This window comes from Pelodiscus sinensis, chromosome 1, assembly GCF_049634645.1.
Source record: "Pelodiscus sinensis isolate JC-2024 chromosome 1, ASM4963464v1, whole genome shotgun sequence".
NCBI lineage: Eukaryota > Metazoa > Chordata > Testudines > Trionychidae > Pelodiscus > Pelodiscus sinensis.
In genome coordinates, this window is record NC_134711.1 from 255,704,143 (window position 1) to 255,776,231 (window position 72,089).

The following is a 72,089-nucleotide window of genomic DNA, read 5'->3' on the forward strand; positions in this document are numbered from 1 at the left end:
CCAGCTAGTCTAATATGTAAAAGAGAATGTTTGTAAGTTTGTGCGCTAATAACTTGGACACTATAAGAGCTACTGCAACCAAACTTTGCATGGGATAACCTTTCCTCCAGGAGAAGGTTTTAAGGTACTTTGGGACCTGATCTGGCCCAAGCTCAAGCTGTAAAAATCAAAAAGTATCCCTCCACATTACGCTGCAGGGGCTGCCCTACCCACCCTAGATCCCATGCCTGCTGCCTGTGGTCCCCACCATTGTTCAGGACTTGCCCCCTCCTGCCTGCGAGGTCACATAAGCGACCCTCTTTCCTCCCTCCTGCACTGGCACGCAGTGCCCCGACCCCCACGTGCACAACAGCTCAAGCACCTGCCCTGCCCCCCGCAGCACCTGAAGCCCCGGGCTCGAGCTGGGGCGCCCCTCCCACATGTAACCTCCCCTCCACCCGGGGTCACACCCCCTCCCCCGAGGATGACATGGACCTATATTTTAATCCCTATAGAAATCAGTGCAACTTTTCTACCATTCAAAAAAAGATAATGGACTACTGTTTTTCTATATTTGGTTCCTCCGGTTTCCCGAGCATTGCCGGGTAACTCCAGCTAGTTTCAAAATAAATTTGAAATAAAAGGCTTCTTACTCCAACTTCTGTAAAACTCATTCATGAGGAGTAAGGAAGTCGGGGGAAGAGTGCTGTATTTTGAAATAAGTGCTGAGAAGTCAGTGCCAAAAGTAAAAAATAAGCTATTTATCATAGCTCAAGTTACGTAGCATATTTCAAGTTTAGCTCTGCTGGGTAGATGTGCCCTTGGAATCCCTGTGACCTGTTGGACATTTCAGTAAAACACTTCTTCCCCTGCCCCTCCATGTGTCCCTGCACTCATCCCTTCTGTCCCAATGTACCCTACATAAATTCTGCTTTGTGTGCAGTGATGTAGAATCCCTCAGGAGTAACATATGTCAGTGTCCATGTGACCCATTGTTCAGAGTGCTGGTTTTGTGCTTTGCTGACAAAGAACATGGCTGATCATCCTCACCACTGAATTGAGGCTATGGTCTTCCTTTATGAATAACACTGAGATCTGCTGAACCACCATACAGCACTTTCTGTTAGAGTAGCTAACACCAGACTTCCAAGAATAGCAACACTAGCAGCATTAACAACTTTACTGCATCTGAAAAATTCTGTAGCACAAACAATACACCTGAGGGGAAAAGGAAGCATTTGGTGGATTCTGGAGAAGGGGTTCTGACCCACAAAGTTTCATCAGAAAGACTGCTGAAAGCAAATGGTGAGAAACTTTGCTTGTCTAATGGTGAGCAAATTAGGCATTAGTAAGTGTCTTATCTTAATTTTCCTGTAACTAGTTCTCACTTTTATGTCTCATTATTTGTAATCGCCTAAAATCTACCTCTCTGTAGTTAACAAACTTGCTTTACTATTTTATCTAATCCATTGTATTCAAACTGAAGTAAAGGTATCTGAGTAACTCCATTCTGTATGGGTGTATTATTCATTTCTATGAAGAGACGATTACCATAGCTTTACTGTCCAGTAGAAGGTGGAGCTATAAAGGACATATATTAATGAGGGATAATCTGGGAGTGGGGGTTTGTTGGAGTAACCATGCAGGACAATGGAGACTCATGAGAGACAGCGTGTAACCAAAACATGGCTGGCAGGCTGCAGTTACACAGAGGCACTCAGAGTGTGGCATGCATACTTGAAGGTTTTTAATGAGAGGCTCAGATGGCATTTACATCAGAAATACATTGTGAGGCACCTAATGTTGCCTGGCAGGGATGACACAGATACTCATTAGTCTGAATATTACAGTGGTATGTCACACCGGGCCAGTCACTTTTAGTACTATGCATCTACTTGTGAAATTTGACTAATAAACCTAATGGAGAAAAAAACACTCTAAACACATAACAAAAGAAAAATAAACTAAATAAATATTTATAATAAATAGTAAATCTAATAATAAGTAATAATAAATAAATACATATATCAAGCATAAAAAATCATCTCTGTGTTAACCAAGAATTCTCTCTTGGAAGTTGCTGAACCTTCATTTTCTGATCCTATTATTATCCCTAGCACAATTGCTACTGGGTTGGGGTATTTATGGATATCATTGATGAGAATACACTCCAACAGCAATATGTTTTATAAATCCATTAACATGACAAGACACTTTTCCTTTGCAGTTAGTAGAACATGCATAATTCCTATTCCTTGGGCATTTAAAACATTAGAATCCTTATCCAAGCCCTAAGCCAACGGTAAGTCCTTCAAAAATTTGCAGCATCTTTCACTTGAGCCCTGATCATCTAGGTTTCATCTCTGACATGGGAGCATAAAGGAGAGTATGGAGGTGTAACAGTTAGTTTAGGGAACTGGCAACTGTGCCTTGTAGTTTAAGATATGTGGAACTTCTCATTATAAGACCTTTTCTTTGGGTGCTTATAACTTTGCCAAATTTTAAATATTTGATATGAAATTTTCCATGGTATTTGTCTGAGGTTGCCTGGGCAATATTAATTCACCTCACTTGTAAACATATTCAGTATGATACAGTCTCCAATTACATGATTATAGTATAATAGCAGAAAGAACCTGCGTCGCCCGGGGAAAATATAGTAAAAGGTATGATGAATGAACTACGTCAATGACATTAACATAGCATATTTTATTGGAAATACTTTTCTCTGATATATTACTTTATGAAATTAACATAGCTAGTGATGTGCTTACAAAATGACAAATCCCATAGGGTCTCTTTTCTCAATCCCCACAAATCATGAAAGCCCATCTTCCTTTAAAGACTCTATGCAAACTGATGCCTGCAGCCTCCTTGCCAGAAGCCCTGAGAAATGGAGAGATGTTTCCTGGGATCTGCAGCAGCAGCAAATCACTGCTCCCCAAGTAGCCACTCCCCGAGTGCCTTCAGTGCGTGCTCCATGGGACAACCTGAATGGACTTCCTAGCGGCAGCTGGACCAGTTGCATTGATCAGAAAAGCAAAAGACCTTCAGACCAGGTGCAATGAGTGATATCTAGATGACCAGAATATGCAGCACCTGAATGTACCTGTCCTAATGAGAATAGGCTGTTCTGAGTTTACCGTGTCCTCCTAAGACTCCACGTTGCTCAAAACCTTGTCCTCCTACCCACCTTCTCTTTGTACTGTGAGCTGAATCCTGCAAAGTGCATAATGCCCCTGGCACTTGCTGATAACACACACAGCCCTGCCAGGAGAACGCGCGCAGCCCAAAGGAGGGCAAGTGGTGGGATGGCTCATTTGGGTGTGGGGGGGAGGAAGCAACTTTAATTTCCAGAAGGGGTTCAGTCAGTGCCCGGCTGCGTGAAGATGTTGAGAGGCTGTGATAGCTGGAGGCTTCTCTCAGCCACAATTAGCAAGGCTAGACCCCAAACAGCATTAGCCACATTTGGGTCTGTCCTGGAGACCTGCTGGTGCCCTAATATAGGGGAGGTTGCTGATTCTCTGCCTCACTGAAGTCTCTCCCCCGTGGGCTGCAGGTGCCCACAAGCTTTATTCTCTAGCATCTTGTAGTTGCAGTTTATATGACACACTTAACAGAAGAGTCCAGCAAACGCCTATGATCAGGCGCTACTAAAAGCTAATTATCAGTGGGCCCAATTGGCGCTCTGGGGGAGCCGTAGGAATCGATTTTGAGGTATAACCAATCCAGTTATTTAAGTCTGGAAATCAGTAATATCCGTGCAAAATTTGGTGTTTCTAGCTCTTACCGTTTCAGAGATCTTACGGGACAAACAAACTTTCAGAAATATTTATAAAATATTTTTTTTAAATTCCTAATTATTTTAATTTTAGAACATGAGAACTTATTGCTTACCAGTTTTGTTTTCACTTGAAGTTAGCGTTTGACTTTCTCTAATCCTTTCTGTTCTTGACCTCTCATATAATTATCCTCCTGCCTTTAACAGGCTATTTTGAGACACAAATATAAATAGATGGAGCAATATTTTGTACTTTTGATCAATAAAACCATATGATCCAAGTAAATATGCATGCCCTTGTTATGCCTTGGAGACATTAAATTTTGGGGAAAAGATGAGTGAGAAGTTGTTGTTTTTATGTTAACGGTACTACAGGGAGTACATTTCGAAGTAATCAGATAGAATTAAGGAGAGGTCTTTTGAGACAGAAAATCAGAGAAATAAGTTAATATATTTTGATTGAAAAAATAGCCTGTGAAATCATGTGTACTTGTCTTGCATTAGATTATATATTTTTTGCAGCAGATGTTGGTTCTCCTCATGTGTTTATGTAGCCGTTAGCACACCAATGTTGTGATCTTGGCTGGGGCCTCCAGGTGCCATCCAATACAACGGCATAACATTTTTATTACAAGGAACAGATTACAAAATATAAATATGGAATGAAGCTATCAACAAGTACTAAATGTAATGTGGGGAAAGAGATAGATTACAATAGCTCAACAGAAGCAAGTATGCATAAAATATGACTTAGTGCCTGTTATAGTATATTAATTTCTGGAATGAATTTTTAGAATTTGTCCATTTCTATAAATGTTTTTTCTATTATGTTTCTATTCTGATGTATAAAGTTATATATCTGTGTATATCTATATATCTATACAACATTATGGTGGTTTCGAATATGAACTATTTATACATTTTGAAAAAATGCATCAATTAATGTATTTTGGTCTTGAATTATTTACCAGTTTCTTTGCTGTAGGTGGTAAACCCAAATCATAGTAAAATTAACTGTGTGAATATTTCATAAACACTATATTTATTTTGTGTATTTATACATATGCCAACTTGTTGTAAAATCTGACCTAATTATAGGTGGAGGCTGTACAAGAAAAGAGGTAGAATTAAGATATTGTTTGGAATACCTAATATGATATTATACCTATGTGTGTTTATAAGATATGTTAACTGAACTTTGAATGTATCAAAAATACTACTTTCCAATATTTATCTTCTCTTATATGCTAATTTCCATTCTTTTAATTGCGTAGAGTTCTTTCCCCATACATTCATTCTTTCTTTTTACATATGGATAGTAGCAACCATTTATTTACACTCTTAACACTATCTGACTATATTTTTGAAAATCTTTTTATGTACATTTATATTGAAAGTATGATTATCTATCTGTACCATTATTTATAGGGCACATTTATACTTACTCCTGTAAAATAGCAGAATAAAATTGAGTTAAATACAACTCATCCTTTAAAGTGAGTATTTGGCTATTTTTTCTAATGAACATTTATGAAAGGGATAAAAAAACCTGTGGTACCCATGCCAGTGTTACTGAGGGTTTTCAGAAACCAAAGCATAAGCAATTTAACTTCTTCTCTCCAGGCAGTGTCAGGAATATATCACTTGAAACACAGCACTTCCATCTGATAAATAATTGATACAAGCAAGTCTACTTTTATCTAAAACTGGTATTCATTAGGTTTTAAGCACACACACATACAGTCAATAGCTTAAGGATATCCCAGATACAGTTACCTACACAATGAGATGATTTTAAGCAATCACCAGTTCAAGGGACTCTGTTATCATGTAGCTGATGGGGAGTTTAGATGTCAGCTCCTTGCCCAGAGAAAAGCTCCCTCTGATTGCTTTGTGTGGCATTTACTTTTACCTATTATTTTGTAGCTAATTCTAACAAAACTCCTAGAATACTCAAGGAGATGATAGAGGAAGTATTTGAGCCTTTAGCTATCATCTTTGAAAAGTCATGAAAGATGAGATAGATTCCAGAAGACTGGAAAGGGGCAAATATAGTGCCCATCAATAAAAAGGGAAATAAGACCAACCCAGGAAATTACAGACCAGTCAGTTTAACTTCTGTACCAGGAAAGATAATGGAGCAAGTAATTAAGGAATTTATCTGCAAACACCTGGAAGATAATAAGGGAAGATAGGGAACAGTCAGCTTGATCTGTAGAGAACAAATCATATCAAACAAATCTGATAGCTTTCTTTGATAGGATATTGAGTCTTGTGGATAAGGGAGAAGTGGTGGATGTGGTATATCTAGATTTCAGTAAGGCATTTGATACAGTCTCGCAAGCTATTATCAATAGCCTAGGCAAATAGAACTTAAACACTGGAATAAGTTGCCCAGGGAAGTTGCGGAATCTCCACCTCAGGAGATATTTAAGAGCAGGTTAGATAGACATCTATCAGGAATGGTCTAGATGATACTGGATCCTGCCATGAGGGCAGGGGACTAGACTTAATGACCTCTCGACGTCCCTTCCAGTTCTAAGGTTCTATGATTCTATGAAAACATAAAACCTAATGTGACTCCTAGTGGGCCAGCATAATATCTTTTCCTGGGTCACTTAATTTCAGCAAATTACAGGTGGAGAACCAGAGAATTTGCCAAACCATGGGACGTCAATATTGTAGTGAGTCTGTTTCTTTATTTTTATTTCACCACGGTGAATAAATGAAACATTTGCAATGCTAATTAAAAATGTCTGACTGTGCTGATACATCCTATATAAGTTTATGACTAGCCAAGGCATATCAGATTTCTTCATAATAGCTTATGCTCCAATACATCTGTTAGTCTATACGGTGCTACAGGACTCCTTGTCGTTGTTGCAGATCCAGACTAACATGGCTACCCCTCTGATAATAGAATGTTAGTGTTGTTGCACAATTTTACAAGGAAATAAGTAGATAAAATATAAAATCAGTAGCTAAAACTTAAAAATCATTCTTATTCTTTGAAACATTACCAGCACTTCTACAGCTTTCTGGTCCCTTTGGGATAATTTAGAACTAAATAACATCAAAGAACACTGAAAGCCAAGACTGGAAGCTATAAACAAAGTTTATGGTGGGAAACTTGGTCACACCCACAATAAGTGGACATCCAGCTAACTAAAATCACAGTGGACCATGGATGTTGCTAGAACAGAGAGTGTCAGCCTAGAGAGTTTCAACCTTTACTCATTATCTCAAAACATTTTGGGTGCATCAAGACGGGCAAGATTTTGTGCAAAAGCAGTTGCTTTTGCGCAAAAAATTGCCAGCTGTCTACACTGGCTGCTTGAATTTGCGCAAGAGCACTGACATTCTAATGTAAGAATTCAGTGTTTCTTGTGCAAATACTTTGATGCTCCCACTCAGGGATAAGCCCTCTTGCGCAAGAATACTTGCGCAAGAGGGCCAGTGTAGACAAGCACCTTAATTTTTTGCGCAAGAAAGCCCGATGGCTAAAATGGCCATTGGAGCTTTCTTACGTAAAAGCGTGTCTATACTGGGCACGGATGCTTTTGCACAAAAGCACTTTTTGCGCAAAAGCATCCATTCCAATCTATATGCTCTTTTGCGGAAATACTTTTAACGGAAAAACTTTTCCATTAAAAGTATTTCCGCAAAAGCATGTCAGTCTAGACGCAGCAACCTAGTGTTTCTACCCATAACAACAATATATCAGGGGCATGGATCACTATTAACTCACTGGCTTCCATAACCTTTTTGCTCCCATTCTAATTAGCAAACTGTAAATATTCAGTTGTCTGACCTTGTCTCACAAAATCTTTCACAGAGAGAAGTCTGAGCCGTTTAATAAAAAAATTATATAGAGAGGCTGGAAGAGTGATAGCTGCAAGTTACCCAGGAGACCAGACATATGTTCAGAATATAAACTGAGGATTAAACTAGCCAGAGACATAAAGATAACAAGGAAATATTCTACAAATACATTAGAAGCCAGAGGAAGACCAAGGGCAGCACTGGCCTGTTACTAAATGAGTGAGGGGACAATAACAAAAAATGTTGAAATGTCAGACGTGCTCAATGACTTTTTTGTTTGTTTTCACCAGATAGTTTAGCAGCAATTGGATATCTAACTTTGTGAATGTCAGTGAAAATGAGGTAGGATAAGAGGCTAAAATAGGGAAGAGCAAGTTTAAAATTGCTTAGATAAATTAGATATTTTCAAGTTACCAGGCCGTAATCAAATACATCCTAGAATACTCAATGATCTTACTGAGGAGATATCTGATCTATTAACAATTATCTTCAAAAAGTCACAGAAGATTTATGACCTTTCAGGACTGGGAAAGGGCAAATATACTGACAATCCATAAAAAGGGAAATAAGGATAATCCAGCAAATTAGAGACCAGTAAGTTTAGCTTCATTAAGTGGAATAATAACGGAGAAAATACTAAGCAAATAATTTTCAAATTTCAAGAAGAAAATAAGATAACTAATATTCAGTATGGATTTGTCAAACCAATTTACCAAGACCACGTCCACATTATGAAATAAAGTTAAATATAATATGGTCTTATTTCATACCACCCAATTATGCAAAGTCAAAGGTCTGTGTCCTCTCTGTGTGGAAGAATCAAACATGGCCCTAAGCAGCATGTCCCCAATAAGGAGCCTACCATTGACTCAGAGAGTGAGAAACCATGGGAATCTATGCATTCTAGACTATGTTCAAGATGTCCACAGGGTCCAAAACTCTGCAGTGGGTGGCTGGGGGTCATGTTGCCATCACCCCAGAATGCACTCATCCAGTTCCTCCCTCCTTGCTTGACATCAGTGGGAGGCAGTCTGCTCATGCCTGTTTGTGCACTGGTTGTGAAAGCATGCAGCCCAGTTGTCAGGAAAGCACTGTAATGCTTATGTGTATCATGGTGCACTTTGAGAGCGTACAGGAAAAGGAGCTCAGTGTGGCATGGATGTATCTGCCAGTCAATCCTCTGGACACAGTGCAACGCTGGTTCCAGCTCCATGAGCCAGGGTCAGACTGGTGGGACCGCATTATGCCGAAGCTGTGAGATGATCAGCAATGACTGCAGAACTTCTGAATGCACATGGCCACATTCCTGGAACTGTGTGAATGGCTTTCCTCTGCCCTGAAGCACCAAAATACCCAACTGAGACCCGCTCTGACCATGGGCAAGCACATAGCAATAGTCTTCTAGAAGCTCTCTGGCTACACCAGACTGCTATCAATCAGTTGGGAATCAGTTCGGAGTGGGAAAATCTATAGTAGCGGTTGTCATACAAATAGTCAAGGCCACAGGTAATATTCTACTATGGAGGACTGTGCCTCTACAAACATGGAGACCATAGTGGAAGGCTTTCCCTCAATGGGGTTCCCTAACAGTGGTGCCACAATAGATGGCACACACATCCCCATTTTGGCCCCTGATCACCTTACCACAAAGTACATCGACCTCAAAGGGTACTTCTGCATGGTGGATCACAAGGGACATTTCACCAACATAAAAGTAGTATGGTCATGAAAGGTGCATGATCCCAGCAACTTTCGGAACTCCTGTCCTGTGGGAATCTTTCGCGTACTGCCATAGGCTCTGAATAACTGCACATCCCCACATGCAACCTTCTTCATAACTATAATATTATTGGTCATAACTGGGAAATCCCTCCCAACAATCCAAACAGACTAATTTCCCGAACCATTCTCAAACAAGTTTTCAAGAACAGAAAGAGAAAGTGGGATGTACATTCCCCATGCAAACACACCTACACACAAGCAGAATATTTTGCTACTCTCCAATGCTACGGCTACCCTATGAGCCTCTTGCAGAAGAGCAATTGCAAATGGAGCACTCATTTGCATATGGCGTGCTCTCATTTGCATTTCCTCTTCCTTTCCCTTTCGTGCAAGAGGTTGTCTGTGCGAAAAAAGTGCTGTGTAGACGGCTCCTTTTTACACAAAAAAAAACCCTTTTCTGCAAGAGCAGTTCTTCATCAAAAAATGAGGAGGAACGGCTCTTGCACAAAAGGGGGGTTTTGCACAAAAAGGCACCATATACACACAGTGATTTTTTGCGCAAAAGGGATAGGAAGAGGAAATGCAAATGAGCGCTCCATTTGCATTTGCTCTTCTGCAAGAGGCTCGTAATGTAGACGTAACCCAAGTGAGAAGTAGAAGTCCTGATTGTGCATGCTTCAATCCATGTACTAAATGCCCTGAGAAGCCACTCACTGCTAGCTAGAACTATGCTGTGCTTAGTAGGAAGAACTTTGCTTTGGGGATAAAGCATAGCAAGACCTCTGCAACCTGCTATATTTTGCTCCAAAATATACATTTTCATTTAAATAAAAAATGCTCATTTTTGGATGCTTAAATAAGCCTTCAACATGTGATACAAGTAGAACTGATGCTTGAGTTTGAAGGGGAATCTGTAACAAGATATCAGAGATTTTAATTGCCCTGTTTATCCCTCTTAAAATGATTTAAATGGCAGCTATTTTACTGCTCTCCAGTGCATGGAAGGAAAGGGTGTGAAATCATATGATCTGCACTATGTATCATCAAAAGCGGCGAGGAGTCCTGTGGCACCTTATAGACCAACTGAAGTGTTGGAGCATAAGCTTTCGTGGGCAAAGACCCACTTCGTCAGATGCACATCTGATGAAGTGGGTCTTTGCCCACGAAAGCTTATGCTCCAACACTTCAGTTGGTCTATAAGGTGCCACAGGACTCCTCGCCGCTTTTGCAGATTCAGACTAACATGGCTACCCCTCTGATACTTGACACTATGTATCATGAGTATGATTTCATTTTGGCATTGCAGGGGGTAGAGCTTTGGGGAGCGCCACATCTCTTTTCCATTCAAGAGAGATTCAAGTGAAAGCATACAAACAATTTTGGATGTGGTAAACATATCAGTAGGCTGTTTCCTCCATATAAACAACAATGAAATGTTGAATAAAGATGACAACTTAAATAGAAGATTGAAATCTGAAACAGTGGAATTGCTTCTAAATGAGACACCAGACGCAGACACATGCAGTCATATAAGGAAAAATATCAAAGAGATAAATATATTTCTTGGTTTGTGATTTAGGGCCTCATGCTTATTTACAGTAAGGCTATTTTACACTTTACACTGCTCTGGCAGTGCAACATGGGACTAAATATGGAGGTAAGACCCCCAATGCTCAGGTAGAGCAGAATAATGTGGCGTTAGTGCAAGTGAGAATCAGGCCCATCTTGTTAGCTCTTCTCCCTCCACTCAAGTCTAAAGGATTTTTGCATAATGAGCAGACAGAAGATCAAATGTTAACCTCCACAATCAGTGCATATTATAAAATCAGTTTTCTGAAAGGAAGTTAGAATATATGATGGGCAGCACACTGGCACTAATTTCATAGGAATGGAAGCAGAAATAGAACAAATAACTCACAAGAAGCAAATCAGTGTAATTCTGAACGTTAACTTGGTATTTTGAGTTCTCTTTTCGTATAATATAATGTTCTGCGTTAGACATTTGGAGATTCCAGGTGGGACTGTCAAATGGTGAGAACATAAATCACCCTGCCTAATGGTGCCTATGCCAGATTTCTGTCAAATATAGAAAATTTACATTATATTCTATATATAATCATGTAAATATAAAGCTTTTCTAAGCACATGATTAATGTAAAAAAGGTAAAGGCTCAGCATGGTAAAAAAACAACTGATGAAAGAGCAAAGGTTTCAGACAGAGGTCTGAGACCATTGACAAACATGTTAGGCCAACAATGGTGTAGATGTCCATCTGTACCTTGGATGTCACCATTAGGCTATGGAATTAAAACATCAGGCACGGATTTTGATGATAAGTACAGAAAAGTGATTACTTAGTGATGATCACATCCCCTTGAGGTGTCTGAAAACATTATTTAATTAAGAAGTGTCACAACTAGGTAATCAATAGTCAGTGCCACCACAGATCTCGCTATGCTGAGTAGGCAAGCAATCCTTCACCATCAGAGTCGCAATCGCTTTCTTTTAGAAACTGCCAGGGAAAAAAAACACTTCCACTCAGTCATTTCTTTCACTGAACAAAAAGACTTGAACATTCTCTTCAAAGAAGGGAAACTCAGCAAAGTAAATCAAGTTTTGATTTACTGACTGCTGACATTTAGGGTACGTCTAGACTACAGGGTTTTGTCGACAGAAACTTTGTCGACAGTATCGGTCGACAAAACTTCTGTCGACAAAGAGCGTCTAGACTACATTCAGTTCTGTCGACAAAGCAAACTGCTTTGTTAACAAAACCCTGTAGTCTAGACACAAGCCTACATGCAATAACACCTTCTGTCGACAGAACTCTGTCGACAAAAGGCGTTATGCCTCGTAAAATAAGGTTTACCAGCGTCGACAAAACTGCTGAGTTCTGTCGACATTATGTCGACAGAACTCAGCAGTAGTGTAGACACAGGTATAGTTTTGTCGACAAAAGTCCACTTTTGTCGACAAAACTCTGTAGTCTAGACACACCTCAGGCTGTGTCTAGACTACATGCCTCTGTCGGCAGAGGCATGTAGATTAGACACATAGGCAAAGGCAAATGAAGCCGCGATTTAAATGATCGCGGCTTCATTTACATTTACATGGCTGCTGCGCTGAGCCGACAAACAGCTGATCAGCTGTTTGTAGGCTCACGCGCTAGTCTGGACGTTCCCCCTGTCGACATCAAAGCCCTTTGTCAGCAGCCCCGTTATTCCTCGTGGAATGAGGTTTACCGGGGCTGCCGACAAAGGGCTTTGATGTCGACAGGGGGAACGTCCAGACTAGCACGCTAGCTGACAAACAGCTGATCAGCTGTTTGTCGGCTCAGCGCGGCAGCCATGTAAATGTAAATGAAGCCGCGATCATTTAAATCGCGGCTTCATTTGCCTTTGCTGAACAAACAAATCTACATGCCTCTGCCGACAGAGGCATGTAGTTTAGACGTACCCGTATTGTGGTCAGATACTTTTTGGGCACTTTTTAAAGATAAACTGAAAATTCAGTCCCAGTCAGGAAAGATCCCTTTCATCTGCATTTCTTATTCTCAGAAAAATGGAGTATGACTCCTCTGACCCTTTGCAGAAGTACCAGTTCTGATGGCAAGTCTCACCTTTTTGAATATATGTCACGATGGTGCATTACCACCTACTTTGTACATAGGCTCAAATACATTTCTCTGCTTCTTATTCTATCTGGGTATGTCTACACTACCACCCTAGTTCGAACTAGGATGGTAATGTAGGCAACCGGAGTTGCAAATGAAGCCCGGGATTTGAATTTCCCGGGCTTCATTTGCATAAAGCCGGGCGCCGCCATTTTTAAATGTCCACTAGTCCGAATTACCTAGTCCATGCCGCGTGTAGCCACACGGCACGGAGTCCGCACTAGTGGACATTTAAAAATGGCGGCGCCCGGCGAGATGCAAATGAACTCTGGGAAATTCAAATCCCGGGCTTCATTTGCAACTCCGGTTGCCTACATTACCATCCTAGTTCGAACTAGGGTGGTAGTGTAGACATACCTTCTGAGAATGCATGATTCTCTTATTTCATTTATATTAATGCTTTGAATGTGTTTTGTAGATTATGATAATATCTCTGAATCTTCTTTTCTCTAGACTGTAGAAATATAGATTCTTCCATCTTTGTATGGATCTTTATACATTATCTGTTGCTTTTGTTACTTGCTCTCTAACTTTATTAAACTAGACACTAAAACTGTACACAATATTCCAAGGCAATATATTACTATCTAGATCTGCATGCACTCCTATTATTAATTCTACCTATACAACTTTCAAGTCTTTAAGGCTAATGGTCAACTATTTATCCTGTGGGATGGTGGTCTACAAATTCATTTTGCTTTTTCAGTCCCCCAAACCTCATGCATAAACCCTTGCAGAAAGTATTTGTCCAGGATGGCAGGGTGGAGAACTTGATGCAGTTAGACTTTCAACTTTGAATCTATTCAGCTGGTTTTCTCTTGAATAGGCCTGCAAGATATCTTCTCTCCTTCAGTAATAGAGTTTACAGCATGAAATGACTCTTTCTTTCCCCTAAACTGGTTGTGAGAATACCAATTCCATTTACTTTCTCTAAGTAACCAGACTTTCTTATTATCAACTCAATTCAAATAATTTCCTGGCCACATTTTTGCGTATACAGTAGAGTTCACGTACTCGTAATCTGATAAATCACATGCCTGTTTATGTAGGATGATAGCCAGAAGCAGATTTAGCACAACACATTTTCATACATCTAACCAAATGGGGTATAACTTAAGTCTTCTGAAACCCTGGTCTCACTGGTAGTATCTAAGCCCTGGTCTACACTAGTGAGTTATTTCAAAATAACTCCTCTTTATTTCAAAATAATAAGCAGAGAATCCACACTACCAAGCCTCTTATTTCAAAATAACAGGCTGGTTATTTTGAAATCTGTCCTCCTGCATTCCATAAGGAATAACGCTAATTCTGAAATAGTTATTTCAAAATAGCATTAGTGTGAACATTCTGTTGCTGCTGTTTTGAAATAACTACTCCCGGGTATGGCTACACTACCCCGCTAGTTCAAACTAGCGGGTAATGTAGGCATACCGCACTTGCAAATGAAGCCGGGGATTTGAATTTCCCGGGCTTCATTTGCATAAGCGGGGAGCCGCCATTTTTAAAACCCCGCAGGTTTGAACCCCGTGCAGCGCGGCTACACGGGGCACGATCTAGGTAGTTTGAACTAGGCTTCCTAGTTCGAACTACCGTTACTCCTTGTGAAATGAGGAGTAACGGTAGTTCGAACTAGGAAGCCTAGTTCGAACTACCTAGTTCATGCCCTGTGTAGCCGCGCTGCATGGGGTTCAAACCAGCGGGGTTTTAAAAATGGCGGCTCCCCGCTTATGCAAATGAAGCCCGGGAAATTCAAATCCCGGGCTTCATTTGCAAGTGCGGTATGCCTACATTACTCTCCTAGTTCGAACTAGGAGGGTAGTGTAGACATACCCCCCCAGAGTAATTCCAACTAATTACACCCCAATGCTTCTTGGCGCTCTAAGTTGAGGTAGTGTATTCACATTCAGGGAGCCGTCTTTATACTAATTTCGAGGCTTCACCATGGTGTGAACATGTTATTTTGAAATTATATTTTATTATTTGAAATATTTTGGGAGTTATTATTTCCAAATAAGTTATTTCAAAATAATTTCCCAGTGTAGATATGCCCTAACAGAATAAAATTGGTGGTTGCTACAGTAAGCTTGCCACTGTATAATACTTTGTTCATTTCTTTCTACTTCCTTGCTCTGTTATGATTTCAAAATGAATCACATTTATCACAGGCCAGTTTATAAATGTTTTCATTTTTGATACATTGTTTACTCCTAAAGTTTCCATAAAAAAAGATGAAACTGCCTACAGATATGGCAAGAAACTGCTTTTGTAGGCAGATCAAGAATAGGTGGCTGGGCTAACGGGAATCTGGTTTATGGGCCTCCCTGTGAGGTTTTGGAACTGGGGCAGAGCCATGATGGAGCTCTGATGTGCTTTTAATACACCTTTTGCTGCATATTTATATCAGGCACAAACTATTTGTTTACTAAGGCCATGTCTCCTCTATACAGTTTTGTCAACAAAAGGCAGCTTTTTTTTTTTTACAAAATAGTGGAGTTATTCACACTGCTATGCTCCTCCCATTGATTTAACTCTCCTGCCACTGAGACATAATAAAAGGACCTGGACAAGAAGCACTTGCACAGTGCCAGTGTAGATCCTGCTTTGCTAGTGTCATCTTAAGAGGCATCCAGGAGGTGTCCCACAATGCCCATCATGACTACTCACATTGCATCTTTTCAGCTAGCCATTTCACCTTCTTGCAGCAAACACTGTTTGCATCTGCTTCTCATTCTCCTGTGCAGCTAGGGAGAGGTAGCATTGTTGAACAGTTTGTTGAAACACACTGAGATGCCCCAGGAATCCTCCATAGAGCCCTCTAGGAAACTACCTTTGCAGTACTCTGTAGCCCTCTGTGAAAGCTTCCTTGGGAGAGTAGCCTTGTTTCTTCCCCTATATAGGAAATTTTGCTACAACCACCACTCCAACACAGTGTAACCGGTCCTGCCAACAAAACATTGATGAGCACAATCCAGGAGAAGGGATGACAGGTAAGTGTGTATATACATTTTTCTGTACAGTGAACAAATGCAAAGATAGTGCACATCCCATCCCATTCTACCAAGGAGTATGTGTCAATTTCTCATTATTTTTCTCCTACCTAGAAGAGGCAGAGGTACAACAAAGAGAGTTATCTGCTTTTCATTTCCCTTTAGGGTTAGGCAGGATTTGTAATGTATAATTCTTTTTTATATTTGTGCATCTTCCCATCCCATAGCCTTTGTCAGTCAGCACATTGTTATTAGCTCACAACACATACTGCAGAATGTAAGGCAATATTCAAAGCATGGGCAGCACCACAAAACTCATAGGTTCAAAAGAAATCTCACTTAGTCATATGTGGAAATGCACTGCAAGCATAGCATAATTCATGGTTTCAGTGAAAGACAGGATAACAGTTGTACAAGTACAGGGAAACACAGAAAGTCATAGTCTTATTGTAAGGCAGTATTACATGTACGAATGGACACCAATCACAAAGCAATTCTTAACAATTCACAAAGCTTCAGGGTCAAACAACATGTCCACTGCACCACATTTCTGTGGCTAACTGTTAGAGTGATCTTTCAAGGCCTCCTGAAAGCACATAGCTTTACACAGGCCTCATAAAATGGACCATGTGTCAGGCTGTTCAGACTTACACATTGTCTACATTATGACATAAGGTCAAAATTATTAAGAGTGATTTTTTAGCACCCAATTTTGTATAGTCAAAGAGTGCATGACTCCACTGTGTGCAAGAGTTCGACACAGTTCAACATAGTGCCTTCCCAGTGGCGTGGCTATAGTAAACTCTGACAGTGATACATTGTTCCTGCCAGCCCTTTGAATTCTGGGTTACGCTCCCAGTGCCTGATGGGACCAAAACTGTGCAGCAGGTGGTTCTTGGTACCTGTCTCATAATACTCTAATTTCCTCTCTTCCCACTGCTTGAAAGCAATGGCAAATAATCTTTTTATGCCATTTCCACCCCTGGTTCTGGTGCTATGAGATAAGCATGGACTGGTGGGACTGCATAGTTATGCAGCTATGGGATGATCAACAGTGGCTGCAAAACTTTTGCAGGCATAAGGCCACTTTCATGGAAGTTTGCAAATTGCTTTGTTTGGGACGAGCAAATGGAGGTGTAGTGCTACAGTTACTGAGCTTCCCTTGATTTATCCAGGTTGCCATGCATTATATCAGGCTTGTCCAAATCACACAGCATGATAGGGAGTGGATGCTGACTGTATGTGGCCAGAAACCTGGACCTTATGCTGCAATGTTTTGTGCTGCTGTGATGCAATACATTGTGTTATGTGCATCAATATGGAGATGATGTGCTACACATAACCTCCATATTGATGCACATAACAAAAATTATTCTCCTTGTGAATGATCTGTTATGAGGGTGGATAGAGGGATTCGAAGTATGAGGTGGGTTTCAGGGTTGGGGGGATGTGGGCTGTCTGTAGGGGTGGACTTTGGGCTGGGAATGATGAGTTTGAGGTGCAGAAGGGGGCTCCAGGCTGGGGCCAAGGGGTCTGGAATTTGGGAGCAGGCTCAGGGTAGGCAGTTGGGGTGGGAGTTTGGGGTCTGGGCAGGAATTAGGGTGCAGGAGAGGACTCAGAGTTGGTGTGTAGGGTCTAGGAGAGAGCTAGTTTGGTGGAGAGGGCTCGGGACTGGGGCAGGGGATTGGAGTGTGGGTCTGGGAAGGTGTTAGGGATTTAAGGTGCAGGAGGTTGAATAAAAACATTATTACCTAATTTTAGTGTTTGAAGCTATAGAACAGCAGGAAAATGGAGAATTAAATAATCTTAGGCTACGTCTCATTATGTCTCCTTATGCCTCAAAAAAGGAGGTTTTTTTTGCACAAAACGAACATACCTACACTGCTTGTTTTTGTACAAAAACCTCTTTTGCAAAAAACCTTGGGCAGAGATTATGCAAATGAAGCACGAGAAGTTGCTAATCAGTGCTTCATTAGCATACTCTCTGCAGGCAAAAGAGGCAGTGTAGACATAGCCTTACAGTCATCGAATTGGAAGGGACTGTGAGAGATGATGTCGGCTAGGGGTTTCCAAACTTTTTGACACGGGGACCAGTAAATCCATTTACGAGCTTTTGGAGGACCAGTAACAGTCATTTGCATATTTGCATATTCATTAAGCAACTGATAAATATTCGACTACGTTGTTTCTGGTCCTTCCAAAGCCCCCAGTGCCAGTGTTAGCAAAGCTTTTGATACAGACACCCACAATATTCTTGCCAGTAAGTTAAAGGAATATGGATTGAATAAATGGACTGTAAGATGGATAGAAAGCTGGCTATATCAGGGTTTCCCAAACTTTTTACTTTAGTTGGAACCCGGTTTTTTTCAGTACTGTTTTTTGCAGCCCAAAAATATAAACGCATATAAAAAAGAATTAAAAATGAATAAATTTTCAGTGTTTCACCCGGCTGCATCCTCCGCCCAGCCTGGGCTAGGGCTTGGGTGACCCAGCACCACACGGGCACTCTAGCAGGTGGGAACGGGAGCAGGAGCAGATGGGGGATAGGGTATCTGGCTAGGACGGAGAGTGCAAAGAGAGATAGGGTTGCCAAGTGTCCAGTTTTGTACCAGATAGTCCTGTGTTTGAGGCTTCTGTCCGGGAAACAAATTGAGAAAATACTGGACATATAAAATGTCCAGTATTTTCTAATTAGGTAAGTTTTATTATAATTAGGTGTATCAGTCTTTAGCTGCGAACTGCCTGGCTGGTAGATGTGCTCATGCTGCGTGAGTGTGTCTACCAGCCAGGCAGTTCGCAACTTCTTGAGGAAGGGTATGGGGGGGGGAGGGCAAAATGGAATCCCCGGGGCCAGACTCCCTCGTGTGCCTGGGTGTGCATGTGTCCGGTTCAGTCCTGCTTCCCTCCCTCCCCCACACACAGACTTCTCTTCCCGATCTCCCCAGTCCAGTCCTGCTGCCCCCGTCCAGCCCTGCTTCCGGCGACCGGTTCTCCCCTGCCCCTCTACCGGTCTCCCCCAATCAGTCCCACTCCCCCACCAGCCCTGCTTCCCCCATCCAGCCCTGCTTTGGGCAGTTGGTTCTTCCATCCTCCTCCCGATCTCCTCCATCCAGTCCCCTCCCCTCCCCTCCCCCCGCCCTGTCCCCGGCCAGCCCTCTGCCCCCGTCCAACCGTGCTTCCAGAGGGTGGTTCTCCACTCCTCCTCCTCCTGATCTACCCTGGCCAGCCCCCCCACCCCACGTTCAGCCCCGGTTCTGCCACCCACCCTCCCCGATCTCCACGGGACAGCCCCGCTATCCCCAACCTTGTTTCCACCGCCTGCCGCCCGCCTGGATCTCCGCTGGACAGCCCCGCTACCCTTAACCCTGCTTCCACTGGCCGCCCACCTGCCTGCCCTGATCTCCGCAGGACAGCCCTGTTGCCCCCAACCCTGCTTCCACCGGCCTCCTGCCCTCCCCGCATCTCCATGGGACAGCCCTGCTGCCCCCAACCTGCTTCCTGGCAGCCGGTTTCTCCCCCCATATACACGCCTCCTCCCAGCCCACCCCACTCTGCTCCCCTCCCGGCAGCAATGCTGAGGCCTGGTATTTTTTTCCAGGCTGTGGCCCATAGTTTGGGAAACACTGATCTAGGCAATTTATTCCAATGCTTACCTACCTCAAAAGAAAGCTTTTCCTAATGTCCAACCTATACCATCATTTCTGCAATTTAAGCCCATCGCTTCTTGTCCTGGCCTCAGAAGTTAAAAAGAACATTTTCCCTCCCTCCTCCTTGTAACAATCTTCTAAGTACTTGAAAACTATTACCATGTCCCCCCTCAGTCTTCACTTCTACACAATAAATAAACCTTTTTTTCAATCTTTCCTTATATGTCATACATACATATATTTGTGTTGGGTTTTTTAGACTCTCTAATTGTTCTCATCTTGCCTGAAATGGGGTGCCCAGAACTGAACACAATATTTCAGTTGTATCAAGGGAGAGTAGAGCAGAAGAATTACTTCATGCCTCCTTATAATACTCCTACTAACACATCCCACAATGTTTGCTTTATCTGAAACAGTGTTACACTGTTGACTAATTTTTACCTTTAATCCACTATGATCCTCACATCCTTCTTTTTTTCAGTACTCCTTCCTAGGTAGTCGTTTCCCATTTTATATGTGTGCAATTGATTGTTTTTTCTAAATGGAGTACTTTCCATTTGTCCATATTGAATTTCATTCTATTTACTATAGGCCATTTCTCCAGTTTGTCCAGATTATATTGAATTTTCAGCCTTTCTTCCAAAGTATTTGCAATTCCCTGAGTTTGGTATCGTCAGCAGACTTTATCAGTGTACTCTATGCCATTCCCTAAATCATTGATGAAAAATCATTTATATATAATACTGGGATCTACAATATTAAGAATAACTTTTCCTATTTCACTTTCAGAGGATTATTCATCCATGGAATACCCACAGTTTTGGTCAATGTTTATATTGCATATCTCTGTAGTGTAACTTCTGTTAAATTGTTATTTATCAATGTGTATTAGTTGACATTCAAGTGAATGATTCTTTCAGTTGATGGTCAGGTGTGTCTAGACTACAGGGTTTTTTTTTAAAAAAAGTGGCCTTTTTTTGAAGAAATGTCCCCTGCGTCTAGACTACTGCCACATTCTTTCAAAAGTAAATCCAGACTGCCTAGCTACGTCTACACTGGCATGATTTTCCGAAAATGCTTTTAACAGAAAAGTTTTCTGTTAAAAGCATTTTTGGAAAAGCACGTCTAGATTGGCAGGATGCTTTTCTGCAAAAGCACTTTTTGTGGAAAAGCGTCTGTGGCCAATCTAGACACAGTTTTCCACAAAAAAGCCCCGATCGCCATTTTTGTGATTGGGGCTTTTTTGCGGAAAACACTACTGTGCTGTTTACACTGGCCCTTTTGCGCAAAAGTCTTTTGGAAAAAGACTTTTGCCCAAACGGGAACAGCATAGTATTTCCGGAAAAGCACTGACAATCTACATGAGATCGTCAGTGCTTTTCCAGAAATTCAAGCGGCTAGTGTAGACAGCTGACAAGTTTTTCCGCAAAATCATCTGATTTTGCAGAAAAACTTGCCAGTCTAGACACAGCCCCTAGGTGCTCTCTTTTGAAAAAGCGGTTTGCTTTTTCAAAAGTACTGGTTGTAGTCTAAACGCTTTTTTTTAAAGAGATTTTTTCAAAAGTATCTTTAGAAAAATCCTCTTTTGAAAGAGGCTTGCAGTCTAGACGTAGCCTAAAGGTATGTCTAAACAACAAAGTTATTTCGGTATAACGGCCATTATTCCAAAATAACTATACAAGCATCTACACAGCCATTCTGTTATTTTGAAATACTTTTGAAATAACAGGTGGTTTATTTTGAAATCTGTAAACCTCATTCTACAAAGAATAATGCCTAAGAAGATGTGAAATAAGACCTGTGTAGATGCTCCACTGCTGCTATTTCAAAATAGTCCCTCACAGGGTCATTCTATGCTATTCCTCCCTAGTATCCCCTGGGGCTGAAAATTGAGATAGCATATCTACATTAGGAAAGCCTGCCTCAAACTAATTTTGAGGCTTCCCTGAAGTGTAGATGTGCTATTTTGAAATAAACTATTTGGGAATAACTACAGTATTCTGGAATAACTTATTTTGAAATCAATGTGCAGTGTAGTTTTAGCTTAAAGGTGCATCTATACTACATCTGTAGATCAAAATAAGATCAGCAATTGAAGCTACAGAAATTGTGTATTTTATTTCAATCTAATTTCAAAATAAAGCTCTATTCCAAAACATCCCTTACTCCTCGATGAATGAAGTTTACAGGGACATCACAATAGCGAGCACGTTATATTTGGAAATAATGGGTGCTCAAAAGATACAGAATACCTATTTTGGTATACCCCTGGTATCCCAAAAAAGCTCTGCAGTATAGACATAGCCTAAGTATGAAAAACAAGCTGATTATAAATACATGCAACTCACACAGGAAAGCATAAAAGAAATTAATTCATGATGGTCTTTGTCACGTCCATGAAGTTTCATTATTCATTTCATCTACCACATGAAGGTGTAGGATGCAAAGATTTTTTGCTACTCGTAATCTGTTTCCCACTTATGGGCACACCATTTTTGCAGTTGGTTGATAGCTACTGCTACTAGAAAGGAGATAGTACCATGGTCTAGACTGGCCAATAAAGTTAATCTGGGGAACTCACACTAAGATTTGGTGCCTCTCAAACATGCCACAGCAGAGCACTTCACTGCTGAACCTAATCTATATCCAATATCTTTAAGTCACAATGAGGTTCTTTGCAAAGTTGCCAGCTTTTATGAAAATGATTCTTCTGATGTTACATGTTATTCTTAAGGCTCCAGCTCCTGAAGTCAAATAATTACATGAAAATGAAACCTGAAAGAAAAAAAAGGCTTCCAGCTCTCAGAGCTAGAGAGAGAAGCTGAAAAATGTGACATTATTGAGCCCTAAATTGTCATAATTTTTAACGTAATTACACTTCTTGGTACCTGACTCATAATTTTTGAATGTGTGGGAATACAATACTACCTTTGTTAAGCACCTATCCATACCCCAAATAAAGAACAATATAGTTTTTTCTTACAAATTATATGCATAATTTACACCAAGAGAGCAATAGACTGTCTAAACACAGGATCCAGAGGTCTGAACACTCCCATTGAGCTCAGTATGGTGTCATTTCTGCAAGATAAGCATGTATTTGGGCTCCAATGTTTGAAGACTTGCAATATGCTTAGCCTTAAGTGGTCTGAGTATCTGCATTGACTTCAATGGAACTAATCACAGCATGTAAAGTAATACATATTAATAAGTCTTTGCAGGACTAGGCTTACTTATTAACCATCTCTATCAGAAAACAGTGTGTATCTCCAGTAAAACAGTGTGTATCCATTCTGTCCTAATTGTCCATTCACCTGAAAAGATACAGCAGATATTGCAAAATATCTGGAAAAAATAAGATAAATAGAAAAATAAGATAAACAGATATTATTTTCATTATTCAGCTAACTGATATATTGTGTAAGATCTTGAAAATCTAGGATTAAAACAATGTTTAGACTTTTGCCAACTAAACTGTGTTGTACTAGTGGGCACAGCTTGTGGAGTTTTCAATATAACTGTGAGCAGAATGGCAATTTAATGTAATAACCTAATAAACTTTTGTGGATCACTCTCCTTGGGTTTTTACAATGACACCTGCTTTTAAAACATAAATGTAAAGTTACAGAAAATATACACATGGGCCGTGTCTAGATTGGCCAGTTTTTCCAGAAAATCAGACGCTTTTCCGAAAAAACTTGTCAGCTGTCTACACTGGCCGCTTGAATTTCCTCAAAAGCACTGACTTCCTACTGTAAGAAATCAGTGCTTCTTGCGGAAATACTATTCTGCTCCCGTTCAGGCATTAGTCCCTTTTGCGCAAAGCTTTTGCACAAAAGGGCCAGTGTAGACAGCTCAGATTTGTTTTCTGCAAAAAAGCCCCGATCGCGAAAATGGCGATCGGGGCTTTTTTGCGGAAAAGTGCGTCTAGATTGGCATGGATGCTTTTCTGCAAAAAGTGCTTTTGCAGAAAAGTGTCTGTGCCAATCTAGACGCTCTGTTCCGAAAATGCTTTTAACGCAAAACTTTTCCGTTAAAAACATTTCCAGAAAATCATGCCAATCTAGATGCAGCCTAAAAGTAACAGATGACAGGATAGTATAGATATCTGTAGTGAGGCATGAAACCTTACATCTTGTGGTTGCTTGAATTCAGCTGATGTTGGCAGTTACTGGCTCTTAAAATCATATAGCTTTTCTGTGAAAATTGGTGATCGCAATCCAGTTCCTGCTAGATAGGTGCCCCTTCCAAAAACCATAATCACAACAGGAATTAATTGGCTGCCTCTATAATGACACCTTGGATAGAATAGGCAGATGAACCACCCTCTCCCACTCATAGAGAAAACTACTGATAAGGCAGTCTAGGAAGGATTGCACTGCCAGTTCCTAATTGTATGTAATTTTGGCTAAATAGTGTTCGTATGACACCAAGCACTACAGAATTCACTAAAGATATTATTGATTTATACTTCTGAGTTGAAAATGTACTATTCTAGGTTCTAGGAATCTTTGCCATACACTAAACATCATCACATAAAAAAGTGATATTCAATGCTGAATATTATAACAAAATTGCAATCAGTAACCAATTATTCCAGCCAAAGCCCAAATCAGAGTCAGTATACATCATGGATTGAAGACAGAAAATATTCCTCATATTAATCAGGATGGTGGGGATTTTAATATAATTACTCATGTGCATCTCAAAAGATAATTCTGAGTTAAACATGACCCCATGGTCTCTTAGATGAGTCACCTAGAAGCCAATAATATCCAAGGAGTAGCAGCAACAGAAAACAATTTTGCCTCATAGGCACTTCCTGCAGTGGACTTGGAGCAGAGGTGCAATAGCTTATCTGGGGCTCCAGCAGAGAAGCCCTTAGGTATCAAAATGTAATTGTCCCCTCTGCTGCTGTATTCCATAGGAAGGTACAGTGTACTCCTCTCTCAAAATCTGGTTAATTGAGCCAGAAGGGGATAAGAAGTGCTCATTCCAGGAACTGCTAGTTTCAGATTTTATGTGTCCCAGAATGTCTTTATTAGCACTTTTTATAGTAACTTCAGTAGAATCATGAGATTGCATTCATACAACTATCCATTGATTCAGGTGCTAGTGTGAGTTAGGCTAGCAGACTCTTAACCAAAGGTATGCTTGGAGACTGGTGTTAAAGAGTTAGTTCAAGAGACATATGCAGAGCAGCACAGAATTAGTCCAGATTGATTTTATACTTGATATGTGCAAGATGAGTTAGTTTTCTCTAACAAGAGCAAGATGAGTGACCAGGAAAATTCTGAGATCAAACTTAGGTGAGGAAAAGTCATTGGTTGCAATAAATTTCAAGGTCCTTGCATAACTGAGACAGATCTATGCAGCACTGGTCTGCAGTGGAAATTATTTTGACCCTAATAACCTTTCAATGGCAACCGATAAAGGGGGTTATAACAATATTCCGGTCCTATTATATACATTCTGTTTTAAAAAGAATAGCATGTGTGATCTTAAATGAAGTTCAGGCTGGTCATTATTATCCTTGTTAAAGATATGTTTGTATACTATGTAAAACATATGCATGTATCCTAAAAATAGTTCTTGAAATTAGCCAAACAAGGGATGCTTATTGACTGGCCTGTCAGTCCACATGTAAAAGGTAACATATTGGGGAGTCATGTGAAATCAAGAGGAAAAACTAGTGACAAGGGTTCCTCTGTCTCTGAGATGAAACATGGAGTTATATGCAGAATATAAGGAAACACCTCTTTAGACACCTACGATATGTCTACACTGCAGGCTTTTGCCAGCAGAGAGTATGCTAATGAAGTGCTCATTAGTATTTGTCATGCTGTCATTTGCATATTCTCTGCTGATGCTTTTTGCAGTATAGAAGGGTCCTCAAAAAAGGAGGTATAAGGATCCATCTACACTGCTTGTTTTTGATCATAAGCCTCTTGCGCAAAAAACATTGGCAGAGAATATGCAAATGACAACATGACAAATGCTAATGAGCACGTCATTAGCATACTCTCTGCCAGCAAAAGCCTGCAGTGTAGACATAGCCCTAGGGAATAATGAAGCTGTGATTATATTCATGGAAATGAGTGCTTTGGAGGTTATTTTTTTTTAGACTTGAGAATGTGTTTACTCATTTTTTATATGTATTCCCCCTGCTTTAATTTTCCTTATTCACTACCTCCTAAATTTTCAGCTTTGATAACAAACTTATGTTTGTTTTCATTGTATATGTTTCTAAGTACTATGGTACTGACCAGGAGCTGACCCTGAGTTGAATCATTCAAGCGGCTGTGTACACTGTTCCCTTGGGAACTGCAGCCCAGGTTTTATTGTGAGTGTTGAGCAGATAAGTGACAGAGGATGGGCCAAAGAGGCTTGGCCAAAAGAGGCTGAGCTACACCTACTACTAACCTTCAAGGGAAAGTAAGGTCTAGCTTAGTACAGAAGAGGTAGTTTGGGTTGCTGATAGACCAGAGGAGTCAAGGAACTATTATCTGGTTAAGCACAAACCAGTCGTCCTCTCACTGTAGTCAGGAAGTAACTCACCATCTTGAACTCCCTGAGAACCATCACAATAAGGCTATGTCTAGACTGCAGGCTTCTTTCGAAAGATGCTCTTTCGAAAGCATCTTTCGAAAGAGCATCTTTCGAAAGATCGCGTCTAGACTGCAGGCGGATCTTTCGAAAGAAAAATCCGCTTTTTCGAAAGAGAGCACCCAGCGAGTCTGGATGCTCTCTTTCGAAGACGGCCTCTTTACATTGAAGAACGCCTTCCTTCGAAAGAGGAACTTTCGAAGGAAGGCATTCTTCCTCGTGAAACGAGATTTACCGCCATCGAAAGAAAAGCCGCGTTCTTTCAAAATAATTTCGAAAGAACGCGGCTTGAGTCTGGACGCAGGGGAAGTTTTTTCAGGAAAAGGCCTGAGTCTGGACACGGCCTTAGAGAGAGCAGTTAAAAATGGAGGTACTATGCAAAAGAAAATCTCCATTTCTCCTCTATTCTTTTGTCATCAAAAGGTCTAAGCTAGCAGTAGTGAAAGAAAATCCTCTTATAACTACAATCTAAATGTTAATTTCCTTTTTTTAACCTTAAAAGTAAAATGTAGAACACAAAGAATAAACTAATTCCTTCAGAAAAATAATAAAGAGAAGAAATCATTTGTCAGTGTCCTTCCTTGAATGTTCAAGAAAAGGAAACATAAAAATCAGATGTAATTTTGTTGTTGTCTCAATTTATGAGCATCATACCTGGAAAAATATGATTGATTTTACTATTGATATTGAATTTCTAGAGTTAGTGTGCTTTGAATTTGGTTTTAATATTTTAGAGGAATGTTTATTCATTTATGCTCTACTAAAAATGCATATAACTGAATCACTTTTTTTCTTCTCCAGGATTCAGCTACCATATATTAATAAACAGACATAGAAAATAGAAAATTAAATGTTAAGAATAATGGACTAGGAAATGATATATCAAATAGGAAATGATAGAAGTGTACAGGCAGTCCCCGAGTTACGCGGATCCGACTTATGTTGGATCCGTACTTACGAATGGGGCTTTTCTCGCCCCGGAGGACGCGGGCAGCGGGACCACCCAGACGTGCTGCGGTCCCGCCGCCTGCGTCCTCCGGGGCGAGAAAAGCGTCTCCGCGTCTCCCTGGTCTGCTGGGGGGGGGCGCAGCAGATCAGGGAGACGCGGCACAAAGCCGCCTGCGTCTCCCTAGTCTGCTGGGGGGGATGCAGCTAGTGTGCCCCCCCCAGCAGACCAGGCTTTTCTTGTGGACACCTGTGCTAGAGCAGCTGGGGCGCTGCCGGGTTGGTCCCAGCTGCACTGTTCCAGGCGTCCAGATTCAGCCGCTGTTGAAACTGATCAGCGGGCTGCCTCGGGCTTCCTGTAGTCAGCTGATCAGAAACTGATCAGAAACTCTGCCTCGGGCTTCCTGCAGTCAGCCGCTGGTCAGTTTCAGCAGCGGCTGAATCTGGACGCCAGTTCCGACTTACGTACAAATTGAACTTAAGGACAAACCTACAGTCCCTATCTTGTACGTAACCCGGATAGTGCCTGTATATAAACATTAGATCAAATACAAAACTCTCTACTCAGAATCTAGATCTACACTTTGGAGGGAGACTTCCTGTGTGAACAGCGGGATGACCCCACAGTGAGTTGAGCTTAGGAGCAGGTGACGGAACCTGAGACAGAGGGGGACGTAGACCAGTGGAGACCCCAAGGCACCTGGTTCGAGGTATGGGAAGCCAATCTATACTAGGTAGCCTGAGACCCTAACACCCGGGGGGAGGTGTGGCAGCTCCTTGTCACCAGGAAATATAGACGGGGCATATTAAAATGGCCCATGCAAACCATTGGGATCGACACCTGGAGTGGGAAAAGATCATGGAACAGGTGACCCAGAGGTTCTTCTGGCCAGGAATACACTGGGAGGTTCATGATTTTTATGAAGCCTGCCCCGAGTGCCAAAAGACCAGCAAAAAAGGAGTACTCGAGGCCCCTTTGGTAGCATTATCAGTGGTGGGAAAGCCGGCAATTATCTGTTTCAGAGATGACTCATCAGGCTTAAGAAGGGTCAGGATCAGAGGTAACTCAAGGCATGACTACACTAGGGAGTTATTTTGAAATAACTCCCTTTATTATGACATAACAAGGTGAAAATCCACACTATCCAGTCCGTTATTTTGAAATAAAGTTATTGTTATTTTGAAATAATAGCTCCTGCTTGCGAAGAGGAATAGCACTATTTTATTATGGTCTGTGGTTTGTAACGGTCAGCCGCTAGCTGGCCACAAGATGCTTTCTTTTCCTGCATGTCTTCAGGCATGAGCATTTGCAGCTCCCAGTGGCTGCAGTACACCATTCCCAGCCAATGGGAGCTGCAGGAAGTGGTGGTCCAGCCAGCACTGCTTCCTGCAGCTCCCATTGGTCGGGAGCTGTGTACTATAGCCACTGGGAACTGTGAGCACCCATGCATGTGGAGTCTCAGGTAAAGAAAATATCTCCCAGCCAGCTAGAAGCTTACCTATAACAAGCCACAACCCAAATTGGAAAAACCCTGCATTAGATTGTAAATGGCTATGTTACTTATTTGGTATGCATGTATTTATGTTGAATTGACATTTATTTGCTAGCCTATAATATTTTATTTACATATACCTTTGTTATAGCTCAAATAGGGCCAGCACTTTATAATCTGGCTATACAATTGAAGATCGGAGTGGTGCTGCTTGCCTTTCAGAATATGTCTATACAGTGCCTAAAAAAACATTGCGTCATTTTTTTATAACAGTAAACGATCAGTCCAAACACATCTCATAATTACGTGGAGTTACTCAACTATTATCTCTAGCACTATCTGATAGTATAAAAGTTTGGAGACTTATCAATCAATGTGGCAGCTACAGAAAAAGACAAATCTGACTGCAGAGTATAAATAACCTAAATAAGTTGTCTCAAGGACAAAAAATAAAATAAAAATAGGTTATCTTGTGTTTTTTTTACAATAGTGAATATAAATATTTCAATGAAGATGTATTTCAATATACACTGTGCACTGATAATAATTTCAATGTAATTTAAAATTGTCAACATTTCAAGGACTATTTTCTTATTAAATACAAGGTCATTCTATTATTGTATCTTTTTAGTTTATGACAGGTTCCATCAGCTTTTCTGGGTGATGATTGATCTGTATTCTCTATGTGCTGCCTTGATTGTCAGATATGTAGGTTTATTAGGACTGACTTGTCGGCCATAAGATGTCATCTGTCTCAATGTCTGGAAAATAAAATCAGTTTATTTTTTTTCGTTATTGAAGCACAACTATCTTTGTAGTACAAATTAAATTAAGTGATCCCTTGGTCACCATCTCATCTTAGCCTCACGCAAGGATAGATACAGTGAATTTTTAACTTCTGACACTCATAATACAACTTGGCAGGTATATGTATTCTTAGTAATACTTTAAAAGATTTATGTTATAATATAGGAAGACAATGTAAATAACTCATCATGTCTGATGATGCTACAATCAGAACAATATTTGGTTCCAAAGTTCAGAAATTGTTCCATTATTACTCATTAGAAAAAGTTTAAACCTCCTTTTCCCCACCCTTCTCATTCAATATTGTCCATGAGAGTTAATATGTCTTATATCTAATTTGATTTAAAATCTAAGTGCTGGTATATTAAAAGTCCACTCCATTGTGCCTGTTTTACACCACTGTAACTCCAGTGAATTTAACAAATTTATAATGGCATATAACTGCTGCAACAGAATGGTGAATCAAGACATACAACATTAAATTGACTGAAGTTTGATTTAATTGATTTCAGTAAGATTGTTTCCAAAAGATTTAGAAGGCCTTCATTTAAACATAGGTAGATAAATTTGATGCCTATCTATTAGAATACTCTGAGTAATTGAAATAGACCTCAAACATTTAGCTATAAAATGGTTTTGCAGTTCCAACAGACAACTTAAAAGTATAATTTAGCAGTATATTCTTGAGAATAGAATGAAAAGCATCTTGAAAACAAGTGACGTGCTGAAATTAATGTGAGATAAGGCAAGTAAGGACAGATATGAGCTCTTAATTACATCCAAAAATATTAAAAATGAAGTTAAAACAAGACCAAAGTGATCAACAGTATGTCTATATTACAGTAGGGTTTTTCAGAAAAATGGCCATTTTTCTGAAAAAAACTTACATCCACACTGCAATCGTGTTTTAAAAAAAAAAATCAAAAGAACAGACGGTAAACCTCTTTCCAACATTGGTAAACGTCTTTCTATGAGGAAGAAGCATTTTTCCAAAAGAGCTCTTTCTGGACAAAAGCGTGTGTGGACAGGGAAGAGGGAGTTCTTTTGAAAGAAGAGGAAAGAGGAAAAAGCACAGGTGCCCTGGTAGCCACTCCATCCATAGTAATCACAGCTTAAATGCAAGGTAGTGTGGACGCTATCTTTTGAAAAAGCAGATTGCTTCTTCAATGCGCTTTTGCTGTGTAGACACTCTTTTGGAAGAAGTTTTTTTGGAAGATCTCTTCTGGAAAAGCTTCTTCCGAAAAGCCTGAAGTCTAGACATAGCCCAAATTAATATAAGTCATTAATATAGATGCCAAACACAAATGACACCATAGACATTGAGGTTAGTTAGGGATAAAGTTAGCTCAGTCCATGAGCCCACTTACTCATTTTTTGCCCTGTTAAATGCATAGGATTTTCACACAGGTATATATGGCTCAAGAATATAGCAAGTTATGATTTCTGTGGAGAAAAATGATATAATGGGGGGAAATGTTTGAAAAAGGAACTTTTTTACATCGTGATTCATTTATTCAGATATAATGGAAACCAGGAGGAAAAATAAAACATTTGCACATCTAATACCATACTTGAATAAAGACTTTAAGAAAAGAAACACCCTGTAAACCCTGTCGTCGTCATCTTCGTATTCGTCTTCGTCTTCTAATTTCCAATTTGAACTAGGACAGGACAGGACTCTGGGGCTTGATGTATGGCTGTGTGATTCCATTTTTTATGCAAATGTATAAAATACACTGAAATTAACTGAGTTTATCCCACTAATATTGGAGCCACACAATGTAAATCAGGTCTCAGAAATACTAAGATACCATAAGAGGTTGGTTTTGGAAGATTTCTGATTCAGTGATCATGTCTCAGAGTTTGAGATTGTTCATGTACATAGATTTGAATGTTTATTGAAATCTAAACAAAATTAATATAGTTTTCTGAAAAGAACTAGAGACACTGAGCAATAGAATTGCTCATAGATGACAGCGCTACTAAACCTGAGGTTTCATTAAATGTGACAGCAATTGTAATACAGCTCAAGTTTTTCATTGAAATTCTAACAGAAACTACAGATATGATACAATTTACAAATCATAATGGAAAATCCCTACTTTATAAATTGCTTTTGTTTATTTTGCTGGTTTACAAATTTGGTAAAATGTACTGCTAGTGAATACAATGTGATTTCCTGCTCCTCCCACCTAAGCATAATAGCTTTCTAGTAAACTGTAGGGAGAAAAGACTTTGGCTTTTGAAAAGGTTCATTATGAAATTGCTGGTTTAGTTAAAGTTTATGCACATTGTCTCAGAGATATGAAATCTTGCCTGTTGACATCCAAAAATAAAGAGAACAAAAATTGCAAGGGGACACTCTGTCCACACTGGAAGCACCACCAGCAACAGTGTGATAAATGTACTGTGGGTATGTATCCCACAATGTCGACATATTCTATTTTAAAGCAGAAACCTCCAGGGTCAACTAGGCTCCATCCTGAAAGACATTTTGAACACAGTTTACTTCCTCTCTTACTTTTAGGAATCATATGGCTCATCTAGATGACCCTAACGTGTTGAAAGAGAATTTGCATATCTTCTTCCGATTTCACTTTGGAAAGCAAAGCTTTTGAAAGTGAAAGTAGTCAAGACGTGTTTTTTTCAGCACCCTCCTCCCCCTCTTTCAAAAAGCCACTTTTTTTTTTTTTAGGAAAAAAGAGGTTTACATGGACTTTGCATATCCCCTTTTGACACTTTAGCGTAGTCTAGTTGAGCCCATACATGGTAACTTATTTGTGTATATATGTTGGCTTGCTTTAACATGTAAATAATTCTAATTTCTTTATCCAAATTAAAACATTTTTATATAGTTTATTATGAGATTGGTTACAGATATTATCTTTACCAATTGATCTGGGGGTAGTTTGTTTGTTTTTTAAACTGGAAGCAACATGAATATTTTGTGCTATTTTCATGTGAGTGTGTCTGTGTGTAAGTGACCATTTCTTACTAAATCCAACTCCTGAATGTCAAAATAAGCTGCAGACCTTAAGGGAACTGTCTATGTTCTCATGGTATGACTCCTATAATGAGCTAAGGGTTCACATTTGTTAGTGGATTGGTGAAATCTAATCATATAACCACTGGTCTGGGGTGTCTGCTCTGTTATTGACCGTCTTCCCTGAGGCAGAGATATACAAACATGAGCCACTGTATGGGGGTGCCATATCTTTGGGGTCCCTAAGCTCCTGCATCTCTGGGGCTGCTGGAGCTCCCTTTCCTGAAAGCTGCCATGACTTCCTGGCCCCAGGGCTAGCAGAACTCTGGGCATCAGGGTTGCAGTGGCAGCTGTGGCTCAACTCCCCAGGGCCTCCAGAGTTCTGCTCTCCTGGGGCTACCAGGGCTGATGTGGCTCCACTGTCCAGGAGCTGTCGGGTCTCCATTGTCCTGGGGCCGCAGAGGCTGCTCTTGCTCTGCTGCCCTGGAACTGCTGGGACTGCTCTGGAGACACTAGAACTCAGCCATGAATTGTGCGGATCCTCTGTTCCAGAGCTGCTGCAGCCAGCCTCATGACCACCCAGGTCTCTGGTCCAGGGGCTCTCTGATATGGCAACATCCATGGTCCTATGGGACCTCAGATGTTGCTGGATCAGAGAATTCCAGACAAGAGAGGTGCAACCTGTATATCATTAGAATGGTTGACAAATGAAGATGGAATTTCAGGAAGGCAAATTGAAAGACATATCCAGTTGCTCTAGAAAAAAGGTGTCATATACATACTATCACTCATCATCTTGGTTTATGAAACAACATACAGGACTATGTAGCACTTTAAAGACTAACAAGATGGTTTATTAGATGATGAGCTTTCGTGGGCCAGTGCTACATAGTCCTGTATTTTGTTTCAGCTACACCAGACTAACACGGCTACATTTCCATCACCATCTTGGTTTATGAATCTGAGTCAATTCCAAGGAGCTACCTTCAAAGCCATATGTGCGCCCATACTGTACTCACCACTGTCTGGTGGTATACACAATATGACTTGGTGTGGAATGTGCTAAAATGTTCCATCACTCTCCAGCAAGCCAATGCTCCAGTCTAGTTCCATTAATCTCATATCAGGTTATTTGACACTCAGGTATATTCAACCATGCCCAGTTTAGGTGGGATGATTTGACAGACACCATTATCATGGCTCTGTGTATTAAGCAACAGCCTTCCTTCTCAGGCCTGTTGTGAGGATTCTATAGTGAGAATGGTTGAGATAATCATGGCAGACCTTATCCTACTACTGTGCACTGACATCTGATGGAAGAATGTGCTTGCCATGGAGGCACCTGTTGGAGGTCCACTTGCCCTATCCTATTTTTTCTGTGACATATATGCGACATGAAGGATGGTCTGCAGCTGACATTGGAAGCTATTCTCTTATTAGTCACCCAACCTTGCATATATGCAGCTTTGATTTGCTTTGCTGATCATGGGCTCTTCTGACCTGATTTTGAATGGTCTATGGGAAATGTGCAGCCAGCCTTCACATCTAGAATCAATGGGAAAATTCAACGTACTTTGGCAAAAGACAATGTTACACATTACTGACAGCTGCCTTCTGACCAGACTCGATGGTGGTCCAAACACTATGCCCTGGCTTGGTGAGCTCCACATCTAATAATAAGAAGAAATTGTATTAAGATCTGGAAATTAATTCTTTTTCAGTTACCTATGCTAATAAATAACAGTTTTCTTAAGTATAGACTAGAAAGAAAATATTAATGCATATTTCAAAACATTATCAAATTAATTCCAAAATGTTCCATCCCATTAAATATATGAATGGAAATATGTTAGAAACAGCTTAACATCTGCTACATGAATTGTATTCACTCTACAGAATAAACCTTAATTTCAGTGGTTGACATAGAATAACAACTACAAATTTAGTTTAGTTCTTTACTGAAGCTTTAGAAAGCAAAATCTTAAAGAATTGTGCATTATAATGTTTCTGAAAGCATAAAATGCCTTTTAAAGCTCTACTCTATTCTATTCTACTGTGAAATAAATCTTTTTATTTCTATTTATATATTTATACTAGGAATATGCTCACTTCTTCTCTACCAACTAATTTGGTATAATGTAATTGTCATAACATAATTCACAATAATATTTTAGCATGCAAAAGATATGAAGTTCAGTAAGTGTTATTTGCAAACAATCAGAGCTTGTGCATAAAGTCCTACAGAGTGAAATTACTATGCAAGTGCTAAACTGGGTGTTATAACTTGCCATCTGCTCCAGTAAGTCAATATCTAATATGAAGAATGACTTCTGAAAAAAAAGGAGAAGCCCTCCCATGACGGGGTGGCTTTGTCTTCACTGCACATTGTATACTTTTTTAAAATGAGACTATCGGGGGATGCCCCTGACGGGGGTTGTGCCCCCCTTCTACTGGCTTGTGTCTTGGTCCAGTCCCTTCTCTCAGGGCATATATGGTACCCAAAATCCCAAAAGTCTCAGCCCCTCTCTCAGGGCATATACAGTACCCAGACCTAGTTCTGGGGAAAAAGCCTCTCCTGGCCCGAGTGACTCCCCAGGTGCAGCAAGGGGTGGTAGGGGGACCTGGGCCCTCCCTCTCCACCGGGTCCCGGCCCAGGGCCCTGTGGGCAGGGACTCTAGGTCCTGCCAGCTTGGTGGGGAATCCAGCCGCTATGCACCAAGCTGGATTAGGAAACCTCTGCCCTGGGTCGCTTCCTACCACCCTGGCACCCCCCTCTCCTAGCCTGTCCATCTGGGCGGCAGTCCTTACCGGGGCTGGAGTTGGCAGGGTAGCTGTGCCCATTACTCCGCAGAGTTGGGGTCGACTTCACTCCCGGGGTCCCACGCTAGCCTTCAGTTGGGTCTGAGATGCCACAGGATTTGCAGCCTGACTCCTTCTAACCTCTAGCTGCTCTCCTCCCTGCTGGGCCACTGCCTGCTTTATATACTGGCCCAGCTGGGAGTATGCCCAGCAGGGCTGTAAGGGCGGGGTCCTTTCAGCCAGCTGGGCCTGGGCTACTCTCAGCCCTTTAGTGTGGGGCTTGTTTGCTCCATCACAGAGACAACTAATGGTCACTGTCTAGTTCTCTGTAGCAGACTAGTGGGAAATGTCTACACTAGGAAATTATTTTGAAATAACTAAATTTGACTTAACTCCCAATTTAACAAAATCAAAATAGTGTGTCTTCACTACAGGGAAGCCTCAAAATTAGTCTGAGGCAGGCTCTGTTAAAGTGGATGTGCCACCTCGATTTAAGCCCCACGAAGGACTGGGAGTAATTAGTTCAAATTACTCTGGGAAGTAGTTATTTCTAAATAGCTGCACCAGAGCATCCACACTAAAGCTAATTTGAAAAAAATTATTTCAAAATTAGCATTATTCCCTGAAGAAAGCAGGAGTACTTTCCTAAAAAAGCAGCCCGTTATTTTGAAATAATGAGCTTAGTAGTGTGAATGCTCTGCTTATAAATTCAACCTCAAGGGGTTGCATAGTGTAGACCAGGACATGGAAACAAGCCACTGTAGCTCTTTACTGTGATGTAGCCAGGTGAGTACAACCATGTGAGTGTGGGAGGGAGAAGGGGAAATAGAGCTGACCTCATCTATTTACTTTACAATAAAAATTACCTATGTCTTGTCTCCATTAGGATTTGACAATAAGATTACTAACATGTTTTAAAGCAAAAACCACAATACCCCACAAACATTTTTGTCAGTGAGAATATAGCCATTGAAATTCTGTTCAGAATTATGACTTTTTAAAATTACATTCCTACTATGCCAATGACTGCTCAAAGTGGAATGCAACAAAGAATCAATGTCCACATATTTCTATTTTAGTTACTCTCACATCTTATTAATTATGTGCATATATCCTTGATTTACTGGAAAGTATGCCAATTTGAGTTTTCTTCAAATACCTAAGAATACCTTCAGGTAACTGAATGTTTGTAAACTTGCAGGCAAGCACGTATTTTTATCCCCACAGTTATTTCAAAATTCAATATTTAGCTTCACAAAAGGACCTAAGTACCTAACTGACACTGTAGGCACCTAAATCTCAGAATCAAGCCCTACTGTTGCCTCTTGGCTTGTCACCTTCCATTGTCAAGTTTAAACGAGGTGTTTTCTAGTTTGCTAGCTTTTGTGATTCCCATTTTGAGGTCCTTCTCTCTCCCCTCATTGTATACTTAGCATAGGTGGCAAACTCAGCCCTTGTGATTTGTTTTGTTACACCTGAGTGTTTTATTTTGATACTTTGTAGAAGTATTCCTAAATACACCTTAAGAGATTTATTGGTTTGAAGATGATAATGTGAATCCTTCAAAGGAAATATATCACTGTCATATGTTATAAGTATTAAAAAGAAATGAGCCAGAATCAGTTTAGCTCCATTGAAGTCTGTGGTGTTGAGCAGTTTAGAACATTTAAGGAGATGACCAAATATATCCATGCCTTTACTTGATATACAATTTCAAGTTAGTTTCCCTTATTTTATGGCCTTGATTCTGCAAATCTTTTGTATGGCTAACAGCAAAGGGAAAGGTTCAACCTCTTCAGCACAAACGTGAGCAAGAGTTATGAAGCTAGAGTGTGACAAGTAAAAAGGGAACAAGATTTTGAGTCACGATATTTGGAGGCTATTCCTCTGGCTTGTCCACTGATCCGTTGTTTGATCTTCAACAAATCACTTTACCTCTTTTACGCCTAGATTTGCCTTCCACTATATCTGCTTTGTCTACTAATAGTGTAAAAGGGTCACTATATATTTATAGTACACCATGCACAAACAAACACCAACCTCAGATCAGACTTTTTAAAGCTATAAATTAATAGTAGTATGGAAGAAATGACTAGCCTTCACACTGACTCAGACTACTTGTGCATTAACTTTGCTCTCTGTATTACCAGGTAAGAAGTGTCAGGCTGCAGGTGAGGAAGCGAAAAACAGGTTAGTAGAATCTTCAGCATCCACATAGAGGCTCTTCTTTTTGGCTTTATTCCTGTCACTAGGCCCACATAACTTTTATATATTACTTTCTAGTCATATAGAAGTGCTTGCATGACAAATGGACTTTTCTGTACTCCCTGCATGATCAGCATCTTTTTAAACGTATGCATATATAAACAATAAGTTCAAGACAAACCTTGGTTTTGTAGCAAGGAAATCCTGGCTTTTGCTAGAGCACCAAGCTACCTGTTGTAACAGAATGAAATTAAAAAGCACTGTAATATAGTAATTTAATTTAATAAATGGCTGCCCTTCCAGAATATTATGTCCAGATGTTGAAAGGTCAAGAAGGTTTGAAGCATGCTCTCAATGTCTACCTTGGGACATAATATAGAGTCAATAAATCAGATCTTTGGACACAAGTTTGAAAGAGTCTTGCATTTAAACAGGACATAAAAACTGATATGGGCCCCAAATGGATGCCAGAAAATATCATGATTCATGACACTATTGGTTCAAATCAGTTACAGACTTGTCACCTACATTTCACACTATTTGCCTTTTGATGATTCTAAATGAGGAGAGAGACACCATGAATTACAAATAGCTGTGTGGGAGGACATGATATGGATGGGTGAAGAGCTAAGCTGCTCTCACAAAAAGTAAAATAAATATTAAATACATAAGCGAGCAAGAAAACTATGTTACAGTATAAGCATTTCTAGGATATTCATCACTATATTTTATGTGTCATTCCTTTAGAAAAGCATGAAGGATCAAGTGTTAACTTTTCATTTATATGGATGGAAGCATCCTGGATGTGAAAATGCATGGGACTGTAAGAAAGCATGTTGGTAGGTCTGGTTTCCCGTTAAATTTCAGCTGAATAGGATTGTCTTCTTTATTCCTGCCCTAGCTTGATGATTAGTATTGCTGAACACTATTAAACAACTGTACAATTCAGAAATGGGTAAAGGAAATCTTTCCCCTTCGTGCTGTGTCACAAGGGTTCTGTGAGACTTAATTCTTTTATGTAAATGTGAGAAGAAGCCATAGAAACATAAATCATTTTATCAGTGATAGATCACTGATATAAAAAGTGCATAACAAACAGTATTGAAAAGCATGGCTGAAGGGATTCCTAGAGTATCCTGAGACATAGACAAGATAACACTAACACATAAGATGCAGGCCAGTACATGAAAAGTAAATCCTACTTGCTGGAAAATCTGGGAGGTCTTCAACTATGTAAGAATTTTGCAAGTATTTCAGATGACGGTATCTCTGGCTCTGAACAGTAAAGGCAGAAATTACCCTATCATCAATGTTTTTTATAAAAAAAAAAAACACTATTTACAATATTCCTAGCAATGTTCTGCATTAACAATTAAATAAATTGGCGTTTCCCTTTGATTCCCCTGGGAGCAACGTAAAGTCACTTTGTATTTTGTTACATAAGTGGAGAGCAGAGGTGAGTAAGAGAGAGATACATATAGGACAGAGAAAAAAAGAATATTGATAAAATGTGAATACCTTGGAACAGATGTGTTAGCAATTAGATAGCTGGATTTATTAGCTGTATGAAACTAATAAATCCTCTTTGAAAGCTGTTTCCTCTTTTTTGAATAATGATATGAGCGTCTCCTCTTGTTCTTTGATTAAAAGGGAGGAGCTACAGTCTTTCCACTGTAGGCAGAATGTTACTATAAAGAGTATCTTCTCTGATAAAATCTGGTTTTCTAAAATATTCTGGAAAAAAACGTGACCTTCATCCAAGCCTAGAGTTTGGCCAGCAATGAGAGCAGAGCACTTGAAAAATAAAGTTACAGATTTCCTACCTGAGATTAAGTATTGTCACAAGATGAAAATGTATGCAATAGAGATGCCAACAAAAGCTGAGATCCTGCACTATGTTTTCACAGCTTAATAGAACTGAATGGCATCTTGGTGGACAGAAAACATTTATTCATGTTTATTGTTTTGACAGAAACACAGTTAATAATGAAAAGGAAATCTTACCTTTTGTCATATTCTATTCTACCTTAGTTGTGACTGCGAATGTCTTAATCTTCTGAAGACCTATCTTGTAATAGTAATCTGTATGTCTGATATATTGACTGATGGATTAGGGTGATGCATTGAATACAAGATATAATGATTGCACTGGCTGACAGATTCCTAAGCTATAAGCCATTGCATCATCAAGTCTGACCTCAGGTATATCATAAATCACTACATTTCACCCAGACTTAAGGGTATCATTTTGGGAAAGTATGGAGAGGAGAGAGCTGCATCCATGGATAGTGGGATGCTGATTCCTCTTCTTTACTTTCCCCCGAGTATTGGGGAGTGAGGGGAAAGTACATGCTTTTGTGCACTCCTGTCACTACTGGCTGAAGAGGGGAGGAGGCAGAGGCGTAATTCACGCAAGCTGTGTACTTGCTTCTTGATCCCAGATAGGCAAAGGAATGAGAAGAAGCTTTTTCGTGGTATATGATATATTGTTACTCTTCCTTTTACTCCCAATTCACGCTCTGTGCCCCCTCTGGCCTTCAACTCGGCACTCCTTTCCTGCGCCCACATGGGGAAACTGGCTGGTGTGCACAGAATAGCTGGCACTGCAGCTAATTGACTCAAACACTGTTCCTCTGTAACCCCACTGAGATCTGGTGAGGGGCACAGCAAAGAGCAATATAAGGACTCTCTGCATCACTCTCCCCATCTGAGCTGAGTAAGGAGACGTCAGGACAGCAGCAGTTCCTGATGCTCTCCTCACAGCACAACCCAGATTGGGAAAGTGACCTTGGAGCTCTTAGTGTTGCTCCTCACTTGCCCCGGTATCACATCTTCATAGAGGGGTGCAGAACAATGCTGGGGGAGAGGAACAAAGAGTATCTGGGCATAATTACTCCCCACCCTGGTTCCTTTGCTGAGAGGAGGTAGGGAGAAATCAGAAACTCCTAATGTAATTCTTACTGGACTTTTGCCCTCACCACAGAACAACGGCTCAAGGATATAAGCAGAAGTATCTTGGATTTTACATTGTTAATTTTGAACATTGATTTCTTGACTAGCAATCCTTCAGAATGACAAAAGTGTTCCTTCAGCTTATTGTGCTAAGTGGGCCATATGTTCTTGTCACTGTGGGCAATGTTCTTTATTCACATTCAGCACTACTTTGCTCCATGAGTAGCGAGACTGGTCTATATAGTGCAGCCACAGTGCTTCAGTGTGGTTGATGTGGTGGTAAACTCTTCTATAAGCTATCTGTAACGTAAGTGAATCGATGCAAAACCAATCATTACACATACAAAAATGCCAGTGGGCAAACTATTAAGTTCTAAGCAAAATAAATTCCATCTATCAGAAATCCCTTTCAACATGCAGGTAAAGGCATTTCAAATTTAAGCTCTGGAATTTGAACAGTGGTGCTGTTTCTAGTGTACAAAGATTCAATTACATTTTTTTAAATAAAGATGAGAGGCTCAAACTTTCCAGCCATTTTGCCTGGCTGGATTCCTGTACCCGTGTCAAGCTTTGTAGAATTTAATGGGAGTATGCTTACATGGAATAGCTTGCAGGATCCAGAGTCCAATGTGCATATTCCTGTGAGGAAAGCCCACATCTTTGTTCTCTCCAGGATACAATTTTGGCACTAAATTTAAAAACAATAAAGCCCCAATTCATGTAGTGGTATTTATTATTTGGAACCAAACAAACATTTTTCTTCGGGAAGATATTTCTTTAACAGCTTCCTTCGACTAACCTTTCAGCAGATGTTGCTTTACTGTATGGCAGTAGACTTTTGGCTAATTAGCTGGCACTTGGAAGAGAAAAGGAAGAACACTGTATGAGAATCACTTTAATTAGCAGGTGCTGTTCTAGATAAGAGGGACATTCACAAGTGCAGGCAAGACACAAACACAATTGATAACATTACTTGCCATCTCTGTATTTTAAAAAAAAGCAAGCAATGATGTTAAGTTTTGACACAGCATTTTAGACTACATTATTTTCCCTGAATTTTATGGAATGCTTATGGGTCTCAACAAGGAATGCAAACTGGTTAGACATAACTACAGTATGCAGGCTCCAACCAAATCTATACTAATATATGCTGGTGTCCAGAGACCATATCTACAGGTTGATTATAATATTCACACCATCATTCACACAGATCAGTCGTGATGGTAATGCAGTGAGGCATATTCTAGATTAGCGGTTCCCAACTGCTGGTTCACAGACCACCAGTGGGTCACCAACCGCTGGCTGCTGGGGTGCGTGACTCTGGGGACCATGGCTGGGGAACACCACCCAGTGCCTCCCCTCCCTTCACAGCTGTTGGGAGATGCATATCCTGCCCCCATCTCTCGGCCAAACAGCACCGAATAGGAGCAGGGTCTCTTCCCAGCTGAGGAACAGCATTTTGATGTGTGGCCCTTTCACAGTGCAGGAAAGCACCCTTTTGCAGCCCAGAGGAGACCCCACCCCTGCTTAATGCTGTTTGGCTGAGAGGTGTGGCAGGATACAGCTCTCTCTTTAGCCACGGCGGGAGGTGAGGCACTCGGTGCTGTTCCTTGTGCTCAGCTGGGGTCTGGGAGACAGTGCAGGGCTTGGTGTGGGGAGTGGGGCAGGCACTGGGGACTCCAAGGGTGGAGCTAGTGCTGGGGGATTTTGGGAGTGGAGTGCTCTAAGCTGTGTGTGTGGGGGGGGGCCCTCTGGGGATGGGGCTAGTTGGGAGACAGGGCTGGTGCTGAGGAGCTCTGAGGATGAGGCTAGTGTTGGGGACTCAGGACTAGCACAGTGGGGGCTCTGGAAGAGTTAGGTGCAGTGTCCTTGCTAGAATGCCCATAGTTGGGGCATCAACATTTACTGATACATAAATATTCCAAGAGCTGTCTAACTGAAAACTTTTGGCATATCCTAAAGAACAAAATTGTCAAATGCATAGATAAACATAATTTACAACTCTTGCTGGAGCCAGTGAGGCTGACTATGGGCAAGGTGCACGGGAGACAGCTTCAGCCTCCAAGAGGGTCAGGGCCTCAAGTGGAAGGGGTGGGGCTGGGATAGTGGTGAGCCGCCCCCTTTATATCACTGTGCCCTGAGGCAACTGCTCTCTACCACCTCCACCCTGTTTCAGCAGACCTGGTTGGAGCCTTTATACTGTAATTATATATTGTCTCTATTTATATCTATTTATGTGTGTCTGAATACTGCATGTAGATGTGGTCACCCCATCAAAAAAAGACTTCTTGGGGTTGGAAAAGGTTCAGAAATGGACAACAAAAATGGTCAGTGGTATGAAACAACTTCCATATAAGGAGAGATTAGTAAGATTGGATTTTCAGCTTGGAAAAAGACTTTTCAGACCAAGGGGGAGATATGACAGAGTCCCCAAAAAATCATGACTGGTGAGGAGAAAGTATGTAAGGAAGTGTTACTTACTCCTCAGATCACAAGAACTAGGTATCAACAAATGAAATGAATGGCAGCAATTTTAAAAGAAACAAAAGGAAGCATTTTTTTTCACACAATGCATAGTAAACCCGTGGAACACTTTGTTAGTGCATGTTATGAAGGCCAAGACTATAATGACATTAAAAAAAAAACCTAGATAAGTTCATGGAGGATAGGGCTATTAATGGCTATTAGCCCTAACCTCGGTTTCCCAGAAGCTGGGAATAGGTGACAGGGGATGGATCACTTGATGATTAACTGTTCTGTTCATTCCCTCTGGAGCACCTGTCTGACCAGTTTCAGAAGAAAGGATACTGGACTAGATGGACTTTTTGGCCATTCATATATTCTCTAACAGATTTATATATCTAACATATCAACTAAACAGTACAGCTATGACAGCTACTTTCAACCCTTTTAATGGATGACAGTAACCAGAGTCCACTGAAGGCCACTGGCATCTTCCCACACCAGCTTTCTAAAGAAGCTACAGAGTTATGGCAAAAAAAAAATGTCTTAATTGGTTAATTAAGAATAGGATGAAATAGTTTTCATCATGGCAAACAGCAGAGTATTTCAATGTTATATACTAGTTATGTTATTTTATATAATAATTCATTATCATATATATAACAATTCAATATTTGCAGCTGTAATTTATTTAGATTGCTCAGAGCTAGAAAGGATTGCGAGGAAGGTCACAGAGACCTAACTAAGTCAGGTGAATGGGCACCATGAAAACAAATTGATGTCGAAGGTAATAAATGCAAAGCAATGCACATTAGAGGAGAAAACATAAATGCACTTGGACACCTTACATCAGGGATGAGTAACCTCTGGATCACAGGCTACATGTGATTTGTCAGGGTTAGCTTCTGGCAGGCTGTCAAATGGTTTGTTTACTGAGGCCAGTTCTACACTAGCAGAGAAAATTGATTCAAGATACACAACTCCAGCTACGTTAATTGTTTAGCTGGATTCGATGTACCTTGTACTGATTTTCTAGGGCAGCCCCACAGCGGGAGGTCGATGGGAGTAATTCTACTATCAACTTCCCTTACTTCAAGGAGTACCAGAGTTGATAGGGTTGCTCTCAGCATTTGATTTAGCAGGTGCTTACCAGACACACTTAATCGAATGCCAGAAGATCGACTTCTGGAGCATCAATCTTCCTGGAAGCGTACATGTGTCTTTAGTGTCTGCAAGCAAGATTTCTGCAGCTCCAAGTGGCTGCAGTTCTCCATTCCCAGCCATTGGGAGATGCAGGAAACAATGGGCTAACCATCTGGTGGCCTGCCGGTGGTAACCTTGACAAACTTCATGCATCTAACATCCCAGAGGTTCCCCAATTTGAAGCAAAAAAGCACAAACATGTTAGGTTTCATAAGGAAGGAGATAGTGAGTAATATGAACACTATTATAATATCTTTATGTAAATCAGTGATCTAGCCTCATGTGAAAAATTAGGTACTCCACCTCAAAAGTGATATTCCAGAACTATCAAGATTTTGATGAAGGATGATGAGGGTGAACAGGATCATGAAAAATCTCATGTGAAGAGAGATTAAAATGTTTGGGATTTAATGTAGAAAAGAAACATGATACATTTTATAACATAATTAATGCAATAGAGAAAGTACTTTGGGAGCACAGAATTCCCTGTCTCCTAACACAAGAACAAGGTTATAGTCAATGTTATTAACAGGTTGCAAATAAAAAAGAAAACTAAATGGAAATATTCTCCCTCTCTCCTGAGAATATGTGATTTAACTCTGGGACCCTGTCACTGAACAGAAAGGCCAATATTTTATCAGGATTAAAAAAGCATTTGGATGATTATATGGCTATTATCACTATCCAGAGTCATTGTAAATTGTGGACGGAAACCTGATTTACACCAACATGTTTTTTACAGACAATGATCATACATAACAAGGGGGATAGATTAATCTTCATCTACCTATTGCAAGTTTCTTGAGCTTTCCACTGAAGCATCACATGTCAAAGATAAAACTCTGAACTGGATGGTCTTGGGTTTTTTCTTATGTTTTTATTGACTTTAGTGTGCTTGGTTAAGAACTTATTAACATTGATACTCTCTAATTCCAGTTGAGGATATATTATGAACAGTTTTACAAAGCTAATATAATGTATTTTAGTATCTGGAACAGTATTATTATTATTTTACATTACCTCCTAAAAATGGTTACTTTCAGATAAAATGTCTCTTCCACAAAATATTGAAGGTCTAATAAACACTAAAAACATTTCTGGAAATAGAATCTTTTCCAGAGATATCACTGGGAATATAAAGCTAAATCATAACTCAGATATTTGCAGCTCTCTGAATTTGGTTGCTGTACTTGCAATAAGTCATTATGCCACATTAATACTTTTTATTTATGGAGATAATATTTACTGGAAATACTGAAATAGTTTTTCATGCAGCATAACAAAATGCTTTGGAGAAGTTACAATGGATATTTATTTGTTGGGTAGGGTTTTCTTCTACAAAAGTCAAGCCAAATGATTGTTCTCTCATATTTGATAGAGTGTAGTGTTTTCTATTTATGATTTTTTTCTTATTGTTGCAAAAACAACTGAAGTTTAACAGCTTTGATGTTTCACAGAAACTGAAAAATGTTTGTTAAGACAAGTGCAGATAGATAAATTGTAGCACTGGCTCCTCAGAGCTGTAACATCTGTGTTATGATGTTTACTGCCACAAGTTAGGTTTTTCCAGATGGAAACAATGGTGTCATTCATGATTTTCCTGGGGAAAAGAGCTTGTAAGCTCTTGGAAAGAAGAGAGGCAAATGAGCACCACTTCAGAGGCAATATGCAGAAATCTGTGAAGTTTTGTTAAATAAAGCCAATTTCTTACCTTGTGGAAAACAAAATTAGTAGATTATTTACATTTTGATGTAGAACAGAAGCAATGCAGTAGTAAAACGGGCCCAGTATAGGTTTCAGTGAAGTTATACTGGCCTAAAATTGGAGTAACAGTGGTGAATCCAGCCATCTTTTCCCAACAGAAACCAATTTACTAGATGACTCTGAAGCCATCTATGACCAGACACTTGTTCAATCATATACAAAACAATATATACCTTTTTTGTCTAAATCTGCTTTACAATATTCTAACGTCCTCCTTCAGTAGGCACCTTGATTGCCTTTTTATCAGCATAGTTCCAGAAAGAAGGATTCATCCTGTATGTTTGAAAACATTTTTCTTCATTCCTCAGTGGAATTGGACAATGACTTCCTTTATTTTATTTCTTTTTATGAAGGACAGGGACAGATGTCTGGCACAACTGCTTTATAAAACATCATACAGCATCAAAAATGGTGATTGCTCCAAATTTGTTGTTTCCACTTAATTGCATATTATCCTGCTTTCTGTCACTCTGTTGTGTACTTTCCTATGATGATGGCAAGAGACCTAGCACAGACAAGACTCGAATAACATTTAATTCTGGAGGAAATGTGCAAACACTGATTTGGAGAGTAACATACTTTCCCAGATTTATATTTTTGAATAAATTAAAAGTACTTCATCAGTTGCCTGGAAAATGATTCTGCATAAAAATATGTTTATCATTAGAAGTAGCCATTTAGTAAGTTGCATACATTTGTTTAGGTCATGAATCCAGTTTTCATGTGGTTTAACGTTTAAATGTGGGTGGTTTGTGATTTCAGTGCATAGGAAAATGTATGAAAGGATGGGAAAATATACAAGTGAACTGTTATACCTTATTGGCATTACCAACTCTTTAGCGAACAGCCCACAGGATGGTAGAGGAGGCAGGTGGAGAACAGGGGATCAGTGACACAACAGTAAGAACCCAGAAAATAAATGGGCCTGTGGACTCTTATCACACACACTAAGGCCAAGATGTTCTTAACATGGTGCCTAAAGCTAGACTGCTAAACCCAGTGCTTTTTTTGTGACGGTATTGCCTGGTACGCAATACCGGCACCTCCACACGCAGGACCTGCACCTCCAATCAGAACTCAACAACTTTTCTCCTGGAGTACTGGCACTTTTTTTTTTAACAAAAAAAGCAATGGCAAAACCCATATATAGGAACTGAAATCATTTGTCTGATTTTCATCAGTTCGAAGCACTCAGCAGCTCCCAGGGTATGTCTACACTACAGCACTAATTCGAACTAACTTAATTTGAATTAGTTAATTCGAACTAAGCTAATTCGAATTAGTGCATCTAGACTTAAAAACTAATTCTAATTAGCATTTTGCAAATTTGAAATAGCATGTCCACATTGAGGCTGTGTCCAGACTCAGGGGTTTTTTCAAAAAAACTTCACCTGCGTCCAGACTACAGCCGCGTTATTTCGAAATTAAATCGAAAGAACGCGGCTTTTCTTTGAGGGCAGTAAACCTCATTGCACGAGGAAGAACGCCTTTTTCGATGGAGATCCGTCGAAAATAAGTGAGTGTGGACGCGGGGAGCCCCTTTTTCGAAAATAATGGCCTCCAGGAAGAAGCCCTGGTGGACAATCTGGGGCATGCCTTGCATGTCTCTGGTTCCTGTCTGCAGCCATTTCTTAAAGGGACAGGCACCCTCACAGCCACTTGTGGCAGCAAAGCAGCCAGAGTACACGGCTGGTGAAGTGCAGCATGTCCCAGCCCCAAGACCCTCCTGGCCCTTCTAGAGAGCCTTCTGGGGACCCAACAAGGGGCTCCAAACGCCGGGCACCGTCATAGTCTGGGCCAGAGCTCAAGACCCTTCTCGAGCTCTGGGGAGAGGAGGAGGCCTTACAAGTCCTAAAATGCCGGTGGTGAAATGCGGACATTTATGGCCGCATGGCAGAGGCTCTGGCCCAGAAAGGACACTACCCCCGCACCCAGGACCAGGTGCGCTCCAAAGTTAAGGAGCTGCGCCAAGGGTATGTGAAGGCCAGGGAGGAGAGCTCCCATTCTGGGGCAGCCCCCCACTCCTGCCCCTATTATACTGAGCTGGACCAGATCTTGGGTGGTGGTGAAGTACGCACACCATGGTGTCTCATGCAGTCAGGCTTGGTGGACCCTGTGGTGGACGCGCCAGAGCAGGACCCAGAGCAGTCTGGAGACAGGGACATGGTGCCAGAGGAGGACAGTGAGGAGATGGCGACCCTCACCCTGAAGCCAGTCACACAGACCCCAGAGGCCTCCCAGGTGATATCTGACGCCGGAGATGAAGCAGCAGGTGAGTGCAGTGAGGTTGTGTAACATCCGGGGGAGGGGTGGTAGGTGGGTGCACAGTGGGTGATGCACAAAGGAAACCTGTAATGCTCAGGCTGACGCCCAGGTCACACACGGTGTTACCTTCAGAATGTCTGATTCCCCTGTCTCAAGGAGAGGGCATGCCCTTTTGGACAGCTATTGCACACATGACTGATTGTGATAGAAGTGTAGCCGTGTTACTCTGATCTGAGGAAGTGGGTCTGGGCCACGAAAGCTCATCCCCTAATAAACCATCCTGTTAGTATTTTAAGTGCTACATAGTCCAGTTTTCTAGGACTGATTGTGTCTTCCTCTTTTCCTCCACAGCCGGACCAGCCATGCAAGAGGGCCACAGCACCCCAGCCCCACCTCCATCTCGGGGACATGGGAGCCGCAGACACAGGTGTGTGTATGCGGACATCCTGAGGCAGCATGTGGAGGCCATGAAGAAGCTCAACACAATCCTGCGAGAGAGGGCGGAGACAGAGGATCGGTGGCATGACTGGCTGATGGAGGAGCTGGTCCAGCAGTGCACGTCCCTGAGTGCCACTTTCAGGGAGGTCTGCGGCTTGCCTGCTCCTGTGCCTGGTCCTGCTCCTCCAGCACCCCATGATCCCGCCCCACCAAACCCCCCTTCCACAGCAGCATCCCTTTCCCCCCTTGGACCTCCCTCTCCCCCAGCCCTTCCAGTTCCCCAGCCCCTCTCTCTCCCTGGCCCTCCTCTCCCCCAGGCCTCCCAGTCCCAAGAGCACCTACCCGCTGTTATCCAGCCAACCGACAGGTGCACCACCCGATCCCGTGGCCATGGTGGACCCCGAACACGAGGCCCAAGCAGGAGACTGAGATCAGGCAAGCACCGTGCAACCTGATCTCCTTCCCTCCTCCAGGTTTCAAGTCCCCATCCCCCCTCAAGGTTTCAAGTCCCCTTCCCCACTCCAGGTTTCAAGCACCCCCATCATCCCAGTTAAATGACAAGGAATGTGTTAAACAAAATGTTTATTGTACATAGTTTGGCATGAAAGTATATTTTCTACATAAAAAATGAACAAAAGCTTTTTTATGTTTGCAACAGTTATCCTATTTTCCAGTGAGTGATATTTAAAAAAATAAAACAGAACTTATTATTTTGAGACAAACCCTGGTGTTTATTATTTCTCCAAACAGAGTCAGGAGATTGGTTGTGGAGGGAAGCTTCTATTGGGCCAGGGCCCAGTCCCCAGGCAGAAGCCCCTCAGTAGAGTCAGTGGCCTCCAATTGAGAATTGCTCCCGTAGGGCCTCCCGTATGCAAACAGCAGACCGGTGAGCCTGGCGGATGGAAGCTGTCCGGGGCTGGGCAAAGTGCCTCTCCTGACCATCAGCACCTGTACCCCACCCTGGTAGGAAGGCCTCCCCTTTCCTCTCCACCAGGTTATGGAGAACGCAACACGTTGCCACCACCTCAGGGATGTTGCTCTCCCCCATGTCTAGGCGTGTGAGCAAGCACCGGAATCTGCCTTTTAAACGTCCGAACATTCCACCTGGTTGCGAGCCCGGTTAAGGTGAGCATTAAATTGCTCCTTGCTCACATCCAGGTGGCCGGTGTAGGGCTTCATCAGCCACGGCATCAGGGGGAGGCAGCATCAGCCACTATGCACACCAGCATGTGCACATCCCCAACCGCAAAGTTGTGATGTGGGAAAAATGTTCCTGCCTGAAGCCTCCGGTAGAGGTACGAGTTCCTGAAGATGCGGGCATCATGTGCCCTCCCTGACCACCCAACTCAAATGTCAGAAAACTGGCCACGATGGTCAACCAGGGCCTGGAGGACTATAGAAAAGTAGCCCTTTCTGTTAATGAATTGGGCTGCTCGATGGGGCGGTGCACGGATTGGAATGTGTGTCCCATCGAGCGCTCCTCCACAATTCGGGAAGCCAAGGGCAGCAAAGCCGGCCATGACGCTGTCCAGATCTGCTAGACAGACGAGCCTGTTCAGCAGCTCCGAATTGATGGCCCTCACCACCTGCAGAATGACACAGACAACAAAATGTTAGAAGGGGTGCCTTATCTCTTAGGAGAAGAACCCACCACCCACCTTCCCTCTCAAACACCCCGGGAATCCCCTCCTCAGAACTCCCCCCCCAACAATTCAGGGTGAGTGGAGGAGATCCCTCCCACTCACACTCCACTTTGCCCTTCCTGACAGTCTCCCTTCCCCCCACCCCAAACTGTGACTGTCCCCAGACAATGACTTACCTCCATCAGGATGTATCCAACAGTAGACCTGCCCACTCCAAATTGGTGTCCCACGGAGCGATAGCTGTCGGGGGTTGCCAGCTTCCAGAGGGCAATGGCGACCCTCTTTTCCACGGGGATAGCGGGCCGCAGGTGGGTGTCTTGCCATTGCTCCTGGAAAGTGGTCTTTCGCATCCGGAAGTTGCGTAGCCACTCTTGGTCATCCCAGAGCTGCATAATTAGCCGGTCCCACCAGTCAGAGCTGGTGTCAAGCCTCCAAAAACACCTGTCCACAAAGAAGTTTGGAGGCAAGGGCAGTGGGGCTGCATGACGGACGATCCCTTCGTACCTCTGGTCTGGGTCCAGATGGGGAAGTAGCCTCATGACTGTGTCATGCAGATGCAGCAACACTTGCAGTATGATGGCATGGGACCATCGCCTGCCCAGGGGCAGCTCTGGCTCCATGCCGAAAAAACGGGTCTAAAACAGAAAAACCTCCAAACAAAAAACCTGCTGGGGTGTCCCAGGAAGCTGAGCACTCCAAACCAGCACTGCAATGCCTTGCTTACCTCCTAGAGCGACAGCAAAGGCAGCTGCAGAAGCAGAGCAACAGGTGTTCAGGGGCATCCCTTTAACCACGCGTCTCTGCAAAGGGCAGGCAGCAGAACCTGGAAGGAAATGCTGCCCCCATGCCCTGGCAGAAGCGGTTCTGGGTGGCTTTTAATTTCAAAAGAGCCTTCAGCAGTCACGACGCTCTTTTTCGAAAAAGCGGATCGATTTTCTGATCCACGTATTGTAGTCTAGATGCGCTTTTTCGAAAGATACTGCAGTCTAGACATAGCCTGAGTGGACCCTGAACTGAAGTTAAGGTTGGCTGGAACCAGGACTTGCTCACAGGAGTGTGGAGATGCTGCCTCAGGCTAGCCGAGGGCTGTGCTTAAAGGGACCCGACCCCCACCCCGGACAGACAGTTCTCAGGGTTCCCCGCTTGCAAGTCTACCTTGCTGAGGGACAGCAAAGCATTTGTGTCTCAGAGTGCTCTGCTTGACCTCACTCGGGGCACCACGGCACTGTGCAACATGGAATCAGACCTGCCCTCGAGGACTCCGCTGCATCTCGTGGACACGTTGCCGGCAGCCTGGCTACACTGTCTGCAGGCTGCCATCTGGGAGGATCATCGAGGGGATGTCAGGATCCAGGGGGCCCTGCGAGACAGCTTCCACCCTGAGGAGCGCTAACAGTCTCCCCGGTCTGCCCCACCGGGGGCTTGTGCCCCATTCCTCCCTCTCCTCCTTCCACTTCCTTAGCCCCCCTTCCTGATGTCAAATAAAAGACACGTATTTTCAAAAATAGAAACTCTGTTTATTCAACACAACTGGGGAGGGGGAATGAAACTGTGGGGAGACGGGGGAAAGGAGGCGGAAGGGGGCAGGAGAGAGGGTGGGAGAGGGGAGGGGGAAAACTGGGAGAAGGGTCCTGGAAGGGGGAAGCAAGGGGAAGGAGAGGGAGGGGAAACTCAGGGATTAGGGGTGGGGGTCTCGCCAGGCCAACCGCCTCCCAACACGGTGAGGGAGGGGGCCTCGGCATCTGGGGTGGAAGGTGCGGAGGTTGAGGTGGGGGATGTGGACATTGAGGAGGAGGGTGTGAGGTTGAGGAGGAAGAGGTGGGAGGGGGGCAGGAGTGGGAGGAGGGACAGTTGTTTAAATTCGAACTAGCGGTTTGCATGTGCAGCGCCTATGAAAGTTAATTCGAACTAACAGCTGTTAGTTCAAATTAACTTTGTAGTGTAGACATACCCCCACTGACTTCAGTGCAGGACTCTTATGTAAGACCCTAAATTCTGGCTTATTTTTCTAAATTTGAGCATCCACAGGGAGCTTTTTAAGAGAGGCTAGAGTGTTTACAAAGTACGTGTCCTGTAGTGGACACACTGGTCATAAGCACTTAAGCACATATTGTACATCCCCGTTTCTCCAAAACCCAGTTATCCAAATCCTTTTATTGTTCCCATGCACCTCGTACTTGGGAACAAGAAAGGGCTTCAGAGAATGCACAGATTCATATAGTAGAGCCCCTTGCCACAATGGCAAGGGAGAGCAGGTGGAGCTCCTGGCTGTGGAGGAGTCCACCCTGCTGCAGAAAGACTCCTATAGCAGCCAGGAAGCCCTCTGCAGTCTGATGTCATAGGAATGAGTGACACCTGGTTTTTGCAGACAAAGGATGCAGGGAAGTCCATGGGCAGAGCACAATCCTGGCCAGGAGTCTCCATTCTTCCTTTTGCTTGCAGGGACTGAATGTCAGTTGTCTTGAGTCAGTGCAGGGATTCCTCTGCAATCCCAATGTCCCAGGAGTGAGTGAGTGGAGCAGAGCAGCCACAACCATGAAGATGAACCTCCCCATCGTCCTCTCCTGAATGGATGATTAGCTCCTGCCCCCTTAATTATTCAAATTCCCAATTCTACTGATAAAATCTGCATCCCCCATGCCATTTGGCTAATCTGATGTGTCCTGTAATTAAATCGAAATGGAAGTAATTAGGATTTAAGCACATGCTCAAATGTTTTACTGAGCTGGATACTCAAGGGATTAGTTAAATGGTCCGATTAAAATGATCGTGTGGGTCATCAGACAGAATTTTTTGTTTTTACTTATCCCAGTCTTATTGATATTGTTTACATTCAAAGCAACCCTGTTTCATAATCTGATATTATGTATAATAGCTTTGTGATGCTCATTAAAGCTACAGGCAGAAAAATGACAGCAGTGCTTTCATCAGGATGTTTTATTTCTAACCATAGAATGACAGTGAATTTGCAGTTTTAGCATCTTTAACTTGTCCTTTCATTAATGCTTTTGCATTTTGTTTTGAATGTTGTTTCCCCCCTTGTGTTACATTATATAACTGAGTTATTTTACAGTGACAGCAGGATGAATAGATGAGAATATTAATACATTTGTCTCACCTCAGACTGAGCGCCATAAATAATAGCACATATTAAACTTGAAACCTACACTTTGCTAAATCAGAGAAAGTTTACTTACAGCTTTATGCCTTCACAAAACTAGATCTCACATATTTTAACATGTCCCCGCTACATGCTTCGTTAATGTGGCATATGGTATGATTTCATGTAACACAAAACTGAACCACTGTAGCATTTGCAAGCCTGCTGTTGGTTTTCCAAAAAGCTTGTGCAGGTGAAACTTACAAAATTGCACGTATTTATTTAATTTCAGTTCCAAGTTTAACATATTGGCTGCGTCTAGACTGGCATGATTTTGCGGAAATACTTTTAACGGAAAAGTTTTTCCATTAAAAGTATTTCCGCAAAAGAGCGTCTAGATTGGCACGGATGCTTTTGCGCAAAAAGTGCTTTTGTACAAAAGCATCTGTGCCCAGTATAGACACGCTTTTGAGCAAGAAAACTCCGATGCCATTTTAGCCTTCGGGCTTTCTTGCACATCAAATTAAGGTGCCTGTCTATACTGGCCCTCTTGAGCAAGTATTCTTGCGCAAGAGGGCTTATCCCTGAGTGGGAGTGTCAAAGTATTTGCGCAAGAAGCACTGAATTCTTGCTTTAGAACATCAGTGCTCTTGTGCAAATTCAAGTGGCCAGTGCAAATTCAAGCAGCCACTTTTGCGCAAAATCTTGCCAGTCTAGACGCACCCATTATGAAATCAGTTAAATACATAAAACAGATAAAATAAATATTATTAATCTTTATTGTGATGCAGAGATATCCCTCACTTTTTTTAAAGGGTTTTAAAATACAGAGAGTTAGAGGATCAAATATTTCAGAGGTTACTTGCTTGTGTTCTGATAATGCTTTAAGGGTTCCCCACAAGGATGAAAGTCACTTAGAATTTATGGGCTTAGATAAAAACACAGAAAAACATGGCCTCATGAAAAACAATTGACAAAACTAGTGCAGATATTCCTCTTACACAAAAAGTAGTGACCATGCCATCTACAGTAAACTTCCGATAATCCGGCACCTTTAGGACCCAGGGGGTGCCAGATTATCAGATATGCTGGACTATCAGAAGGGGGGGCTATGAGGGGTCTGGAGTGGGGTGGGTGAGGATGCCATCCCAGACCCTTCATAGCCCCCCCTTACGATAGTCAGGCTCTGCCCCAGGAGTCCCCGATTCAGCCGCTGCTGGTCAGTTTCAGCAGCAGCTGAATCGGGGATGCCTACAATAGAGCAGCTGGGGTGCTGCCGGGTTGGTCCCGCAGCGCCGAGGGGCGGCGCTACAAGACCAACCCAGCAGCACTCCAGCTGCTCTTAGGGACGCCTGGGACAGAGCAGCTGGGATACTGCCCGGTTGGTCCCATAGCGCTGCCCCTTGGGGCTGCGGGACCAACCTGGCAGCACCCCAGCTGCTCTTGGGGACGCCTGGGGCAGAGCAGCTGGAGTGCTGCCGGGTTGGTCCCGCAGCGCCAAAGGACGGCGCTACTGGACCAACCCGGCAGGACCCCAGCTTCTCTGCCCCAGAGGTCCCCGATTCAGCCGCTGCTGAAACAGATCAGCGTCTGATTCCAGGAAGCCCGGGCAGCGGCTGAATCCCGACGCCTGGGGCAAAGCAGCTGGGGTGCTACTGGGTTGGTCCCGTAGCGCCGCCCCTCGGCGCTATGGGGCCAACCTGGCAGCACCCCAACTGCTTTGCCCCAGGGGTCCCCAAGTCAACCGCTGTTGAAACAGATCAGCGGCTGATTCCAGGAAGCCCCAGGCACAGCAGCTCTGCCCCGGGCTTCCTGGAATCAGACGCTGATCTGTTTCAGCAGCGGCTGAATCGGGGACCCCTGGGGCAGAGCAGCTGGGGTCCTGCCGGGTTGGTTCCGCAGCCCCGAGGGGCAGCGCTACCAGACCAACCCGTCAGCACCCCAGCTGCTCTGCTCCCGGCTTCCCCGATTCAGCCGCTGGTCAGTTTCAGCAGCAGCTGAATGGGGGAAGCCTGTCTGGCTGCCCCAGCACTTCCGGGTTCCTGATGGTGCCGGACCATCAGGAGTCCCGGAGCATTGGATGCCGGACTAATGGAGTTTTACTGTATTTACTCTTTAGTCTTGCTTTGAGCAGAGGATTGGACTAGATAACTTTCTGACATAGCTTGAAACCATAATATTCTGTGATTCTATTATTTGTGTATTTCTGAGGATCCTGTAGAAACTGATTATTGACTCTGTGCTGTTTAAACTATTTTTCTGATAACCTAGAAAAAAAACAAGTTTGAGGTTGACACAAAGATTGAGATATTTGGTAAATAATGACTGGCACAAGTCACTGATACATACTAATCTGGGTCACTTAGTAAACTAATCTGGATCACATAAGGGAACTTGTTTTAATATGGCCTAATATAAATGTATATATCTAGGAACAAAGAATATTTGATAATCGACACTTCAACCTAGCACAAAAAGATATGAGTAAAATCTAGTCATCAGAACGTGAAGTTAAATAAAGTAAGACTAGAAATAAGATGTAGTCCCCTTACTAAAGGGGCCTCTGTTTTATTCTGAAAAGACCCTGTGTGCTACAATCCAGACTACAATTCCCATGAGTCCTTGGGAAAAACAGGAAGGAAGGACTCTTGTGTGAGAGAGGACGGTTCTCTCCATGTGCTTGAAGAAGAGGCCTAGCAGTCTGGGACTCTGCCTTGGAATTTGGAACCAAAGGGGGAGCCAGGCTGCTGCCAAGGACATTGACCCAGTGCAGGGGCTGTTGGATGCAGCTATTACATGCCTGTTGGAACTGGGAGTTAGCAGACTGCTTCCGATAGGCACAGCATGAGGCAGTAAATTTCTGGGCCTTGCTGGAAGAGGCTGCCTGGGACAGAGCTGCTGTCTAGCCTGGACCAAATCCTCACTACAGCTGTAACATCAGCGCGCCCACGCAAGCAAGTGTCTTGGGCTGTGAGTCCAGGGATGTGCACACTCTGGGGTGGGGTCACTGTTGTCTAGCTATATAAGCTTCAGTTATTGTTGTGTGTTTTGTTAATGCTATTCCTTGCTAATCTGTTAATCCCTGTTTAGTTAAGTAAAGATGGTTTATTTTAAAGTATTCTATTAGATGTATATGATTTGTAGTTGTTCTGGAATTAGAGCCAGCTTTATGTTGGAATGAGGATATTCCTGGAGGCTCTCAAGGCACCAGTGTGTGTACAAGGCCAGCCAGGTGGAGGTGCCGCCATTTTACATTCATTACAAGCAAGGGATTGAAGCAAGGGGGTGGATAGGGCTTTCCCCAGCTAAACACCATCACCACTGGGGTGCTCAATCTCTTTTAGGTTAAAACATCAGGATCCCAGGCACACCTGTGAGTGTGACTTGCTCCCCAGTAACCCGGGGAGGAAAAATGGGGTTACAAGATATAAATTTTCAAGAATAAGGGAAGTTAACCAATTGAAAAACTTATCAAGGGTTGTGGAGAATCATCAATTAATGGCAGTTTTTAAAATCAAGGTGGCATTTTTTCCCTTAAAGATCTGTTCTGATTCAAACTCTTTCAATGATGATCAAGTGCCGGTATTAAACAGGTCAGTCTATAGGTTGAATTTTTCTTGTCTGGGACTCTCTGGTCTGGAAACATCTGAACTATGAATATTGCTGGATCACAGATCCTCTGGACCAGAGGTCTTGGTGGCCTTGGGGTTGGCTGCGGTAGCCCTGGGTCAGCAGAGCTGTGGCAGCTCTTGCAGCCCTGAGGAGTGGAGCCCTGGTGGCTCCAAAGCAGCAGATCCATGGCAGCTCCAGCAACCCCAGAGTAGCAAAGCTGTGGCTGCCCCAAGGAGTAGAGTCCTGATGGCTCTGGTGAGTGGAGACATCGCTGAGCCTTGACAGTGCTTGAGCCAGGAAACCATGATGGCCCTGGGATAATGGAGTCCAGCAGCCCTGGGATAATGGAGCCCTGGGATAATGGCCCTGGGATAATGGAGTCCACTCCCCAGCAGCCCCAGAGCCATAAATGCCTCAGCATCCTGGAACTGTGTCAGTGTCGGCATTTGAATACTGCGGCAGCCTAGCGATAGCAGCCCTGGGACAGCGGAGTCCCGGTAGTCCCTGGGCATTGGAGCTGTGGCTGCCCTAATGGTGAGCAGAGCCTGATTGTCTTAAGGCAGCAGAGCTTCAGCAGTGGAGACTGGCCAAGGGAGCTGGAGGCCTGGGAGCAAGTGAGCTCAACTAGGTCTGCTGACTGAGCCGGGAGAGACCAGTCAGGTTCCGAGAGTGCTGGATCAGAGAGGTCCAACCTGTAGATGATCCCAGTAGTCCTTTCTGGTCTTAGACACTATTGATCTATTTCTATGCTCTCAGATCAGTTTATATTAGACCATATCCTCTGTCCATTACAGGAAATTGTGGATTTTCCTTTGATTTCAGTAATGTAGGATCGAGTCCATTGTGTCTTAACATTTGCATCTCTATGTTCTATTTGAAGGATCAGAACCAAGCCTGTGGCATATTGTATACAGTCTAATACATAATATCTTCATAGTTTTCAAAGCATTAAATGTGAGTCAGTCTTGGAATGGCATATTAGTATGTTACAAAAACCTATAGGAAAATACAACTTTGTTCTATACTGAACACACTTCTTTCTGTTGCCACCTCCCACTCCCACAGCCTATGGAGTAGGCTCAGCTAATGAGAGACCCCAGAAATAGCTGTCCTAATGAATTCTACTCAAAACAAAACAAAACAAAATTACTAAAAAGGCTGGAATGAAATTTACATGGATTTCCATATAATCTGAAAATAAGTGTCCCAACTTTGATAACATTTTTACAGAGTGACACATTCAGATGCAAGCAAAATCACATGAAAGAAGCCTTGCCAGATCAAAAAACGGGGCACATTTTAATGCTTTCAGGTGGTTTTTATTCCTAAAAATATATCACCCCATTCTACCTATCAATGTTAATTGTGCTTCTCTTTGTAGTACTATCAGAAGGAGAGATGCAGAACCAACGTGGAGACAAAGAAGCAGAATAAATATTATTAAATGCAAGAGTAGAGGAAATGAAGACGAAGTCTTCTGACAAAATAAGCCTGAAAAATGTGATTCTATGGTTTGTGGGGAAGGACAAAGGTGAAATAGGAGAAGTATGCACGGGGTAAAAATACTAGGTTAGTTGTGAAGACAGAAGTTCTCATTTGTTACAGCCTTATCCTAAAGGCTGTCTTATGAGAAAGACAGAACTGCCTCTGGTCCGAAGAAGCATTAAGATCCATTTTGAAGCACTTTGAAGAGAGAAAAATGATCAGGAACAGTCAGCATGAATTCATCTGGAGTGTTATATTTAAATGGAGTGTTATATTTGTAGTTACTAGTAAAGCTCATATCAAAGTGTAACAGAGTGACTTTGTGTCAATTTATAAATTTACATACAAAACCAGGTGAGTTCCTTATATTTCAAATACAGCAGAGGACTAAACTATTTTAAATAAACTTTTAGTGTAAAATTTACTCTAAAATGAACATTTATTTTACAGTAAATAGATGCAAGATTATAATTTTAAATTATTTTTAAATTAAATAGTGATCATATCACTCTGTCATTTCACTGATTTTTATTTTTAGCTAAAATAAATGTCAACAATATGTCACTTGTACCAGGTTTGCAAAAACTAATTTTATACTGCAGCATGCTACCATAAATATCTTAGTAAGGGGATATGGAAGACTCTATTTTGGTTCATTCTGTTTTACCAGGAAAACAATCTGTCAACAGAGATAGGTACAGGAAACTGAAACAAGTATTCCTTGAGCATTCTAGAAAGTTATCTGTACGGCAAATATAGAAGTCAAGTAGTCCTAGTGAAGAAAAATATATTCATTAATTTAGCACTCCCTTGGATCTTAAGAAATTCCATCTGAAGTAAGAGATCCTTTCCACCTCAACTAAGAAAAGACTGGAAACAAATTTATCTGTTTCCTTTGCTCTAAAATAATTAAATCTGCTTGCTAAGGCTGACACTTGGAGGTCTGTCAGAGCTCATTTATACAATGCTGTCTGCAGTTGGAAAAATCTCAGATGTTTGTACACACAGGAAAAGTGCTTCTGGGCAGAAGTAGCTGGGGTTAAAGATTAAAACAAAATGTCTTCAGCAATACCTTGGAAAAAAAGCTTTTGCAGTCCTACCAAGCATGAGCCCAAGATATGCTTTACCATAGTAATAAACTTTGATATGGTCTAATATACATATTTTACATAAAAGTTGATGTTCAAAATACTTACTGAAACTGTGCAGCACATTGTGATGATACCACTAAAAGAACCTGGATAGTCAGACTGATCAAAGTTCTGAGAAGTTAAGGTTATTAATATTAATAAGGTTATTAATATATACCAACAATACTGGAAAGAAACTTATTATGTAAAACTGACTTTTGGAAAAAAAACCACACCAAAACCAAACAAGTTTCATTTAAAGACAAAAATGAAAAATTTAACAAATCTATTGAGAAATCCCAGTGATTATGGGAATCGCAAGAAAGGATGCTAATGAAGTTGAAAGAGCTGTACCAATAAGCTTGGTGGAATTCAGTATTGTTGTCATTCTCCAAATCGGGACCGATGTCAATGAACTATGATTATACGTATGTCAGGGTGTGTCTAGACTACTGAGTTTTGTCAACAAAAGTGGACTTTTGTCAACAAAACTATACCTGCGTCTACACTACCGCTGAGTTCTGTCGACATAACGTCGACAGAACTCAGCAGTTTTGTCGACGCTGGTAAACCTCATTTTACGAGGCATAACACCTTCTGTCGACAGAGTTCTGTCGACAGAAGGTGTTATTGCCTGTAGGGTTGCGTCTAAACTACAGGGTTTTGTCGACAAAGTAGCTTGCTTTGTCGACAAAACTGAATGTGTCTAGATGCTCTATGTCGACAGAAGTTTTGTCGACAGTATCTGTCGACAAATCTTCCGTCGACAAAACCCTGTAGTCTAGACGTACCCTCGGATTCCAATTGTAGTAGAATTGGAATATGCACATACCATCACATACAATTAAAGGCACATGTCTAGCATATGTATAAGGCCACAGAATAATTGTTATCATCTAGTCTGACTTTCTGCATAGCAGAGGCCATAGAATTTCACTGAATTAATTACTGTTAATTACTGAAGTATCTTTTGGAAAAACATCCACACTGTCTCAGATGAAAATCAATTCTCAAGTTCCTTAAATTAAAGAGTCACTTGTGAGCATATAAGAGTGAACAGACTAGAATTCCATATCTACCCTAACTACAAGTAATATCATAGCTGTATGTGAAATGTCTACACAGTCCTAATCCAGGTCAGGGGGTCCGATATCCAACACAGTCCCAGGAGCAAGGTGTGGGGGTCGTCTCCATGCCCCAGAAGGAGCGGAGCCTTGGGCACAAGGGGGGGAGGGGGAGGGCAATCATCCCTTAACACCTACAGGAGTGCCACCCCTAAACCTCAGAGCCCTGCAGAGTGGTAGAGCGGCATAGTGGTGCTCCCACAGTGTTTCAAAGGGGCCTAGAGGCTCTCAGTCACCACCACTGCTACTGCAGCAGCAGCAGAGCCCAGTAGCTTCCGGCTCCTTTGAAATGCTGGGCCCTTGTGCAATTGTCTCCTTTGCCCCCTCCCCCATAGACAGGCCTGATTCAGTACCTATCTAGTGAAACTCCTATCATGTACAAAGAACATCAGCAATATGATAAAACATAATCAGTGACCCATTCTCAGGATAGGTACAACAGAGGAAGAGCTGTTACATCTATATTCATAGTGAAAAGAATGAACAAGGAAGTGTGGCTCTAACTACTTTAGAAAAAGAAATATCCATTACATGAGACAGAAGCAGTATATAGTTTGGAAGTATGGAATATGTCAAGCAAATCTAACGCCTGCTGTATTATTTCACAACCATTAGGCCGACTGTAAAGGATGGATTCTCAACTAGAAGGGCACAAGAAATAAATGCATATTGCCATAGAACAGCAACTCAAAATATCAAATTTGTGAATTATTAAGACAAATTGAATGCACAGACAACATCAACATCTAAAATAATAAATAAAAAAGATTGGAGAGAGAGAGAGAGAGAGAGAGAGAGAGAGAGAAATCTCCAAAACATCAAGTGAGAAATTAATGGTGCACTTGATGAATCAATGAGTGCAACTGCTGAATAAATGAGTGTTGTCAGTAGAAACCCATTTATTCCATTATTGCTATAAAGGTAGCTAGAGGGAAGAAAACTAACACCAGCAATATTTCTCTGGTATTTACTTCCACCGTATAGATGCCAATCCTGTGACAATGAATAGAAGTGATAGTTCAGGAGATGTACACATGAACATTATGCCTGTAAAAACATATCATTGAGCTATCAGTTCAAAAATGTCACATATTGTGAGTGTAAATGCCAGTTCACCCAAAGAAAACAATGAAGAAAAATAACAATAGTCATGTGATGGATGAGCAAAGTAGTTCAGACGATTTTGTAACTGACTGACCAAACTAGAATGATATTCTAGTAAGTCAGGCCTGAAAGAGGATAGAATGTTATGGTGCCTATACTTGCTACTTATAGGCAATTATAAGTATCTGACCCTATTCTTGAGGATGTGCATTGCTATTTGTAACACATCTTTGTAACTTGGGGACTTGATGTACCAATAGCAACCTTGAGAACAAGTGGCAGAATTAACAGATGATGTAGTTGTGTAAATGTAATGTAGGCCTCAAAGTTAAAAACAAGTTGTCCTTGGACCTAGCAGTTTAATTTCTGGATCTACCCATGGACCAAGTGAATCTAGCATCACAGGCAATTTCTCAATGATTTTAATGGGACAAAAACATATTAATTATGTAAGAATAGTGTTGATTCATGTGCTCAACCTGCGGTTAGATGTGCATAACATCTGTATATTAGATTTTAAAAAAATCCCTTCCTATGTTTCGGGACCTTACAGTTTCAGCCGTTCCCAATCTTCGAAAATGTTTTTTGGCTCATCACAGTCACTGTGATCCTTGTGGTGGAAGAGGAGTGAGTATGGCCCAGTACTCCATAAAAACCTCCTGTCTATCCATTACCGTAAAGCAGTTATCCTCTTTTTCACCCAGGCCCATTCTTCGCTACCATCACCTGACATCTTTCTAGTTGTCTACTGTGAAACCTGGTAGTCCCAACCACTATGGGGATTTACTGCTCATCATTATTATGGGTATTAACATAAGTTACAGCTTAACTGTAACAGGGTCAGTTTGTCCCCTCAGAGCCAGGTGATTACAATACCATTCTTCCGTCTCGCCTCTCTTCAAGGGTAGCAACTTTCTTGTGGTCAATAATACCCCTCCTGGAGGTCTGTATTTGTTAACAAACCATTTCAATCATCACCAAAGTTCCCAAAACCAATCTATTTACACACCTGCTCAACTCTGTCAGAACCAGGGTCCTTCCTTGGTCCTAGTCTGTTTTTCGTTAATCAGATACTCCAGCCCTTTCAAACTAGAGTCTTTCTTTGTTCTTCACCACAGGGACTCCCCGTCTTACTGTCTGGAATACCAGTTCTTCTGCAAGAGAGGGTCCAACCTCCCTTGCCCCCTGAATGCTGTGTCTCCTCCAGCTTTCAGAAGTCGGCTGTCAAAACCTTCTATTGTTCTGGCCCTCAGACTTCTTCAGCCCTCTCTCTTCCAGGCTCAAATCCTTCTCTTGGTATTTCTTGCAGGATCCTCCTGCTCAGTGCACTTCTTGTCACTCTCTTTCTGCAGCTGCCTGCTCGGGGACACCTGTCCTCTGTCAGGCCCCACAAGTCTGCTAATTCAGCATGAGTGGGCTGCAGACATTCTTTCTTAAAGAGCCCAATCCACTCTGTGACACAAATTCACATCACTGCTCTCAGTGCAGGAAGCCCCTTTCCCAAATTTCAAAGGAAAAGGATCCTGCCATTTACAATCTCAGAATATATGACCAAGAAGAAGACACAGTGTCTCAAGTTTTAGAGGTAAGAGGAAGAAGTTCCCAAAATTAAGGGCTTCAGGGCTCATGTAGCAGAAAATTAGAGTGGATTGGGTAATGTACAATGAGGCAACATGATATCAGATAAAGAAGCAGGCCCTGAAGCAGGTTTTATCTTGCTGTGAATACCTGCTACTGCATGACAGAAATGATAGATTTGATGTTGCCAGGACAGCCTATTACCAAGCTTTTTAGAGTCCTGAAAATTTTAAAGAATGGAGAGAGAGCGAGAGAGATGGTTTTTCATGGAAAGGACAGAGATTTTTCTTTTTGGCCCTTTTGTATGTGACAGAGCAGACTATAAAGCTCTTCCCTGAGTCTGCTTATGTGACAGAAAATTATTTTTCAGTGATACATATCATTCAAACCTTTTTTCAGTAAGTCAGAAAAAATCCTTCTATGTACCCTTAACATAAATGATAAACTGAGAAATATACTTCTTGCTCTTGTAAATGCTGGCCACACTGAGAAAAGAGACGTATTTAATTTTCTTTTCAGTACCATATAATTGATAAGTTATATTGACAGTAGTGTCATCTATCTTTCTGACACTATAAAGATAAAAGAAGGAAATCTAATTGTTCTCTCATTCTATAAGCATTCTGTTCCAGTACACTCACATGTTACACACAAGTTTGATTTCACTGCATTTAAAGAGTTTTGTCACAGTAATGTGATCCAATTTGATTTGACTTCCTTTACACAAGATAGAAATAAAGGTGTTTTGTTTGTTTGTTAAAATCCCTGTTTTCACTAACTCCATTACAAATAGAGTAAAGCAGCCACTGGTAGTGTGCATGGAAGGGAAAAAATCAGGGTTCTAGAATGGGGATGGGCAAATGGCCTGGTTATCTATGAATTCCCTAGAAGTAATGGGGTCTACAGCTTTCTCCCATCTAGGAATAAACTATGACCCATTATATGGAGAAACTCCACTATATTTAAAGAATGAAAGATATCTCTGACTTTTGTAATGAAGACAGATTGCCCATCACTGTTGTAGAATCTGAGTATTATCTTCAAATCTTAGGGACAATTACATGTACAGTAATTTACACATTTAGGAAAATGGAGTAAGTTACAGAAAAAGATGGATTCTGCTATGCTGCCTCTGTGCAAATGTGCACTTCTGTAGTGCCCAGTTTACATATCGTGGACATGAAAGGAAATGGCCAAAAGCCAATCAATCCACACTAAAGAAGGGGTCAGTAAAGTGAATTTGATATGAACAGTGACAGATAAATGCATGAATCCAATGCATGTGGGCTTCAGTCAATTTGGGGGACTCCACAGGTGTACCAGAAACTAGACAGACACTCCCTGCTTCTTCTCTTCCACATGGAGTACCACTGCCTTGCTATTCCTCTTTCCCTAGAGATTCTGCCACCAGAAGACAAAACTGGGTTGTGTTAGGGTGAGCATTCTCCTTCCCAGTGCGGGATTGATCCAAGCCTCCTTCCGCATGGGACTGGCCTGAGCCACTGACAATAGACAGCTCTCTTCCTCTACCACCCACAGAGAAGTCCAAAGCCATTAACGTGAGGCCCCTTCCCACTTCACATGCAGTTGACTTGAAGTGCTTACCTGAAACCCCTCTTACATGCTGTGTGGAGTTGGCCTGAGCCTTACCCCCTCCCCCATGCTGAGCTGCCCAAGCCATACAAGCCCTCATCCTTCCCATGGGCTTTTTTGGGGGGCAAAACTGGACTTTGTGCTATTTGCAAGAGCAAATGTGACAAATACCCAGTTGTTCAAGTTTGGGACATCCATGAGAGGGCTTAAAAATTGGACATATAGTCACCATAGGCTATGATAAGAGCTGCCCAGGGACCCTGGGTCACCGTGGAGAGCCTGGAACTTCCATAGGCCTTCATTAGCAGCACAAGGTGCCTGAGAAAAGCTCCCAGCCCATGTCCCTAACTGTCATAGTGCACCCTGGGCAGATGGAGTCACCAGGGCTCCCCACAGTATCTCAAGCTCTCTGGGCATCTCTAACCAGAGCCCGAGTCTGGTTTTCACTCTGGCCAGAGGCAGGGCTTTAGGAAAAATGGGAGGAGCAGGGGGATGGACCCCATCATGAGGAGGGTTGAAGGGGGCCCAATTTTTCTTTGTGCACTAGCCCCCAGTAAATCTTAATACACCTTTGTACATGAGTGCAAGCTATAGCTTCACCAAACACCTGGAAAATACACAATAGGTTACATCTTCACACAGCTCCTCCGCCCCCAGGCCAATCAGGACATGGGAGCGGAGGAGTGCATGACGTCTCCTCCGGCCCTGCGAGCAGTGCATGTCACTTTGAAATGCCGCATGCTCCTCACTGTGCAGGGGTAGGGCAGGAAGAGGCTTCACGTGCTTCCCCTGCCCCAAGGCCAATCAGAGCATGGGAAAGGGTGTGTGTGTGTGATACCTCTTCTCTCCCTGCTAGAGGCATGGGTGCCTAGTGGGAAGGGGGCAAAGGGGTTCTCTCACCCCCAGACCAATTATTGTCTTGGGGGTGGGAAAGCCCAGAAGCATTCTGGCCCTGCCCCTTCCAGATTAGGCCGAACCCCTTCCAGGGCGGCCCGGGGCCACTTCAAAAATTTTTGAAGTGTCCCCTGGGCAAAAATTATTGCACACCCCTGGCCTAGAGTGAAGTGTAAAAACATGTGGATATAAGTTATGGCATATCACCTGAATAAGGGTATGTCTACACTGCCATCCTAGTTCAAACTATGGTGGCTAATGTAGGCATTCGAAGTTGCAAATGAAGCCCGGGATTTAAATATCCCGGGCTTCATTTGCATCTTACCGGGTGCCACCATTTTTAAATCCCCGTTAGTGCGGACTCCGTGCCCGCGGCTACACGCGGCACGGAATAGGTAGTTCGAATTAGGCTCTCTAATTCGAACTACCTACTCCGTGCCGCGTGTAGCCCCGGGCACGGAGTCCGCACTAAGCGGAATTTAAAAATGGTGGCGCCCGGCAAGATGCAAATGAAGTCCGGGATATTTAAATCCCAGGCTTCATTTGCAACTTCGAATGCCTACATTAGCCACCCTAGTTCGAAGTAGGGTGGCAGTGTAGACATACCCTAAGTGATGATTTCTTCCACAGTATTTCTCACATATGGTATTAGCCACCCTCTGGCAAGAAGATAACATATGCCTGCCACACATGTTTCTACTTGTTTCCTTACTGGCCTACTAAAGAATTGGAAAGTATTTCCTAATACAGGCTCTTCTCACCTGGTTCCAGAAGGTTTCTTTGGTATTCCTTAGTGCTTCTAATGACAGGTTTTGGACCTTTGTTGGGGCTGCTATTACTGCAGTACAGATCATATATCTGAAATTGGTTTACTAAAATGCAGATGGCTTACAAAATAGGAAACTTAAAAAAAATAAAAAAATAAAAATCTGGTTCTTTTTATGTGCCTCTGGTTTTTGAGCCTTTCAGATGCAGTGGCATCGTGTTTTCATGCCTTTTTCTGTAACTGGGAGGGCTAAAAAGCTGTATTTTATAACAAACAAACAAGCAAACAAACAATTAAATGAATAAATAAACGGATTTGCTTGTATTCACTTGACTTCTGAAGCTGGTGCTTTAAGGAAACACCAAATGCCACATGGCTCCTGTAAAAAACACATTCCTGCCTTTCCTTTCCAGGGTAATTTGTTCATCATCATTTTAGTGCAGTTTTTGATCTGTCTTATGACCTGGTACTCATTTTCATGATGCCGAGGATGACTGAGTTCTTGTGTTCTTATCTTATGAAGCTAAGGTACATTCTAATGTACCTCCACAAATATTGTTACTTCATTTGAAACTGATAACTGGTTTTCTGCTTATTGCATACACGTAGAAAAAAACAACCTACTCTAGTCATTCAGAATGTCATCCTTTTCTCTTACTAAAATAAGCACAGTTGACATTCCCAATGACCATCCTGTAAGTTTATTGAAACCTACATGTTATCACTTTTTTTCAAAAAGAACTAGAATTCTGTTTGTTGTACTAGCCAATTAGCCCGTCATAAGACGGGATTTTCAGGTCTCTCCTCCACGTCGGTCTTCTCTCCTGAGCCTCCGGTCTCTCACTCCGGCTCCCTCTCTCTCGGTCTCTCTCTCTCTCTCTCTCTCTCTCTCTCTCTCTCCTCCTCCTCCTGTCTCCCCCCCTCTCTCTCTCAGCTCTCCTCTGCCTCCTGCCTCTCTCTCTGTCTCTCTCTTTCTCTTCTCCTCCCCCTCCTGCCTCTCACTCAGGGGACTGAGAAGCCCAAATGGCCGTTTGGGCTCCGCGCTCCCCGTGCTTCATGGGGAGCGCGGAGCCCAAATGGTTGCTTGCACCACTTGCTCCCACGCAGCGGCCTGGATGAGCAGTGCAGAAGCCAGCCCAGCCCCACTGCGGGAGGCAAACGGGGGAGGGCCTGGAGCCGCTGTCATGTTGAACGTAACCACCCCTCCCCCCTTCGCCTCCCACTGTGGCACTCAGCTGACTTCTGCGAACAGCCAGCATTTCAGCGTTACAGACTCACAGACATTGGGCTACTATATATATGATATGCTAGAGTTTACAAAGTCTGAACCTGCTCCTTATTTATTATTTTATAATATACATAGTTCTGGTTTAATTTAGGAGCATGGAATTAACCACTGGGGACCCATCACTATTGATGTCACAGATCAGCTATACTTACATGGGGATATGAATTGCACAGGAGTAGATCTGAAGGCAAACTAGAGTGAGAGAGCAGAGCTAAGGCATCATTACTGGTGTTCAGTATGGGGCCATAAACTGCCCTTTCATCACTTGTGACTTGGTTTGGTTCAAAATAAATCTGAAGGCATGGAACATTTATTTTCTACATCTTAGATTCTAACCCTTCCATTTTCACAGGGGTTTGTTTAGAATTAGGAACCATATTTTCAATACCAGTAATTTCCACTTTTCTCTGCCATTGTTTGTTTTGAGGTTTTTCTTTTTTTGTTCTTTTTAAATACCACTTTATGCTGTAGCACAAAAGAAACTCTGGGTGAAGATAGGCTTCTAAAGATGCTTCTACCCATAGGTTGAAACAGCTCATAACTATTTCTAGCCCATATAAAGAAAGCAAAAAACTTACAAATAATACAGAAAGTACTTCTTTAACCCAGCATCCTTTTATAATGAGATTCTATTGTGTTTCATTCTACTGGTTATTTTGCCTGTTGGTTTAGAAAAACAGAAAATAATAACAAAGTTAGCCATGACTTTCTAGGGGATGGTCATACATCTGGGGCAAGCCATTTCCCCCTCTGTATGACTTATCTTTAAAATGTGGTTGATGATTTTTACTTCCTTTGTAAGGTGCTTTGAGATCTCTTGGTAAACACTGTAGAAGTATTAGCATTACTACCATTGTGATCCAACTTTACTGTCCTTCACACTCACCATATTCTGTGGAAAGTAATATTTATAAAACTGTATTTTAAAGCTATTTAGTGGGGGGAGAGGGGGAGAGGGGAGAAGGGAGGAAGTGCCAGCTTTTCACAAACCACTAGGAATTGGTCTGTACACTACTAGTGTTTCCATAGACCAGTTTGCAAATAGCTGCTGTAAAATGATGGGGAAGGTAGACACCACATGATGGGTCCATTTAGACTGACTCAATGGGGAGCTAAGTGTGCCTTTAGCCAAGTAACTGACAATCCTTTGCCTGATGAAATAGAACAGCAAGCTGTGTATATTCAAGTTTTTCCACTGCTCTCAATCAATCTGGCATAGACGCCCTACTGAAAGAAGAAATAGGAATTGTCATATAAAAACAGAGCAATGGTTCACATAATCTAAACTTCAGTCTCCAACAGAAGCCAATGGAGCAAAATTGGGGAAGGAGTAAAAAATAAGGTAATGCATTTAACTGTGAAAAAAGCAGAAGTTTGTTTTGAACTAAAAAAGTACAAGGTCGTTCAATCAAGCAGCTACACAAAGGAAACATATGTTTTTTTTGTTTGTTTGGTTGGTTTTTTCTTCAGTTAAATGCATTACCCATATACTTTTGGCTAATTTAATGTAACTGCAGAAGTCAGTTTTAATCATACCTTACCTATTAAACAGTCATACAGTCATACGTAGTAAGAATATTGGGACAGACTTCTCCCTCCCATGAACAAACAAACAAACAAACAAACAAACAAACAAACAAACAAACCCTGCACCAGGAGATAGTAGAAAGGGAAAACACGGATCAAAACTGTACAAAGTTGATTCTCTACATGTTTTAGGAAGAAAGATATTGACATATGCAGTACAAATAGGTGGCCATGTCCTACCATAACTCCAACCCTTTCTAACTACAGTAGCTTACACTATAATGGGTACTCTGTAGGTATCTTTTCTCATGAAGGCAATTCTAACTCCCTTGCTACTATAAAAGGAGCAATTTCTAGAAATTGTCTTTTTCACTCTTTTAGTTTTGAGCCGAGTGCCATTATATATTTATGGTGTGGAAAGTATTTTTTCATAAGTCTTTGCTTCAGTTTCTCCTAACTATATAAATTCACTCAGGACAGAGGAAGGATAAATAAGAGAGGCCAAAAGGTCAAACCCAAGCAACTAATTATTATATAAAATGGAACATAAGAACATAAGAACGGCCGTACTGGGTCAGACCAAAGGTCCATCTAGCCCAGTATCCTGTCTGCCGACAGTGGCCAGCACCAGGTGCCCCAGAGAGGGTGGACCGAAGACAATGATCAAGCGATTTGTCTCCTGACATCCCTCTCCAGCCTCTGACAAACAAAGGCCAACGACACCATTTTATCCCCTGGCTAATAACCTTTTATGGACCTAACCTCCATGAAATTATCTAGTTTCTCTTTAAACTCTATTATAGTCCTAGCCTTCACAGCCTCCTGTTCAATGATCATTCTTTAAACTGTTCTGTTTACATGAAAAATATTGTTAGTCCTTTTTACCAAAGCGATGAGCTTTGCTCAGGATTTTGCAGTTTACTTCCATTAGGGGGAGAACTTAATAATGAAGCTCATTTTTTAGACAGAAATGGTGAACTGCGGGCACTTTGAGCTGTGGGCACTTAGAGCTGTGCCTCTGAGGTATACAAATAGTTTGGCAGCCTGCCAGCAGTGAACCATGACAAACTGCATGCAGCCAGTTCACCAAAGTTTCCCCACCTTTGACTTCAGTTAAAAAGCTGCCTAAGTACTCAAAAATATAGCAAAATTGGAGAAATTGTAGATAAATATTTACCTATTTATTCAAAGCCTATACTCATACTCTTCCTGTACATTGTTCAATATTACAAATATCTAATGACTGTCTGGTGGCTTATTAGAACTAAATATCTGGCATCTGTCTATTTAATTATAATTTTTATTGATAATTCCAGCAAAGTGGCCCAGGAATTACTTGGCATAGAAAATTTCTTTATCCTCAGAAGTGTGTCACTTAAGGTACATCTACACAGCGGCAGTATTTCAGAATAACTGACATTATTTTGAAATAACACAATGTGCGTCTACAGCAAGACTTTATTTTGAAATAATATTGAGGTGAAGGACTTTTTATTCAGACTCCTGTAACCCTAATTTCATGAGGAGTAAGTGAAGTCAAAGGAAGAGTGTTCTTCCTTTGATTTCCTGCTGTGTAGACAGTGCCAAAAGCTGAATTCAGCTATTTCAACTTCAGCTACGCAGTTGACGTAGCTGAAGTTGCGTATCTTAATTTGACTTTTGCCCTGCTGTGTAGACATACCCTAGAGTAGATCTACATTATGGGATAAGGTAGAATTAAGATACGCGACTTCAGCTATATTAATTGTGTAGCTGAAGTCAAAGTGCCTTAAGTTTGCTTTTGTGCTCTCTACACAGCAAGAAGTCAAAGGAAGAAAACACTCTTCCTTCGGCTTCCCCTACTCCTCATGAAATGCGGGTTACCAGGAGTCTGAATAAGAAGTCCTCCAGATTGAAATTATTTCAAAATAAAAGGGATATCGTGTAGACGTACACTATGTTGTTTTGGTATAAGATTCGTTATTCTGAAAAAAAACGCTGCTGTGTAGACATACCTAAAACATAATGTTGAAGAGGGTGCCTGTGAGGAAACTATCGCTGGCATAACCTATCCTGTTCTCACTCTATTCAGAGAGGTCTCTATTCCCAGTCTTGATCATTTTATAATTTGTAAAGTATGCAAAACTGATTTTTAAGGGATTTTTAGTGTAAAATTTCCAGTCCCTCTGGTGATGGCAATATATCTGGGATAAACTCTAAAGATAGTCTTTAATCCACAAATTGGGGAAAAATGGAGGCAATGTTAACACAAATGGATCAGCAAGTAAATGCTATAAATTAGGAGCTACATGTGATACTGAAAAAAGCATGAGAGCTGTGTCAGATACCCAGCTCTTGCCTAGTGTGCTAACATAGATATCTTCAGAACTGCATATTCAGGGTGTTTCTTGGTTCTTCCATTTCAGACTGAGATTGTTTTCAAATTCAGTTTCACATTCAGTTTTGTAGTATATATGAATGTAAAGGGATTTTTTTTTCATTAAGAAATTCCACTACAATTACTCTTCTTTAAAAAAAAAACAAACTACTGCTTCCCAAAGAATGTTTTTTAAAACTATGCTATTTAATTGCCACTTAATCAACATGTATTTTACATTCAAATAAATTGCTACTCTACTTCCTCTATAAAGGATATCTAAAGTCATATACCTAAACATGCCCAGTTAATTAAACAAAATTTCTCTGACCCATACTTTAGCATCCTTCTAGTT

The 72,089-nt window shown here is 41.8% G+C and overlaps 1 long non-coding RNA gene across 1 annotated transcript; it reads right to left on the minus strand.

The window, feature by feature from the left end:
- Positions 1–28,161: 28,161 nt before the first annotated feature.
- On the minus strand, positions 28,162–35,382 carry LOC142827085 (uncharacterized). Its single transcript, XR_012901483.1, has 3 exons — positions 35,254–35,382; positions 34,019–34,115; positions 28,162–29,416 (listed from the first exon to the last, which is right to left on the minus strand). It is a non-coding gene; the product is annotated as an uncharacterized LOC142827085 (long non-coding RNA).
- Positions 35,383–72,089: the final 36,707 nt, after the last annotated feature.